Source organism: Hypanus sabinus, chromosome 13, assembly GCF_030144855.1.
Source record: "Hypanus sabinus isolate sHypSab1 chromosome 13, sHypSab1.hap1, whole genome shotgun sequence".
In the NCBI taxonomy this organism is placed as follows: Eukaryota; Metazoa; Chordata; class Chondrichthyes; order Myliobatiformes; family Dasyatidae; genus Hypanus; species Hypanus sabinus.
In genome coordinates, this window is record NC_082718.1 from 48,990,489 (window position 1) to 49,062,577 (window position 72,089).

Below are 72,089 nucleotides of genomic sequence, written 5' to 3' on the forward strand. Positions count from 1 at the left end.
AATTATGAGCGGCATAGATAGTGTAAAGTGTCAGAATTGTTTTCCCAGGGGAGACATTCTGAATGTAAAAGGCATCACTGTTAGACAAGAAGAGGAAATTTGGAAGGTTATGGGTTGGGCAATTGTTTTACATATGGAGTGATGGGTGTCTGAAACACGCTTCCAGAGGTGGTAGTGGAGGCAGTGTGGTGAACTACATATACCTGTCTGGACACGCCCCCCTGCTGACTGCTCCTGTGGCTCTTCCCACAGACCCCTGTATAAAGGCGATTGGAGGCCTCAGTCTCCAGGATGTTGTGTGGTGGGCTCTTGCTGCTGACGGTGCTTTCTTCTGGCTAATAAAAGCCTACCTTGACTCACGGCTCCGAGAGTTATTGATGGTGCATCAATTTTATTAGCTGGAATTTTAAAACATGGAAAGTATTTTACGTCTGGAAAAATTGGACATTGATCCTCAAGCCCCAGAAGCAGCTATTGCCTTTGAACTCTGGCTTGCATGCTTCCAATCATACTTGGAACAGATTCCCGTGACTGAGCCTGCTATCATGCACAAAATCCTCCTCTCCAGAGTCAGTCCAAAGGTATACTCCCTTATCAGGGACCTGCCGACCTACCAAGGGGCACTGGATGCCCTCAAAAAACAGTACCTGTAGCCGGTGAACATCGTCTATGCAAGACATCGCTTAGCGACGGGGCGGCAGAGGGCCGGAGAGTCAAGTGCTGAGTTTGTCTGGGCCCTACAGACAGTTGTGCGGGCCTGCGACTGCAGGAGACTGACAGCGGAACAGCATGTGGAGTTCCTGGTATGAGACACCTTTGTTACGGGTATCAGTTCAGTGTATGTGCGCTAGTGGCTGCTGGAAAATGCCGCTTACCTTACCCTCGGCGATCGAGCTGGCCGACACGCTGGAGGCTGCTCTGCACAATGCTGACGCTGTCCAGCCGTGCGATCTCCCGCCGGCCCTGTGGACACCGCAGACCCCGCCACCCAGCCAATCGACCTCAGCTGTTGCCACTCGCGAGTCCATGAACTCCCTGAAACCTTCCGGCGAAGCGACCTCAGCTGCTGCCAGTCTCAAGTCCGCACAGTGTTACTTCTGCGGGCTCGAAAAGCACCCCCAAAAATGCTGCCAGGCCCGAGAAGCTACCTGCTCCAGCTGCGGAAAGAAGGGCCGTTTCGTCAAGGTCTGTAAGTCTAAACCACGAGGGGGTTGAGCAGTGCCGCGTGCGAGGCATGGGGGTCACCATCTTGCCTGCTCACCTCGTGCGAGGCATGGGGGCAGCCATCTTTGTCGGCACAACCTCACCCCGCCTCCAACCCACAGGTACTTACTGGGCACCAAGACAGTGATTCAACTCTTGCCTCTGTAACCGTCGACCAAAGCGCCCCACACCAGCTTGCAAGGTCAATGATGGACATCCTGGTGGAGGGGCACAGGACTAGCTGCCTGTTTGACATGGGCAGCACTGAGAGTTTTATTCACCCGGACACGGTGCAATGCTGTGGACTCGTGACACAGCCGGTAAGCCAGAGGGTCACCATGGCTTCTGGGTCGCATTCCACAGACATCCGGGTGGGTTGTGTACGACATTGGCGGTGCAGGGTACAGAATATTGGGACTTTGCGCTACTGGTCATGCCTCAACTGTGTGCCCCTGTGCTATTGGGGCTCGACTTCCAGAGCCACCTGAAAAGTGTGACAATAGAGTTTGACAGGCCCCTCCCACGACTCACTGTCAGGAATCCTCAGTTTTGTGGGACTTCGTCATATACCCCGCTACTGACCACACACACACCGACCCGCACATCCCACCCAGCACCATGCCAACAGCCGCGCTACCGACACCACTTGCAGCCTCTTCACCCTCAAGATCCCTCCCACACCGCTGTTCGCCAACCTGACCCCCGACTATAAACCTGTGGCAACTAAAAGCAGGAGGTACAGTGCGGGGGACAGGGCCTTCATTCAGTCGGAGGTGCAGCGGCTGCTCAGGGAGGGGATCATTGAGCCAAGCACAAGCCCTTGGAGGGCCCAGGTGGTTGTTGTTCGGACCGGGCAGGAAAATAGGATGGTCGTGGACTATAGCCAGACCATCAAAAGGTTCACGCAGCTTAACTCATACCCCCTACCCCGCATTGCGGATATGGTCAACCAGATAGCAGTACAAGGTGTACTCGACCATAGATCTGAAATCCGCTTACCATCAGCTCCCCATCTGCCCGGAGGACTGCCCCTACACCGCCTTCGAGGTGGGCGGCAGGCTCTATCACTTCCTGCGCGTCTCCTTCGGTGTCACAAATGGTGTCTCTGTCTTCCAGAGGGAAATGGACTGGATGGTGGACCAGTGCCAACTGAAGGCCACATTTCCATATCTGTATAACATCACCATCTGCGGTCATGACTGGCCGGATCACAACACCAACCTCCAACGATTTTTCCAAGTGGCCAAAGCTCTTAACCTTACCTATAATGGACAAGTGTGTGTTCGGAACAACCCGTCTCACTATCCTTGGGTATGTCGTGGAGAACAGGGTCATTGGCCCTGATCCCGACCGTATGCGCCCCCTGTTAGAACTCCCTCTTCCCACCACCCTCAGAGCCCTCAGCCGGTGCCTGGGCTTCTTTTCCTATTACGCCCAATGGGTCCTTCACTACGCAGACAAGGACCACCCCCGGTCAAGTCTACCACATTTCCCCTCCCCGCCGAGGCCCGCGCGGCCTTCAGCCACATTAATGGGGACATTGCCAAAGCAACGATGCATGCGGTGGATGAGACCATTCCCTTCCAAGTAGAGAGTGACGCCTCCGATTTCGCGCTGGCTGCTACCCTCAATCAGGCAGGCAGGCCGGTAGCATTCTTTTCTCATACCCTTCAAGGCTCTGAAATTCGGCACTCCGCGGTGGAGAAAGAAGCCCAGGCCATAGTGGAAGCTATTAGGCACTGGAGGCACTATCTCGCCGGCAAAAGGTTCACCTTGCTGACCGACCAGCACTCAGTTGTGTTCATGTTCAGCAACCAACAGTGGGGCAAAATCAAAAATGATAAAATTTTGAGGTGGAGAATAGAACTCTCCACCTCTCCACCTACAACTATGATATCCTGTACCGGCCTGGAAGGCTCAATGAGCCCCCTGATGCCCTATCCCGAGGAGCGTGTGCTAGCGCGCAGCTCAACCAGCTATACACCCTCCATGCAGATCTTTGCCACTCGGGGGTCACCCGATTTTAGCATTTCGTGAAAGCCCGGAACCTGCCATACTCCCTTGAGGACATCAGGACGATGACCAGGGACCGTCAAGTCTGCGCTGAGTGCAAACTGCACTTTTACCGTCCTGAAAAGGTGCAACTTATCAAGGCCACCCACCCCTTTGAGCGACTGAGTGTTGACTTTAAGGGTCCCCTTCCCTCCACCGACCGCAATGTCTACTTTCTCAACATAATCAACGAGTACTCGCGGTTCCCCTTTGCCATCCCTTGCCCCGACACCACTGCCACGTCGATCATAAAAGCCCTGCGCCAGCTCTTCACTCTGTTTGGATATCCCTGCTATATCCACAGTGATAGAGGGCCCTCCTTTATGAGTGACGAGCTGCGCCAGTACCTGCTGGCTAGGGGCATTGCTACTAGTCGGACCACGAGTTATAATCCCTGGGGAAATGGACAGGTGGAGAGGGAGAATGCCATAGTGTGGAAGGCCACACTTTTAGCCCTTAAGTCAAAGGGGTTGCCAGTCTCTCGATGGCAGGAAGTCCTCCCCGAGGCACTCCACTCTATCTATCCGCTCTCTGTTATGTACGTCCATCAATGCCACCCCTCATGAGCGACTCTTTTCTTTTCCCAGGAAGTCTGCCACTGGGCCCACCCTACCGGCTTGGCTGACATCCCCAGGGCCAGTGCTGCTCCAGAAGCATGCACAGAGCAATAAATACTCCCAATAAATGGTCGAGAGGGTTCACCTTCTACATGCGAACCCCTAGTATGCCTACGTGATCTTACCTGATGGGTGGGAGGACACGGTCTCCGCCCACGACCTGGCGCCCGCAGGAGCAGCAGACCACTACCCTAAACACTCCATGGTATCTATGAACCCTGTACCCACCGAGGTGTATACCCACGAGACACCGCGCACATCAAGCCCTACACAGACTCCTCACGACACTCCCATACTGGGCGCCTCGCACACACATGAGGGATCACTGATGCCTAATGGGCTGACACCTCAAGTCAGGCCGGAACCAGCACAACCACCATCACTGGTGCAATCACCACCAGCACCTTTGCAATCACTGACGATGCTACGTAGATCGCAGCGACAGATTCGACCACCTGATAGACTTAACCTGTAAATATACTTGTAAGAAACTTCGCCCCATGTGGACTCTCTTTTAAAACAAAGGGGTGGTTGAAACTGGTGAACTACATATACCTGTCTGGACACGCCCCCTGCTGACTGCTCCTGTGGCTCCTCCCACTGACCCCTGTATAAAGGCGATTGGAGGCACTGCTCCTCCCTCAGTCTCCAGGATGTTGTGTGGTGGTCTCTTGCTGCTGACACTGCTTTCTTCCAGCTAATTAAAGCCTACCTTGACTCACATCTCCGAGAGTTATTGATGGTGCATCAGCCAGCTACGATAATGGGGTCTGAGAGACTTTTAGATAGGCTTGTGAATGTGCAGGGAATGGAGAGATGTGGAACCTATGCAGGCAGAAGAAATTAGTTTAAGTTGCATCAAACTCATCACAGATGTTATGGGCAGGTAGTTCCATTCTTGTGCTGTACTTTACTGTGTTCCATGTCAATGTTGAATTGAATTGAATTTATTTAAATCTTGCATCCATCCCACAATGTGAGGGAGTAAAAATCTCTGCATTATGATTCTGTGACAATATACAGTCATGTGAATTTATGAGTCTAATGGCTTGTAAAAAGTTATTGTCCCATAGCCTGTTGGTCCTGGCTTTTATGCTGTGGTACCATTTACCAGATGGAAGCAGCTGAAACTGTTTATGGTTGGAGTAACTATAATCCCCAATTAACTTCCAGGCCTTCTTTCTGCACCTACCACTGTAAAAGTCCTAAATGGAGGGAAGTTAATGTCCATAGATGCGCTGGGCTGTCCATACCACTCTCTGCAGTGCCCAGCAGTCAAGGTTGGTGCAGTTCCCATACCAGGCAATGATAAGCCAGTCAGGATGATCTCAATGGTGCCCCTGTAGAAGGTCTTGAGGGTCTGGGGGCTTGTGCCAAACTTCTTCATTCTCCTGAGGTGGAAGAGATGCTGTTATGTTTTTTTTTGCTACATAGCCGGTGTGTACTTCGCTAAGATTTCTTAAATACACATTATACCCACAAGCATCAAGATCTATGGAGAATCTTTGGCCACTCACTGCTGTCAACATAAGACCAAAAGATGGTAAAAAATAGGAGCAGAACTAGGCCATTTGGCCCATCAATTCTGCTCCTCCATTTCATCATGGCTGATCCATTTTTCCTCTCAGCCCCAATCTCCTGCCTTCTCCCCATATCCCTTCATGCCCTGACCAATCAAGAATCTATCAACCTTTGCTTAAATATACATAAAGACCTTGGTAAATAATTCCACCGATTCACCACTCTCTTTATCCATTGCTGGTATCTTTCCTGTAATACCATGGGCCTTTAACTTATTAAGCAGCCTCATGAGTGGCACCTAGTCAAAGGCCTTCTGAAAATCCAAGTACATAACAACCACTGATTCTCCTTCGTCTATCAAGCCTGCTATTACTTCAAAGAATTACAACAAGTATGGCAGACAAGATTTTCCCTTGAGGAAACCATGCAGAATATGGCCTATTTTATCACGTGCCTCCAAGTACCCTGAGACCTCATCCTTAATAATCAGTTGCAACATCTTCCCAGCCACAGAGATCAGACTAACTGGCCTACAATTTCCTTTCTTCTGCCTCTCTCCCTTTGTGAAGAGTGGAACGATATTTGCAATTTTCCATTTTTCTAGAACCATTCCAGCATCCAGTGATTCTTGAAAGATCATAATTAATGCCTTCACAATCTCATCAGCCTCCAACTTCAGAACCCTGGGATGTACAACATCTTGTCCAGGTGGCTTATCTATCTTCAGACCTTTTAGTTTCCCAAGAGCTTTCTCCCTAGTAATAGCAACTTCACACACTTCTGACCCCTGACACTCTGGAACTTCCACCATACTGATAGTGTCTTCCACAATGAAGACTGATGCAAAATATTTATTCAGTTTATCCACCATTTCCTTGTCCCCCCATTATCCAAAATCATTTCCAATAGTCTGTTATCCACTCTCACCTCTCTTTCACACTTTAAGTATTTGAAGAAAATGGTGAAGGAGCATTCAGGATGGCAACTTGAATTTTGATTCCACTTGTCAGGAGCAAGCAGACCAGTATAGGTAGGCACACACCACCATCAATTACCTATCTACATCAAGAGCTTGTGGATCCCATATAGAACTCCTCAGTCAGCTTGAAATCTGCAGCCGTGGAGCAGAAGTGCATCATTTGCAACACTGAGGAAGAGGAAAAGAGGAAAAAGTGATGCCAGTTTTTAAGGAAGCTATTGAATTGTTTTTGTGCTTCTCTGTCTAACTGTGAATTCCTGCAACACAATGAATCTCAAGGTGATATATACAGTGCCTATAAAAAGTATTCACCCCTCCTTGGAAGTTATCATTGTTTTATTGTTTTACAAGATTGTGTTGCCTTTATGGCATTTGTTTAGTTTATTATATTTTCGCTTTAGTAATCCGTTTGTTACTGTTTTCTAGTTAAAGTTAAGACTATTGAAAGTAAATTCGTTGTCTGTGATATATCGCGGTATGCGATGACATCACTCCCGGTTTCGCCGCGTCTTGTGGGAAAATACCGGTTCGGAGAAACGGGAAGGAGGGACTCACATGTGCAGGATCAGTGCAAGAAAAGCTTTCTTTCTACACACTAGAAACATCAGAGACGCAACGCCGTAAGTTCATGAGATAATCGATATGTTGAATTAAAAATGTTAACACTGATTCTGGGAGACCGTTTCGCTGAACACCTACACTCGATTTGCCAGAGAAAGCAGGATATCCCAATGGTCACACATTTTAATTCCACATCCCATTCCCATTCTGATATGTCTGTCCATGGCCTCCTCTACTGTCAAGATGAAGCCACACTCAGGTTGGAGGAACAACACCTTATATACCGGCTGGGTAGCCTCCAACCTGATGGCATGAACATTGACTTCTCTAACTTCCGTTAATGCCCCTCCTCTCCCCATCCCTGATATATTTAGTTTTTCTCCCTCCTTTTTTTCTCTCTTTCTATACATCACTCTGCCTGTTCTCCATCTCCCTCTAGTGCTCCCCCCCCACCCTTTCTTTCTCCTGAGGCCTCCCGTCCCATGATCCTTTCCCTTTTTCTGTTCTGTATCCCTTTCGCCAATCACCTTTCCAGCTCTTAGCTTCACCCCACCCCCTCCTGTCTTCTCCTATCATTTTGGATGTCCCCTTCCCCCTACTTTCAAATCTCTTACTATATTTTCCGAGGACTAACTAAAAGAAAAGATAGTAAGAGATTTGAAAGTAGGAGGGGGAGGGGGAAATGCAAAATGATCGGAGAAGACCGGAGGGGGTGGGGTGAAGCTAAGAGCTGGAAAGGTGATTGGCAATACAGAGCTGGAGAAACGTTGACAATGCTTCTCCCTATAGATGCTGCCTGGCCTGCTGCGTTCCACCAGCATTTTGTGTGTGTTGATAATATGATTGAATTCACCTTGAAATTTGAGAAAATCATGTTTCAGTATTACAGTGGAGTAAAGGGGATTACAGAGCCATGAGAAAGGCTGCCAAGTTCTTCCAAAGGGTCTCGTCGAGAAAGGTTGACTGTTCTTTTTTCCATAGATGCTGACTGGCTGCTGAGTTGCTTCAGCATCTTGTGTGTGTTGCTTGAACTTCCAGAATCTACAGATTTTCTCTTATTTGTCATGAGAGAGGAAATGACCAGAATTGATTGGAAAAGAAAACTGACAGGGATGATGGCAGAGCAGCAATGGTTGCAATTTCAGGAAGCGATTCAAAAGATACGGGGTATATACATCCCAAAGAGGAAGAAGCATTCTAAAGGAAAGATGACACAACAATGGCTGCCAAGAGAAGTCAAAGGCAACATAAAAGCCTAAGAGTGAGCATATAATAGAGCAAAAAGCAGTAAGTTAGAGTATTGGGAGTCTTTTAAAAACCAGCAGAAGGCAACAAAACCAGTCATTAAAACAGAAAAGATGGAATATGAAAGTAATCTAGTCAATGATATTAAAAAGGATACCAAAAGTTTCTTCAGATACCTTCAGTTTAAGAGAGGTGAGAGTGATATTGGACTGCTGAAAAACAATGCTGGAGAGGTTAGTAATGAGGGACAACGAGATTGTGGACGAACTGCATAAGTACTTTGCATCAGTCTCCTCTGTGGAAGTCACTAGCAGTATGATGGAAGTGCCAGGTGTCAGGGGTCATGAAGTTTGTAAAGTTACCATAACTAGAGAGAAGTCTCTTGGGAAACAAAGTTCTGAAGGTAGATAAGTCAAATATCATAAGAACATAAGAAATCACCTGAACCAGATGGCGTAAAACCTCTGAAAGAGGTGGTGGAAGAGATTGTGGAGGCATTAGTAATGATCTTTCAAGTATCACTAGATTTTGGAATAGGTTCGGAAGACTGGAAAATTGCAAATGTCACACCACTCTTCAAGAAGGGAAAGAGGCAGAAGAAAGGAAACTATAGGCCAGTTAGTCTGATCTCAGTGGTTGGGAAGATGTTGGAGTCAATTATTAAGGATGAGATCTCAGGGTATTTGAAGGCATATGATAAAATAAGCCATAGTCTACATTGTTTCCCTAAAGGAAAATCTTGCCTGACAAATATGGTGGAATCCTTTGAAGAAGTAACAAGCAGAATAGACAAAGGAGAATTGGTTGATGCAATATACTTGGATTTTCAGAAGGTCTTTGATAAGGTACGACACATGAGACTGCTTAATAGGATAAGAGCCCATGGCATTCCAGGAATGATACTAGCATGGATAGAGCTTTGGCTGATCGGTAGGAGGCAAGGACTGGGAATAACAGGAGCCTTTCCTGATTGGCTGCCAGTGACTAGTGGTGTTCCACAGGGGTCTGTGTTGGGACCGATTCTTTTTACGTTATGTGTCAATGATTTGGATGATAAAATCGGCTTTGTTGCAAAGTTTACAGACAATGTGAAGACAGGTGGAGGGGCAGGTAGTTTTGAGGAAGTAGAGAGGCCACAGAAGGACTTAGACAGCTTAGGAGGTTCGTGGAAATGATTCCAGGATTGAATAGCTTGTCAAATGAAGAGTGTTTAATGATTCTGTGCCTGGATTCTCTGGAATTCAGAGGAATGATATATGACCTCATTGGAATCTATCAAAAGGTGAAAGGCCTTGATAGAGTGGATGTGGAGAAGATGTTTCCTATGGTGGGAGAGTCTAAGACTAGAGGACACAGCCTCAGAATAGAGGGGCATCCTTTTTGAATGGAGATGAGCAGGAATTTCTTTAGCCAGAGATTGGTGAATCTGTGGAATTCTTTGCCACAGGCAGCTGTGAAAGCCAAGTCCTTATGTATACATAAAGCAGAGGTTGATAGCTTCTTGATTGGTCAGGGCATGAAGGGACACAGGGAGAAGGCAAGAGATTGGGGCTGATATGAATATTGAATTAGCCATGACGAAATGGCAGAGGGGATTCGATGGGCCAAATGGCCTAATCCGACTCCTATATCTTATGGTCTTATGGCTTTATAAGCACTTTCCCAGTGAGGTGAATGTGAAAAAGCTTTCATCCTTTTTAAGATATTAAAAACACAAACCTTCTATTGCACATTTAAAAAGGCAGCCGAGGCAGTTTGCTTCAATTTACTTTTATTTGAGAGTTTAATGATGAGCCATGTAAGAAGTTAGAAGAGTGGATGATTTATGCGTTAGTCATAAAGGCTGGTTTTCAGGAGTGCCCAAGAAAACAATAACCTGGCGGCTGATATGAAAACAGAGTGAATTCTGTACCTTGAGCAACACAAAAAGCTAGAGGAACTCAAGAAAACAATGACCAGGCGGCTGATATGAAAACAGAGTGAATTCTGTACCTTGAGCAACACAAAAAGCTGGAGGAACTCAGCAGGTCAAGCAGCATCTATGGATGAAACAGACAGTCAATATTTGGCAAATACGAGGAAATCTGCAGATGCTGGAAATTCAAACAACACACACAAAATGCTGGTGGAACACAGCAGGCCAGGCAGCATCTATAGGAAGAAGCACTGTCGACATTCCGGGCTGAGACCCTTCGTCAGGAAGGGTCTCCACCAGCATTTTGTGTGAGTAGTCAATATTTGGCTTGTGACTCTACATCTGGACTGATAAAGGGTTTTTATTCTAAAAATGCTATATATTCTGCAATCTATATTACTCTGAATTTTATATCTTTGTGTTTTAGGAGCTGAAGACATGTTTTCCAATGTTCAGTGATAAAGTTCAAGGATTATCAAGACATTGGATTACCAGTTTCTCAAAAGGAAAAGAGATACCAGAAATGTGGAGGACTGAGGCTGAAAAGAGATTTGAAAGCAAAATTCAATGCCATGCTTATTCTGGAACTAACATTGCTCAGAAAGCATGGAGTTGGCAGGCAAAAGAGACTTGGCACATGTTAGGAATATGGCAAGGAAGTTTGGATGACCTCAACTTTACAAAGGCTGATTAGGAATGGAACAGTGTGCAAAAGGTGTGGAGGGAATTTTGGCAGTGATATGGAGGAGAGACAGTTCATATGAAATATGCAGCCTTGGCTAGAAGCATCAGTTTCACATAACTGTCATGACACTGTTATAATTTAAAGGCACTGAGGACATTGACATAGCTGATATAAGATATTATGAAAGAACAAATTTCCCTCTCCTATGAAATAAGTAAGATGTGGGTTCTGTAACTGAACTAATAGACCCAGAAATAAATGTGACAACATCACCGCAATGTTCTGTTAACGAGATGCTGTATGCAGGTTCCTGCAACAAATACCTTCTGTTGGAACACAGAGACATATAGTACTAGCTTTGTCAAAACAAATAGACATTGGAAGGTGTAGCCTACCGAGTACAATTGACTCTTTGGAGATAAGTTGTCAGATTAGAGCAATGTTTTATATGAAAAGGAGCTGGGCCTATGGTGGTCAAGAGGTGAAAACTAAATGCTTATTAACTGATTAAGAGAATATTCATCGATGGATAATGCAGCTCATGTGTGATTGTGATCAAAGTGTAAGAATCAATGACAGCCTCAGTGGCAGATTTTCCAATTGATGAGCTTGGAGGCCTGAGGAGGGTCATGCTGACCCTTTTTCGGATGACACAAAGAGCCCACTGGAGCAAAAGGAGGCTAATGACCAAGGCCGATGCTTCTATGGAATCAATGTCTTCCTTGTTGATATCTGGACTGGAACTGATATTAGCAAGCACAAGGGCAGGGTTTATTGATCTTCCACAAGGTTGAAACCCTGAGAGAGTTGAGTGTTGTCAGTATACCTGTGAACAGATTAAACTATTGAGTGGAGTGGAGTTTCTGAGTGGAGGAAATAGAAGTGGCTGAAAGCACACACAACACAAGCAGATCTAATAAGGAAATAAAAATCTACATTTGTCATCAGTCTCTGGTCAACAATCCCACTTCTGTAAAATGTCTCCTGGCCAATGTAAGTAAAGAGATAAACCTTTTTGGTTTTCTTTTTCATAATTTTAACATGAAGATTTCCTTAAAATATTTTCTGCACATAATTTCAATCACAGTACTTCAACAAAGCTTCAATTCACAGCAGGCACTAATTGGAATCTGTTGCATCCCATTTGCACTCTGCCATTATTCCAGAGGTTTCTGCAAATATTTCACTAGAAAAGCTAGAAGAAAAATTCTCTGAAATATTCAATTTTTTCCACTACTTACTGTAGCAAGTGAAAAGTATAACATTTTCCCTCAATGAAATCAGTGCCTATTCCCAACTTTCTGATTGTAATGTTTGAATTGGTTTCTGCAGCGCCTTTGTCACTGACCAACATTTTCCAACCTCTGCCTAACACAATTGTCTCTTTGTGAGGCATAGTCCTTGTTTCTTTCAGGCTTTCTAACAGGCTGATTTCCCTTGTAACCTTGGCCACGAACAACTTCCTTGATGTTGTTACTGATCATCAAATAGTTGTCCGTGCCTTGTTTCTCCTTCATTTCATTGGCATCTATTCATGAGTCTTCCTCTACTTCATTCCACTTAGGGTGAATGTAGAACTTCATTCACTTAGGGCGAATGTAGAGTTTCATTCGGCTGACAAGGTTGAAGCCAGCTCGAGGGTTGCACTCCCATGTGAATATTCTAATGTAATTTCCTTGTTGATAGTAATTTGAGTTGACTTGTGTGGTAGAGGTGATTTCCTGAATATTGAAAAGCAGAAGCTTAGGAAACACTCTGATAAATTAATTTTTACTCTGGTATGACTGCATGTCTTTCATCAAATAATTTGCATGCATTGGCTCCCAGAAGAACCCTGCATGCAGGTCATCAGAGTGCAGTCCACAACCTCGGAGCTGGAAACATTAGCCCTAACACAGATGGAGTGCCTGTGCAAAACTGGCACAGGAACTACATGGAAGTCAGATGGTGACGGTCAGAGAGTTCTGCAGAAAAACTAGGTTGAGCCCGGATTGCTACTGGCACTATTAAATCACTGAACTTCCCAAACTTTGAACCGAGTTCTCTTTTGATTCCAATAAACTTGAAATCCTTACTGAGTAACTTGCAGCTGCAACCACTCCCTGCCCTGTCCTAATTCCCATAGCAGAAATAGCATTTTAGTCATGAGTTAAACTTTGCCTTTTAACTCATTCATTGCTGCTTGTCCATTTCACAGAGCAGTGTTGACTGGCATCAAAATATTTGTTATTCAAATGGTTTACATCACATAGCAACAGCCATTTATCATCAGGATGACTTTAATTAAGGAAGTATTACAAAATAACAGTTGTTCCTGTGACCATCCCCTCTCTCCAACAAATATCAGCTGCTATGCCAAAAATGGACCATTGAACCTGATCGGGTTCAAAACCAACCAATATACATTGTGCAGTTGTTGGTAGCTGTGTGGTCATCCCTTTTGTATTTGCTCATATCTTCCCAACAATCCTAGAGACATTTCAAAAGCAAACACGACGAAATCTGCAGATGCTGGAAATTCAAGCAACACACACAAAATGCTGGTGGAACGCAGCAGGCCAGGCAGCATCTATAGGGAGAAGCGCGGTTGACATTTCAGGCCGAGACCCTTTGTCAGGACTAACTGAAAGGAAAGATAGTAAGAGATTTGAAAGTAGGAGAGGGGAGGCGAAAATGCGAAATGATTGGAGAAGATCGGGGCGGGGGGTGAAGCTGAGAGCCGGAAAGATGATTGGCAAAAGGGATACAGAGCTGGAGAAGGGAAAGGATCATGGGATGGGAGGCCTCAGGAGAAAGAAAGGGGGAGGGGAGCACCAGAGGGAGATGGAGAACAGGCAGGGTGATGTATAGAAAGAGAGAAAAAAAGGAGGGAGAAAAACTAAATATATCAAGAATGAAGGGGAGGAGGAGCATTAACGGAAGTTAGAGAAGTCAATGTTCATGCCATCAGGTTGGAGGCTACCCAGCCGGTATATAAGGTTTTGTTCCTCCAACCTGTGTGTGGCTTCATCTTGACAGTAGAGGAGGCCATGGACAGATATGTCAGAATGGGAATGGGACGTGGAATTAAAATGTGTAGCCACTGGGAGATCCTGCTTTCTCTGGCGGATCGAGCATAGGTGTTCAGCGAAATGGTCTCCCAGTCTGCATTGGGTCTCCAATATATAAAAGGCCACACCAGGAGCACCGGATGCAGTATACCACACCAGCCGCCTCACCTGGAAGGACTGTCTGGGGCCCTGAATGGTGGTGAGGGAGGAAGTGTAAGGGCAGGTGTAGCACTTGTTCCACTTAGAAAGATAAGTGCCAGGAGGGAGATCGGTGGGAAGGAATGGGGGGGGACGAATGGACAAGGGAGTCGCGTAGGGAGAGATCCCTGCGGAAAGCAGAAAGAGTGGGGGGAGGGAAAGATGTGCTTGGTAGTGGGATCCCGTTGGAGGTGGCGGAAGTTACTGAGAATTATTGGACCCGGAGGCTGGTGGAGTGGTAGGTGAGGACAAGGGGAACCCTATCCTGAGTGGGGTGGTGGGCGGATGGTGTGAGGGCAGATGTGTGGGAAATGGGAGAGATGCGTTTGAGAGCAGAGTTGATGGTGGAAGAAGGGAAGCCCCTTTGTTTAAACAAGGAAGATATCTCCTTCGTCCTGGAATGAAAAGCCTCATCCTGAGAGCAGATGTGGCAGAGGCAGAGGAATTGTGAGAAGGGGATAGCATTTTTGCAAGAGACAGGGTGGGAAGAGGAATAGTCCAGGTAGCTGTGAGAGTCTGTAGGCTTATAGTAGATATCAGTAGGTAGACCGTCTCCAGAGATGGAGACAGAAAGATCAAGAAAAGGGAGGGAGGTGTCAGAAATGGACCAGGTAAATTTGAGGGCAGGGTGAAAGTTGGAGGCAAAGTTAATGAAGTCAACAAGCTCAGCATGCATCCCATTCCCATTCTGATTTCTCTATCCACGGCCTCCTCTACTGTCAAGAAGAAGCCACACTCAGGTTGGAGGAACAACACCTTATATACCGGCTGGGTAGCCTCCAACCTGATGGCATGAACACTGACTTCTCCAACTTCTGTTAATGCCCCTCCTCCCCTTCTTACCCCAACCCTTATTTGTTTATTACCCCCATTTTCTTCTTTCTCTCTGCCCATCACTCTGCCTGTTCTCCATCTCCCTCTGGTGCTTCCCTCCCCGTTTCTCCCTCCTTTGGCCTCCCGTCCCATGATCCTTTCCCTTCTCCAGCTCTGTATCTCTTTTGCCAATCACCTTTCCAGCTCTTAGCTTCACCCCACCCCTTCCACTTCTCCTATCATTTCGCATTTTCCCCCCTGCTACTTTCAATTCTCTTACTAACTTTCCGTTCAGTTAGTCCTACTGAAAGTCTGGGCCCGAAACGTCGACAGTGTTTCTCCTTATAGAGGTTGCCTGGCCTGCTGTGTTCCACCAGCATTTTGTATGTGATCCTAGAGACATACAAGATTATAAGAGGCACAGTTAACGAGAGACTTTTTCCCATGGTGGAAAGGACTAATATAAGGGCATAATTTTGAGGTCTCTGAAGGAAAATATAGGGGGGCTTTCAGAGGGGTTGTGAGTACATTTGAATGTCATGTGTTCATTGGCAAGCATCTCTTCCCAGTGAAACTGGCTGAGCCTACGACACTGTTCCAAATGAACTCCAGTTGTAATCTATGTGAAAATGCTTTAATAAGTTTTTCGGGCTTGTGCGGGGTGCTAGGGAGCATAGGGATCTAAGGATTTTAAAGCCTCTGAATTAGTTAATTGTTGTTTAAAGTGAGTCATGAATTGTTCAGGGTTCCTTGTGATTTTCTCCAGCAACTCCTGGTGCTTTCTGTTAAGCTTGTTAAGTTTATTTTGATAAGCTCCGGGATTTCATGTTACTTGTATTATACAAATGGATGTCCAATTAGCACTAATCATGGAGACCTAGTTTAGAGAATGTTACTTCCCATGGTGTCACTTTGTCAGACCACCAATGTTCTTTTGGAATTATTCTGAATAAACTCTCATCGCTGTCCCTACATTGGAGTCTGTATTTTGTCCATGCTTGGGTTCTGATATTACTAGTGCACATCATGACAGATACAGGAAACACTACATGTTGCCAAGGACTATCCGCTTCCAAAATCTGCGTAGCACATCAAATGTCACCTGACTTCATGTTTGCATTTGCTAAATTAATAAATGAATGAATTAGATCCTTTTAAATGCTATTTGGCATCCTGTCATTACTGTGTTTTCAGCTCTGCTAGGATAATTCTATACTTCATAAGCTCCATGGGGCTACAGTGAGTGTGTGCACAGAAACATTGCTTGGAACATTCAGGACAGTGCATCTTAGAAATAAATGGGTTGAGTGAATTCAGTGCATTCAAATTCATGCCTAACATAAACAGACCTACAGTCGGCTCACCTTATCCGTGGGGGATTGGTTCCGAGACCCCCGCGGATACCAAAAAACACAGATGCTCAAGTCCCTTATTTAACCTGTCTCAGTGCGGTGCTGTTTAGGACCCAGCGGAATCCTGGACTTTATTTAACGTCTCTGTGAGGTGGACATTAGGACCTGGCGGCGCAGCTCTGAATCGGCAGTTTTCTGTTCACATAAATAATCACAATCACGATTGAAAATAAAGTGGAAGTAATAAAGCGATTGGAAAGAGGTGAAAGCTGCAATTATTACTAAGCAACACAGTGGTTTAATTATTGAAATACACACATTCTTAAATATTTTACATGCATAGAAAGGTAAAATATATTCTATATACTCAGACAAATGTTTGACTGACGCTAAATAATACCGGATGTACCTGTTCCAATTGCAAATCCGACTTAAAGACAGACTCAGGAACGAAACTTTTTCATAACCCGTAGACTGCCTGTACTTTTAAATCATCTCTAGATTACTTAATAGTACCTAACACAATGTAAATGCTTTGTAAATAGTTGTTATACTGTATTATTTAGGGAATAATGACAAGAAAAGAAGTGTGTACATGCTCAAACAATGAGTGCTGGAGAGCAGGCTTCTGAGTTTTCCCGATCTGTGGTTGTTGAATCCGCGCATGCAGAATCCGTGGATAAGGAAGGCCGACTGTACCCATATTATTTGGAAGTGATTACTTCAAGCTTGGAAGTTTTGGATATATAAATAATTCATTGATAATGCAACAAAGGGAACCTGCTGACAAATTAAATTCCTGAAATGAGTCTATTTTGGAATTGAAAGTCGTCTAGTAACCTTTAATGTTTAGACCTCATTAGACCTGATTTCAATGATTGCAAACAGGAATGATTGAATAGTCCAATATAAAACTTCACTCGTTGAGCCAATAAGCTTGTGGAGGAAATACTTAATGGTTCATGGCTTGGCAAAGGCATGTTTTTTATAACCTGGAGCTACACCTGCAGATGGCCGCTTTAGCCAGACACCTCACATGAATGAAGGCCAGCTTGATAGCATTCATAGCTATGGCTTAATCACAGTGTTTGCTTTAGGTTAACTGCTTTTGAGTCAGTACTGGGAACATAATTTAAGTTGATCCAGAAATTCAACAGTGATGTGGTGATGTGTTCTGAGCGGTATTGTTGTTAAGGTTAAATAGAAAACTTTGCTGAGGAGGGATTAAAGCAACATCTTTTGAAATGGAGCTTGTTATTTCCAAGCCAACACTCGAACATCATTCCTAAAGCTGGATTAACTATTTACTATTTTTCTGTTTAATTGTTTTGATTCTTTAAATGGAAATGGAAGATACTGGCAAGTTTAGTTAATGAAAAAGCTGTAATGGATTACCACATATTTGTCTAGTAGCCAGTTGAATCATTCACCAATTTAAATACTTCTGTAGGGCTATCATGATATTTGTTTTGCAAGGGCTGTTCCATACAAACATGTGTGAACCTGGGCAGCCATTGATCCTGGGTGTGCTTCTGTGTCAGAAAATTCATAGCTGACGGGTGAGTAAATGTCTGCTATCACATTCCACTGAAACTGTGCATGATGGGTCAGTGGAGGCCAGTCTTTATAGTGCCGTCTATCCATTCTATTCCCACATACCATCACAATTCCAGATTCAACACATACCACAACTGCATGTTTGGCTGGACACCTCAAACTCAGTATCCAACATCTACCCTTAATCCTGCCTTACATGAAACAACAGCAAGGAGCGCCCTCCAGTGTGCATAACCTGTGGTGCAAACATGTTGCTATCCACATAAAAGCCCCGCCCGGCATTAATCCTATTGTCTGCTTTTGTATCTGTGGGGTAAGGCACATTGGAGCCTTTTATGCCATAGGCCAACAAGGCCTCAGCCGTAACCCCAGAACGGGCAGGACAGCCTGTGGCAGTGTAGCACAGTCACTTACACTGTTTTGTAATTTATTCTGATATTCAGAGATGTTTAAGGTTACATAAAATGAATTTGCATCTTTAAAACAAACATCAAAATTATTCTGTTAATCAGAAATATAATGTGAATTTTTAAAAAAAAACTTAAGCATTTGATCAAGAGCTGACAACTGAACAGTGTTGCCAGCCATCACAGGTATAAGGCAGGGGCCAGATACAGCATGCAGGCACAGAAACCGAGGGTACACTGCACCGCAAAGGGTGAACAGAAACTGTCATCTGTATTGCAGGTCAGTTTGGTGCTTTGATTTTATATCATTTATAAATAGAGTTTGAATTTGCTTCAAACCATGTTGGCGGTTATTACTGGCATATATGTTCCACATTTGTAGTTCATATGTATAACCTTTAAACAGGTGCGTATCTACAGAAAATAGCACCTTTGGCAAGCAGTGAAATTGCGCTCCTGTCCAAACAAATTATGGCACAATATGAAAATTATATCTGCACCTTTCTTGCTTTCACTGATGCACATTGGTCTATAATCTTAACAACCACAGGCGTGGCGTTTTTGAGTTTTTCCAAATGCTGTGTTGAACGACAGAAAAACACGTAGAGAGCTTCGATGGTTCCAAAAAACATGACCATCATTGTGTCCTGCTTGGCTGCATGTACACCCACCAAGTTGAGTGAGTGATTTTTGCAACTCACAAACACTGCCAGGTTGTTTTTCTCACTTATTCTTTGATGAACACCACTTCTGTGTTCTGCCATCGCAGCAGTGTTGTCATAACACTGTGACTGACAATCTTGTAGCTACCATTTCATCCTTCTCTCATTGTTTCAAGCTGTCTTCAACCAAGCTCTCAGCATCTGTTTGGCTTATCTGAATAAAACCAAGGAAAGGCTCTCTAACATGGACCGTGTTCCTCAAAAAATCAACTTCCACATACCTCACTACTTCTGACATCTGCTCACGGTGTGCCTGATCAGGAGTCGTGTCGAACTTGAGACCATAGTACTTGGCTTTATGAATGCTTCTCAGTAAACTCTGGCAAACAGTGGATGCCATCATGGGGATGAATTTGTTCTGGACACAGGGTGAAAGATAAGATGTGGATCCAGGATGACTTTCCAAATGAGTGAAGAGTTCTTTTATGACGGTCAAAGATGGCTGGTAGTTTCAGTAAGCCAAGGAAATTTCCCACATTGGAGTCATCGTCTAGCTGAAGTGACTCCCTGTGTCCTCACAAAGCCAGGTTCTGAGTCACAAGGAATTTTATGCAGTGAAGGATTCTCATCAAGATATCACACCACCTCTGCTTTTCTTTCTCAATCTGTGACTGAAATACCACATCAATAACGCCTCTGTTTCCAGCTAAATTTCTTTCCATTTCTTTCCACTGTGTGAAGCATTCTCGATGATTCTTGGCATTTTCATAAAACTAATCCCTTCAGGTCCTTTCCACTGGTTGAATCCACTTTCCTGCTCCAATGAGGATTGATGGTCTGACTGGGAATAGAGAAGACAACAGATACAAAATGCAGACTTTTTAGAAGGGGAATAGACCAGCCATGAGCGAGTCACTTCCTCACCACGACCATTTCCCAATTTTCTCTTGAACCACGTTTTGTTCATTGAGCAGTTATTTGTTGGTAGGAAGGGCCCCTCACTGTTCTGGAAATACTTTGAACCCAGCTTTATTATTTCTGTTCTCAATGCGTCAGGCAGAATTGCTTTTCCAGTAACCTTGTTGAACTTCAGAAGTCCAATGTCATGCTGTTCATTCACTTCTGGTATGACAGTTCGAGGCTCTTTGACACCATCCAGTTCACTAGGTTCAGTGTTGTTAGGTTCAATTTCGTCAGGTAAAATCTGATCAATAAACTCAACATCACCACCACCACCATCATCTTCCCCTCCTGTCATGTCCACGTTCTCTGTGGCAGCCTCACTCTTAATCTCGTCATACGCGGATTTATCTGACTTGACTTCCTCCTCGGCCTGTGACGCATTTGTACTTGACCCATCTTCGGATTCTAACAAATTTGTAGCAGGTGCAGGCGACTCCATGGAATGAGTCGAACTACTTGTTCCGGGCTTTTCAGAGAAGGGCATGAATAACTTGCTCAACTTCTTGGCTTCTTCCGCCTCCAACTTTCATCTCTTCTGTCCTTCAGCTCCACTTTCCTTCTTCTTTGTGAAGAAACATTTCATGGTCTTCTTACACAATGCTCTGAAATAAGGCCATCCTAGTGCTTCTCACCCACGATAATCAAAGACAGATCATACATCTGAAGAAAATTCTTTTTCACTATCCAAGGATGGCTTGTCTGACTTGAATAGAAACTGCTCAGTGGCGCCCCCTTCAAGTGGTGCCCAGGACATGCCATACCTGCCATACCTTAGATACGCCACTGCCTTTAAATGCAAAAAATATTTTCCTCCTTGTCACTGTATAATTCATCATTTCCTCTATGGTTGTTTTCTGAAACCCAGGAACTGGTGTTATGGTGTTAAATTTCATAATGAATTCAGAGGCCAGATGAAAAATATTGGTCAATGTTGCTTTGATTCAGAAGTTAAAAACAAGTAAGTCCAATTGAATAGAAAGGGAAATCAAAGCCGAAAGAAAAGCATTTATAACCCCTAGTTACTTACATCACTGTCGTTGGACATGTTGAATTGCGTTGTATACATCAATCTTTGGGGCAGCATGGTAACATAGTGTTCAGCACAATGCTTTACACTATCAGTGACCAGGGTTCAATTCCCACCACTGCCTGTAAGGAGTTTGCATGTTCTCCCCATGATATCGTGGTTTTCCTCCAGGTGCCCCTGTTTCCTCCCACAGTCCCTCAGTCCAAAGACATACTAGTTGGGAGGTTAATTGATCATTAAATTGTCCCTTGGTTAGGCTCAGATTAAATCAGGGGACTGCAGTGCAGAACAGCTCGAAGCTCCCAAAGGGTTTGCTCTGTGCTGTTTATCAATAAATAAACCTTTCAGGACCGATCATTCATCTTGTTCTTAACAGTCTGGAATGTCAGGAATACATAATCATATTTGGGGACAAGGAATATATCATTCAAAATATGCCAGGATCATCTGTAAAAACATGGAGACTAAATATACATAAATTATTTTTTAAAAATCATACTTGCTTGGCAGTTATCTTACACATATTTGGAAAATAGCTTATAAACGTCAATATCTCTTCCTTACATTGTCTGTTCCGATTTAAAAGTATCGTCTGATGCTAAGTTTATTCTTGAATTCTGAATATTACTGATTGAAATACTTCATTGTGCATGTGTCAATGTGAGCTGCAATTGAACTTTCTCAAAGTCTTCTGATTATTTTGGATCTTGCTGAATCTAATAACCCATTTCTGGTCGTACGCGACCAGTGACGGAACAAAGGTACTGGGCAGGGTCAGATTTATGGTTAATGAAAATTGGGGAAAAAACTGCAAATATTTGAAACCTGAAGGTAAACCAGAAAATCGTGGAAAAACTTGTCAGGTCAGGCAGCATCTATAGAAAGAGAGACGGCGAAATTTCATGTAAAAGGTACTTCATCAAAATAAAGAAAAGCAGCTCTGAAATGCTGCCTTTCTCTTTCCACGTTTGCTGTCTGAGGTTTTCCAGGGTTTTCTGATTTTATGCTGTGCTGCCAGTTCGGGCTTCCATGTGTGCACACGACAGAGCTGAAACATGGAGCACACAGAGAGACTGCGCTTCAATGGACTAGACCTCCTTTTCCACCGCTGGATCAAAGATGAGCCCAGGGAGATTCAATTCCCCCTACCTCTCCCAACCCATAGCTATGCAATAGAGTACAGCTGTTAGATCCACCAACTTCCATTAGAAAGCCAAGTTCAACTAAGTTTTTTTTTGTTCTTTTTCTTTATTTGACTAGAAGTGTGATAATTTAAAGAGAGTTTAAGTGATATTCTTCAAATTGAATTTATTTTTACATTTTTGCACCTTAATTCATTTCCATAAATATCCAGTTGAAGCAACACATACAAAAACTAAGAATGATTAAGATTAACTATGGTTAACCATTCGAAGAATAGTTAGGAATGCGATGTAACAGATGTAAGACGGGGAGGTGTTTCTGCATATTCCTATGTTTGAGGATGATGCACAGATGTTTTTGGTTGATAGAGACAAAGGTGTTCTAAGAGGGATTGTTGCTGTTCCCTGCACCTTCTCTGGAGATGATGCATGTGAAGCCAGTGTGACTTCAGCACGCGACCGCTGCAATTTTCACTGCCTGGCACAGTCTCAGAGTTATTGAGGAAGCTCGGTCCCCTGAGTTGTTCAGTCTCAATTGCAACTAAATTGAGTGGCGGTACTTTGACATTGAAACGAGGGAACTCCAAAAGAAAATTACCTCAGCCAAACCCCAGACGATGTGAATGTGCCTAAATTCTAAAGAGTTCTGGTGAAAGACTATTGACCTGAAATGTCAGCTCTGTTTCTCCCGCTTTAGGTGCTGCCTGGCTGTCTTCAGCATCAAGGTAGTGTGCTTTGGTTATTAACTCATATCCCCTTGAGTTACCTGTATGAAATCTACCTCACAATATATTGGTATCAAGGCACAGCATTATCAAACTGATAAAACTACAAGTTGCCATTTCTCTCTGAAAAAGGAATGCTCTGGTTAGGCTCCCTTCTGGGAAGTACACTACCTAGTGAGAATTAGCCGGAGTCTGGTAGACTTCCACAGAAAATTAGTCAGAAAGGCAGATTGCTTAAGCAGGCAATAGAAAAGCAGCTACGGTACTTCCTTTAGTAACCGGAGAGCGGCTCCATTTAGTCTTGAAATTAAGTTACAGCCTCCGGGATTTTACAGAGAGTGTGAAGTATGTTCAAGGTGTGGAAGGAGAGAGTTTAAAGTTGACGCTTTCAGTGCGATGAGATCAGTGGAAGAATGTCAGTTATTTTAGATAAATATTTAAGGCACTGGAAAGGTATGTGTTTGAGGCAGGGTAACAGGTTGCTCAAGGATCAACTTATTTTGCCTGTGTAGTTGTACTCAGGATGTTGACAAAGCTGGACTTAGCCCCATTCCACTCTGGGAAGGGGGACGGTAGGTCTTCTGTACATGCTCCAAGTATTCCAGTGAAAGCATTCCCATATTTTTGCTTGGATGGAATTCCAGGATCTTATTCCTGTGCTCCACCAAACCAGCACCCTCACCCGTAAAACAAGAAAAACAATTCTAGTTCAGGTTCATTGTCACTCAGCCATGCACATGTATGCTGCTAAATGTGACAATATTCCTCCAGACCAAGGTGCACAACACTGTATATATAACCCACATACATAACACATAAAGTAATATTACCACTCATAAATTAACAAATAATAAGGTGCATATATGATACAAATTTATAAAGAAACAAGGTCTCATCACGTATAACACTACTGGGGCTTCATAAGTGATGAGACCTGGGTGGTGACGGGGAGTTGAGTAGTCTTACCACCTGGGACAGGTAGAAGCTCTTTCCCATCCTAACAGTTCTCGTCCTAATGCTATGGTACCTTTTACCTGCTGGTAGGGGGGCAAAGAGACTTTTGGATGGATCATTGGCAATGCCAAAGGCTCTGCATACACTGTGCTTGTAATAAATATCTCTAATGGGTGGATGAGAAACCCTAATGACCCTCTGAGCAGCCTTTGGAGTTCTCTGAAGGTGCCTGTGGTCAGATGCCTTGTAATTCCTGTACCAAATGAAGATACAGCTGGTCAGGGCACTCTCGGTGGTGGAGGGTGGGGGAGACTCAGTCTACTCAGAAAGTGGAGATGTCGCTGTGATTTCTTGACCAAAGAGGTGGTTTCGTGGACCAGGTGAGATAGTCCATTATGTGCATTCACAAAAGCTTGCTGCTCAGAGGAGCCGGGTAAATGCAGTGGGGAGTGGGCGGCCTGAACCTTCCAAAAGCTCACAATAATTCCACCAGCCGTTCTATCTCGTCTCTGTATGCCATCTCGTTATCATTGCTGATGAGGCCAACCACTGTCCCGTCATCAGCCAACTTGATGATTCAGTTTGAACTGGTTCTAGCAGTGCAGTTGCGCATCAGCAGCGTGAACAGGAGTGGGCTCCCTGGGGAGCAGTGCTGCTTCGACTGACAGAGTTAGAGGTATTACTGCCAGCATGGACTGACTGTGGCCTTCCTGTCAAGATCCAGTTACAGAGACAGCTGTTGAGCCCCAACAAGGACCGTTTACCCATCAACTTCTGATAGGTGACCATATTAAACACTGAGCTGAAGTCAATAGAAGCTTCCTAGCGTATGACTATTTTCAATGTGGGAAAGGACAGTGTGAAGGGCAGAGTCTACGACATCATCAGTGAGCCTAATTGAATGATAAGCAAACTGGAAAAGGTTCAATGGGACAGATAGATGGGACTTAATGTGATCCATAACTAGCCACTCAAAGCATTTCAGTACTGTTGAGGTTGGTGCTACTGGTTGGTAGTCATTGACAGGTTACTATCACCCTTTTGGGCACCATAAAGTTTGTAGGACTAACGAGTTACACTGTCAGGCCTCACAGCCTTGCATGGTTGCCCCTAGCTAGTGTCTTCCTTCCTTTAGCTGCAGCCAGACAGAGCACCTTCTCCTTGGGGAGAAGTGGAATCTTTCCCGTTCGGTGCATGAAACCAAGCATAAAAAGGCATTCGGCCTTACAGGAAGCGAAGCGTCACTGTCCTTGACACGCAGGGTGGACTTGTAGTGGATTGTGTTCTGAATGCCCTGCCACATGAGCGCCTTGTCTCTGGTGTCACAGAAATCACAGAAATATACTCTCTGTGAATAATCCCGTTTTGCCTTCCTGCTGGTGCAGGAAAGCGCAGTTCGTCCAGATCTGACTTATCCACCAGTCAGAAAGCAACAGCCTGATCTCTCAGCCATGCTTCGATCTCTGCAATCATTCGTGGGCTTTGATCTGCCTTCACGTGGATGTCTTTAATTACACTGATGTCCTCTGTGCACCTCTCTATGTCACATATTCATCAATGTTAATGTGTTGGCCATAAATAGCCGCCTCCCTGAACATGTTCCAATCCATATTTTCAAAACAGTCCTGTAACACCAAAGTTGACCTTCTGGCCGGGTCTTTAGCTCCCTTTGAACTAGTTTGACACATCTAATCAATTGTCAGTATGAAGGAAATAGTGTAACAGGTAAGTGGTCGGAAAATCCTAGGTGGGGATGGGGATCAGCTTTTTATGCACCAGGGATGTTGATATGAACAGCGCTCTACGATAGGTAAATAGTGGGCTGCCACTACCAAAGTGTTCGCATACCAGTTCTTACTAATGTAGATACAGGCACCTTCACTGCAGGTCTTGCCAGAGATGACAGGAATTCCATCAGCCTGAAAAGAGATGAAACCCTCTCAGTCGATGGCCATTTCAGTGATGGTATCCTGGAGGCATGTTTCTGTCAGGATGAGTGTACATCTGGACTTCACCTCACTCTGATTCAGTCTCGGACGCAGGTGACGTTTTGAAAGCAGAATCGACAGGGAAGCTGGCCTGAAGGGTTTTGCCGTTAGTCTTGTATGAATATCGGTGTGCTTTCCTCATTTTTGTTTCCTTGCATGCTGCTTCTGACAGCGTATCCCCTGGGTGGCTCTACCAGGTAACAACCATATAACCATATAACAATCACAGCACGGAAACAGGCCATCTTGGTCCTCCTAGTCCGTGCACAACATGGTGTGCAGTAAGCCCGTGCTGCGGAGTTTACCGGCAATCCAACAACTCACGAGTCAGGTAGACCTGCAGGACTTGCTGGTAATAACTAGCAGAGTCTAGTGATCATAAGAAAGACAAAAAAGGGTGAACAATTGAACCATTAGTTGAAAATAGAGTGGCCTCTGTGACTGGATGTTCTGCCATCTTAAAACATTAGAAATTTTTTTCTTCCAGCCCAGTATAATCAATTTCTAAATTGACAGGCTCCACCTCTAAATTTTTAACAGTTCCTCCTTGACGTCATCTGATTTTGTTCATCTTTGTGTGTATTTCTTCTTACTGTGACCTTCTGATGAGGGTTTTGATGAAGATGGGTGGGTCTAGTACATAGGCCCTGAGGAGCTCATGTACCATTGACCTGGGGCTATTGTTCTCCAACAATGATAAGTACCTCCCTTTCTGCCACTATGCTCGTACAATTTTAATCATTGATTCTCATTGCCTCAGTTTTATTTGGCCATTGAAGCCACACTGAGAAAATGGAGTCAAAGGTGAATACTCTGAGCTTACCCCTGGAATTTAAATCTTTTGACTACATTTGAACCAAGACTATAATGAGACCTCTAGCCTTGGTTATGATGGAATTTAAACTTAGTATTAGTGAGCAGCTTACTGATGGAAAGGTGCCATCTGGCAGGGTAGTTACTGACAACTTCATTCCTTTTGCTAACACTTGTGCGTTCTGAGTGGTTGCATCACAGCCTGGTATGGAGACTCCAATGTACAGGATCAAAAGAGGCTCCAGAGGTTCGTAGACTCAGCCAGTTCCATCAAGTCCGCAACCCTCCCCACCATCAAAGAGATCTTTGAAAGGTGGCACCTCAAGAAGACAGCATCCGTCTTTAAAGACCCTCACTAATCCGGACTTGCCCTATTTTATTACTATCATCGGGGAAGAGGTACAGAAGACACACGTTGCAAGGGGCAACTTATTTAACTCTGCCATCAGATTCATGAATAATCTATGAACCACGTTACTCCTGTAGAGTTTTGACAGCTCAGTGGATCATGTCCCTGGCTTGCCCAGTGATCAAAGCCGTCAAAGAATGTCCTCAGACGAACCACGTAACTGGGTTGCTTGACACCAGGCCCGTAAAACTGCTCTTTCCCTGAGGCCATCCATTGATCAGGGTCAACCGTGGATGCTGTGTCCCTGCTGTCCACATCATGCTCGAGCCAGGCCAGAACGATATGTAGAGCAAGCTGTTGCCCATGTAGCAGGCTCCTCTTCTGCACACAGCTGACGAATCCAAAGAAGTGGCCGAGACCAATACAGTTTGGCCAGGAGTTGCCAGTCAGTGTTGAACTCAACATAGGATTTCCTTTGGGATTGTTCCTCAAGGTTTACTCCCAAAATCTTCCTCATGAGTGGGTATAGAGACAAGGCAGTGGAGGTTTGAGATCAGAGTCTTCCTTCTCCTGGATGAGTTGCCAACCACGGCTGATGAGCCCCGTCTGCTCAGGGCAACTGGTTTTAAGGCACCACTAAACTCCCTCTGCCCCTTTTCCTGTCAGTAGAAACAATTCCACCAGGCTTAGTAGCTAAGCCACACATGAAGGCCAGGAGCTGGACTTGGTTGTCAGAAGCTATTTGAGGAATATTTTTCTTTCACTAGAGGATCATTCTGCATAAGCAAGACTAAGGAATTCGTTGTGGACTTCAGGAAGGGGAACTTGGTAGAACACGTTACCTCTCTTTAAGGGGTCTACAGTGGAAAGGGTGATCAGCTCCAAGTTCCCGTGTGTCAACATCTCAACACATCTGTTCTTAGCCAAACACATTGGTGTAATCTCAAATAAAACACCTCAACTGCTTTATTTCATCACGAGCTTGTGGAAATTTGGTAGGTTGCAAACTTCCACAGATATACTTTGGAGAGAAGCCTGACTGGTTGGATCACCACCTGGGACAGAGGATTCAATGTGGCAGATCACAAAACCCAGCAGAGGGCCGTAGACTCAGCCAACTCCATCACAGGCACAACCCTCCCCATCAAGAACATCTTCAGGAAGAAGTGACTCGAGAGGGCAACATCCACTATTAAGGGCCTTCACCATCTGAGACATGCCCTCTTCTCATTATTACTATCATGGAGGAGATACAGGAGCCTGAAGAGCCAGACTCAATAATTCTGAAGCAGCTTTCTCCCTCTCTACCATAAGATCTTATGGTCCATCTACAGAAGAATCCTCATTTCCAATATCCATCTCATCAGTCACTTTGGAACCCACAGAAGTTAAGTAGAAGCAAATCATCCTCGATCCTAAAGTACCCCTTAGCAAGAAAAAGACAACACTGCAGTCCTAGCCTTGCTGGTTATTTCAGAAGATGAATAATAGGTAATCACATTGCCATAGTCACTGAGTCACAGCCAATCATAGCATGGACTTACTCCCTTAAAGAATATAAACAAAAGTCAACATGTTTACGACCTTCCAACAATTTCACTATCACTGTTCCTTTGTCTGATTTTTTTTATATAATCCAGCTACAATACTGTGCAAAAACCTTCGGTACAAATGTATAGCTAGAGTATCTAAGACTTTTGCCCAGTACAGTATTTGTCAACGTGGAGTGGAGAGCGAGTTTGTAATCCTGATGGAAGCAGAGGATGTTGGGAATGACAAGGGTCTCACACCTTGGGGGGAGGGGGCAGGGTTGTGAGACATGTGACAGAGAAGGAGGGCCAGGGTCAGGCAGCAGTGTGGGTACTGACACTCCCAGCAGGCAAGGTCATTTGATTCCCTACAGCTGGTTTATTGATCATTACAGATTGTCCCTCTGCTTCTTCCTGCTCCCTCCCCTCTCCTTCCCCTTCTCTCAACCATGTTTCCCTTGCCTTGCCCCCTTCCCACAATAGAGACTCATATCAGAGTCAGGTTTATCAACATTCACAAATGTCATGAAAAATGTTATTTCCGTGTCTGTACTACAGTGCAATACATAAAAGTACTACAGTATTGTGCAAAGGTCTAAGATACTCTATATATCTATCTAAGACTTTTGCACAGTACTGTAGATTCAATTAAATAGATTTTAATTTCTAGTGAGATGAGAATTTATCTTTCATAACTCTAGATTACTAGTTTAGGATCTTGACCATTAATGTTCCATTTCTGTGTCAAAGAAAAAATAATTGCATGCTTATCAGGGCTAAAGTGCTAGAAACACTTTAGGAAATTAGCTTGTGCTTAAATTTTACTTGGCAAGATTTCCCAAAATACTCTATCATATTCCATTGTTTGCCTTTGATACAAGGAACTCTCAAACCAATTTGCTAAGTAGCACATTGGCTGACAATCATTTAATCTGATTACTTCACGAACTTGAAAATAAACAAAGCTCTTCAGGCTAATAAACCTATTAACTGATTCATCTGACCTCTCTGTCACCTGTACTATTTCTCCCATACTAGGCAGCTTTGCTTTAAGACTATTAATTAATTAAGCACAAATTTGCAGAAGTTTTCAGTGCAAAGGATGAACTTGAATGGCCCTGTTCTCTTAGTGTAGTTCATCATTCTATTCCACTTACTGCCGCTCAGAGTCCATCTCCATTCTTGAAATTCACTGGCACCCATGTCATGTTGACTATACTTCTCCTAACCTCACTTCCTCTCTCCCAGACACTAGAGGTTCTGCAGGTGCTGGAAATCTTGAGCAACACACAGAAAATGCTGGAGGAACTCAACAGGTCAGGCAGTATCTATGAAGGGGAATGAACAGTTGATATTTTGGGTCAAAACCCTTCATCAAGACTTCATCTCTCCCAATTCATTCTCAGAGTTCCTTCAACCTATTCCTATATCCCATCCAGTGTAACACAGTTAGATAGAGCATAGAACATAGAACATTACAACACAATATAGACTTTTCAAACCATGATGTCCATGAAAACTTCCACGTTTCCATTGTGTATTCCCCTGGATGCATCTGTTCCCAATTTAAGCTCCCAAGCATCACGATTTTCCCTCCCCCAAGCTGTCTGCTCCTATTCTCCTCTAAGCCTATGGTAAAGGTCAGGAGGTTGTGATCACTGTCTCCAAAATTCACACCCACTGAGAGATCTGACACCTAACCAGGTTTGTTATCTTGTACCAGATCCAGTGTGGCCTTTCCTCTAGTAGGCCTTGATTGTTATTTCCCAGAAATTAATCAAAAGAGGAACACTGGAGATTGGATAGCTGATGTACTTAGTTTTGTTTTCCTTTTCTTTAGTGAGGCACCCACATATGACATGGTGGTATGATGACATTTGCCATATATGTGCTTAATCAAACAGTATATTTACAATATTACTCAAATATTACTGAAATATTAAATACACTACACCCCTCTGTGCTTAGCTGTAAACTCCAACTCACTATAGAATGCATCTCAACTCAAGTATGCACTCTGGTCATCCTAAATATCCAACATACAATATAATACAACTAGTATGTAAACATCTACAGCGTTGTCATTCTGACAGCTCTGGACATCCTTCTTCTCTAACAATTGACCCTGCTCTTCTCAACTGGTAAATGTATTGTCTCCAGATGACATCAGATGCAATCTCTACTGTATAGGAAAGTGGTCCAGTTCTGTCTTTAATCTTTCCAAGCCCCCATTTTGAATACCTCTGCGTCCCTCACCAAGACTGCTTGTCCAGGAGTGAAACATCAAACCTCCTTGTTTGAGGAGCCCTCAGTTTGTCTCAGCTGTTTGTCCCGCATACTTCTTCTGAGATTGGGCTTGAGGAGATCCAAGCGTGAATGCAAGGGACTACCCAGGAACAGCATCGCTGGTGCAGTGTTGTTTGTGGAGCATGTAGCACTGTGATAGGCAAACGGGAAATTGGAGAGCATCTGATTCAGTGTTGGTGTATTGCTTGCAGTGCCTTCTTTAGATTCTGGACAAACCTTCTCACCAAGTCATTTGTAGCTGGGCGATACAGTGCAGATATAACGTGTCTTACTCCATTCATTTTCAGGAATGCCTGAAACTGTTCCACATCAAATTGTGATCCATTATGACTGACAAGTGTTCTGGAACACCAGTCTTGGAGAAGAGGCATCTCAACACATCAACAGTGTGTGCGGCTGCAGTGAAGTCTGTTGGTAAAACTCCAGTAGCTGCATCCTCTACTATCGAGAAATTCTGTCCATGAATGATCCAGCAAAATCCACATGAATTCTTTTCCAGGTCAATGCAGGCCATTCCCAGGGATGGAGAGGTGCTGCTCTTAGTATCTTCTGGATATGTTGGGACCCTGAACAGAGCATGGCAATCTGCTTGACCTGCTGATCTACCCCAGGCAACCAGACAAAGCTTCGAGTCAACACCTCATTTTGACCACACACAGATGACCAGCATATAGGTCCTCCAACACTTCAGCTCTCGGCTTGGATGGTACAACAACTCTCAATCCCCACATAAATTAACCCCCATCAAGGGCAAGTTCATTGCGGCACTGGTAAAAATAGGGGGACTGCATATTACAGCCATTTTGGGCGCCCATGTAGACCTGAAGCTGTGTGGCATTTTTTCTGGTTTCCCTTTGGAACATCTCTGCTATAGTGGGAAGACTTTCGATTTGCATCAAGGCGAGTGTCCACATTAGTAAATTTTTCAGTTATTTCCTTTTCCAAGGGTAAATGAGACAATCCATCAGCATTTCCATGATGAGTTGTTCTGTTGAATTCAATCTTGTAGTTATGTCCTCCAAGAAATAGAGCCCATCACTGTATTCATGCTGGTGTTGTTAGTGGAACACCATTGTGTGGATTGAAAATGGATACCAGTGGTTGAGGATCAGTAATAAGGGTAAAATCTCTCCCATACAGGTACTTGTTGAAACATTTTGCACTCCAAACCAAACTAAAGGCCTCTGTCAATCTGTGCTTTATTTTTCTCTGCAGCAGTAAGGGAACATAATTCAAAGGCTATGGAGCGTTCACTTCTATCACTCATAACATGTGACATGACTGCACCTATACCATAAGGTGAGGAACCACAGGTAAACTTTACTGGATGATATAGGTTAGGTGAGTGGGCAAATTCATGGCAGATGCAATTTAATGTGGATAAATGTGAGGTTATCCACTTTGGTTGCAAGAACAGGAAAACAGATTATTATCTGAATGGTGACCGATTAGGAAAAGGGGAGATGCAACGAGACCTGGGTGTCATTATACACCAGTCATTGAAGGTGGGCATGCAGGTACAGCTGTCGGTGAAAAAGGCAAATGGTATGTTGGCATTCATAGCAAAAGGATTTGAGTACAGGAGCAGGGAGGTTCTACTGCAGTTGTACAAGGCCTTGGTGAGACCACACGTAGAATACTGTGTGCAGTTTTGGTCCCCTAATCTGAAGAAAGACATTCTTGCCATAGAGGTAGTACAGAGAAGGTTCACCAGATTGATTCCTGGGATGGCAGGACTTTCATATGAAGAAAGACTGGATCGACTAGGCTTATACTCACTGGAATTTAGAAGATTGAGGGGGGATCTTATTGAAACATATACAATTCTATAGGGATTGGACAGGCTAGATGCAGGAAGATTGTTTCCGATGTTGGGGAAGTCCAGAATGAGGGGTCACAGTTTAAGGATAAAGGGGAAGCCTTTTAGCACTGAGATGAGGAAAAACTTCCTCACACAGAGAGTGGTGAATCTGTGGAATTCTCTGCCACAGGAATCAGTTGAGGCCAGTTCATTGGCTATATTTAAGAGGAATTTAGATATGCCCCTTGTGGCTAAAGGGATCAGGGGGTATGGAGAGAAAGCAGGTACAGGGTTCTCAGTTGGATGATCAGCCATGATCATACTGAATGGCGGTGCAGGCTCGAAGGGCCGAATGGCCTACTCCTGCACCTATTTTCTAGGTTTCTATGTTTCTATATGGGTCATAATGTGTGAGTACAATGTCTGACATCACGATATCCTTTGTCTTTTGTCACACTGGTTTATCCATTGCCATTTCTCCCCGATCTCAAGTAATGAGCTTAAGGGGTCAAACATTGTTATAACAGGAACCTGCTAGTAATTGACAATCCCTAAAACAGACCACAACTGTGAGCCATCCTTTGGAGTTGGAGAATCCAACGCTGCTTGATTTCTCTCAGCACGCTTGTGTAAATCTTGTGTGTCAATGGTGTGACCGTAGTAAGTGATACTTGTTTTAAAGAATTCACATTTGTTGCATCATGCTGTGAGTCCAGAACATTCTAACCTTTCTAACACTGTCTTAAGAGTTTGGAGATGTTCCTTGTCATCCCCTCCAGTAACAATGTATGTCTGGGAAGCCTTGCAGCCACTGGTCCTTTTCTTTCTGTCAGAGTGCAGGAGCAGTTGCCGCTCCAAAAATAGGCCGATTATAGTGATAAAGCCCTTTGAATATTGATGGTGAGAAACACTTTGTACTCTTCTTCTATCTCCATCTGTAGGCCTCAGCTAAGTCCACTTTGCTGAAGTGTTTCCCTCCAGAAAGGTTTGCAGATACGTCCTCTATCCTGGGCAGAGGGTATTGATATACTTTCAGTACTGAGTTGATGATGACCTTAAAATCACCACAGACCCTGACAGACTCATCCATCTTGGCTACTGGGACCAGTGGCATTGTCCATGGGCTCCCCTCAATTTTGGAAAGGACATCCTCAACCTCCATTCAATCTAGTTCACTGGCTTCTTTATCACAGCAGGTATATAGAACCGGGTGGGCTTTGTAAAACTTGGATGTGGCTTTTTCATTTTAACACAATTTTACTCTTGATATGTTTGCATTTTCCAATACCATCCTCGAACACAGCTGTGGCATCATCCTGTAACTCCCTTAATTCACTTCTAGTTATTGCAGGGGTTGTGCATGCAAATGGTGGATGGATTTCAATGCCTCCCAGTCCTGTGTCATTCTCATCATTATCAGGTATTTCATCAACAGCATGCAGATAAGTACTCCTTTTCAAACTGCAACTTGACTTTTTTAACTTTTTCTCTTCCCTGTGGGGTCCTTTTACTTGTGTCTGCCCATCATGCTCTATGTACAGTATGTGTCCTATTTTGTTGCATTTTTTGTAAGTTTTACCGTTGCATTGGTCAAGTATGTGTGAGCCCCTGCAACAACAGTGACGCAATTTGTTTAGGTCCACCGTACTGACAAGAAAATTCCAAATGAGGCTTGTAGACCATGAGCTCTAGCAGTGAACCACTATATAAAATTGTGCGGGAGTTCCAATGAATATCAAGGAAGGTTTTAATGCTGTAGATCAAATCCTCACACATCGAGCATGTGTGAATGAACTGGAGCTGCAGGCAGAGGTCAAAAAGCAGGATTTTTCAACAGAGTAGACTCATTACAAGACAGGAAATGGAAATAATTTTAAGAGGTTGATGAAATGGAAGAGGAGGCCTCGGACACAGGGATTATTTCACAGCCACAGATCTCTCCTGCCTAACAGAGCAAGCATGACCCCCCCCCCCCCCCATCAGGAAAGGTCTCATCCCATAAGGCTGAGAAATCCTCCACTGCAATTAATACCTTAGGCCTGGTGGGACAATTAAAAAATTACTCTGCTGTGGATGCCTGTAGAGTAGTTGTATTCTATAATGTACTGTCGATATAGAGTAAGTTGAGATGCATTCTATATTGAGTGGGAGTTTATAGCTAAGCGGCAAGGAGTGTTGTATATTTAATATTTGAGTAATATTGTAAATATATTGTTTGATTAAGCATTCTTTGTTAGTTTAAATAATTGATTATGGGATAATGTATCTGAATACCATTCTCGTCATGCTACCACATAAAATGTGCACACCTTGTTTAAAGCACATCTGTTCTTGTGCTCTATGTTTCTTGTTCTATATTGTAGATAACAAGCAAAGCTGTTACTCCCTTAGCTCTATTTGTCACAAAATCTGGGCTCTTAAATTAACCTTTCACTCCATCCATGCTGCCTCAGTTTTCAGCACATTTGCTAATTACAAAGCTATTATTGACAAAGGATTTTGCTATTACAGCTAATTAAGCCAGCTATTCTTTGCAACTTGTGTTGAACGTCCATATTTTCTTACAAAATAGGAAGTCATTCTTACAAGATAGAAGGGTGCCAATTCACATAGGAATCCCATTCTCCTGTTCATTTTCCTTATAACCTATGCTCCCAACATTCTCATCTGCTCCCGCACACCTTGGACCATTTACTAACATACCAAGGGCAATGTATGGAGGCCAGGGAGCTGACCAGCTCATACATTTTGGGATGTGGGAATAACAAAGAGCACCTGGAGAAAACCCACAGCAAGATGCAGGGTGCATGGAAACTCCACATAGGTGGCATCGGAATTCAGGATTGATCCCAGATTGCTGGCACTCTACTATATCACCCCTTTGTCAGCATCTTCTCTTGGGTCGATGGACCAAATGGCCGATGTCCTGATTGCTGGCTCAGAGCCTCAAATCCTCTCCTCCTATGAGCTCCCAATAAACATCTTGTAAAGATAAAATAAATGAGATATTTTGGATTTGTCTCCTGGAAAGGAATTAATGCGTGACTCATATCAAAAGCAGTTTGTTTTCGCTAATTCTCATAACAGACCCCTCCAAGGACAATCAATCTTTAAGGCAACATGATATTAATTATTTTAAACAGCAGGAAGGCGGAGATATCTGTCAGGGTTTGATAGTGCACAAGCAAGTGACTGTGAGTGTCCTGAGCCAAGTGCTTTGATGTTGAAGTGTATTTACTGTTGGTGCAAAGAGGAGAAAGCTTGAGATATAATCTGACTGAAATATGTACATTCCTCAGTGTGCCTGAAAAGATGAGGATACAGGACATTTCCCAATGTGGGACCAAGGGCAGAGTTCCAGCTAGGAGTTTTCCATTGAAGGAGGAAATAAAGGGCATGAGAATAAAGAAAAGCTTGGGGTGGGAATATGAAGGCTGTTAATAGGGACTGAGGGCACAGTGAGTTGATCTTTGACCGTGAGTGAGATGAGTCTAGCGGGGGCTGATTGGAGGTTGAAGGTGTTGGATTGGGCTGTAAAAACCTGGTTTATACCAACATCACTGGCGAATACAAATCTGCTCCCTGCCCCCACCAGAGAAACAAGGTGATTGTGGCAGGACATTCAGGCTATAGCAGACTGCAGGTCCGCCCTACACACCAGCGACAGTGATGCATCTCTTCCTGATGGGCAAAGTGTCTTTTATGCTCAGTTTGATGCACAGAACAATGTCCTGGTTAGGAAGGCCCCATCTCCCTCTGAGGAGCAGGCACCCTGTTTGACCATAGCTGATGTGAGGAAGACACTAGCCAGGACCGTGCAACCCAGTTAACAGAGGCTCTAATAGACATCCTCAACATCTCTCTAGAGCAGTCTACTATCCCCGCAGGCTCCAACACAGCCACCATCATACCAAGAGGGGGGCAGTAACCTGCCTCACTGACTACCGTTTAGTGGGGCTGATCTCAACAATAATGACGTGCTTTTAACGGCTGGTTAAAGGTCACATTAAATCCCATTTTCTTGTTACGTTGTATCCTTATCACTCAATTCGGTCCACTGATGACATCATAGCCTCTGCGCTCCACCCCGTCCTGTCCCATCTGGAAAATGGTACACCAGGATATTGCTTATTGACTTCAGCTTGGTGTTCATCCCTCATCCCTCAGAAGCTGGTGGGTAAACTGTCCTCATTGTGTCTCAACACCTCTCTAGACAGGAAGACTTCAGTCAGTTCATGTTGGCAGAAGCATCCTTAGCTCCATCATACTGAACAAGGGCACCTGCCAGGGCTACACGCTGTACCCACTGTTCATGTTGCAGATGTGTGACTGCACTGACAGATCCAGTTCAAACCAAATCATCAGCTACAGTGGTTGACCTCATCAACAATGAAGACATCTGGGAGTGCATCAAATGACGATCTCACTTGTTCGCTCAACACCACCTTTTAGTCAAGAAAGCACAGCAGCATCTCCACTTTCTGAGGAGATTGAGGCAAATGAGGAACCCTCCCCACCCCCAACACCCCCCCCCCCCCATTCAGGAACACCATCGAGAACGTCCTGGTCAGTTGCATCTCTGTCTAGTACGGGAATTGCAAAGCATCTAACTGCATGTCCCTGAAAAGGATTGTGAAGGCTGCTGAGAGGATTATCAGGGTCTCTCTTCCACCTCTTGGGGATATATATCAGGAACGCTGCATGCATTGTCAAAGATCCCTCTCATCTGTCCAAAAACCTCTTTAACCCAAGCAGGAGGTATTGCAGCAGTAGGACAAGAGCTGCTAGGATGAGAAACAGCTTCTACCCCAGGCTGTAAGACTAATGGAACCCCTGCCACCACTCAGGTCTCAGCACATATTAAACGCCAGTAGCATTATACAGTTTACTTTTTAACTTGTAAGTGACCTTAACATCTGTTAATTTATTTGTGGTAATATTATTTTGTGTTGTGTGTGTGGGTTGTTGTATGCATAGGGTTGTATATCTTTGTCCAGAGGAATGTTACTTTATTTGGTGGTGTACATGTGTACAGCTGAATGACAATAAACTTGAACTTGAATTAGAAGTACTTTTCTTGTAGCTTAACCTTCTTATGCTTGTCTGTATTTTAATATAATTAGCTGTATAGAGTTCATGGGATTGCTCGGTGAGTTGTACAATGGTTATAGTTGTCTCTGTATTTTTCTGGAAGTTACTTCTTTTCAGAGGTGGTTGTCCCATTATTTGAATCAGGCTATTAATTGTTACCTGTTATAATTTCAATGGAATTTAACATTATCAGTAGTCTAATATTAGAAAACCACATCCCCTCTGTTCTTCTTATTTCTGCATTCACTCTCCACATGCGTCCTCCTTTCTTTTCTTTGCTCTTGTAACACTTAATAAAAGAATCATAATCAACAAGTTTTATGCCTCATTCTTAACTTCTAAAGAACCATTGCATCAGGATCCAATGGAAGTGTCTGCCACTGTTGGTGAGATAGTGGGAGTTAATAAGGTGGTGAGAAGCCCCCAAGGAGACCAGAAAGTAATCAAATAGGACATGCAAATCAGGTTTCCACCTCCAACTGGGGATGTGCGCAGAGACATCTTTCAGAGACATTAATTGCAGAAGTTCATTATAGAGTGACCTCAGAACAACATGAGCTAATTCCCTCGCTATGTTCCAAAGTGACATTGCACAAGGAGTCACATCTGATGTAGAACTGTGGAAGAGCCACTGTTGAGGAGAATTTCTGAGGTGTTGCAATTCACCCCAATAATGGTCACAATCAGCATTCAATGATGCTAAAAACAAATATTTGGATAATGCTGGAGGAAGCCGTGCACTATATATGACTGAATTTCTTGTTCTTACTAATAATCAAGTTCTCATTCTCATTCTGTCCCTGCTACCCACTGACTCTCACAGCTATTGACCGTTGCTTTTACTAACCCATCTCTTGTAAAAGTGCCACTCCCTTCTCTCAGTTCCTCCATCTCTGCTGCATCTGCTCTTAGGATGAGGCTTTTCATTCCAAAACAGTGGATATATCCTCCTTCTTGAAAGAAAGAGGCTTCCCTCCCTCCACTATCAACGCTTCCCTCGCACACATCTCTTCCATTTTGCACACATCAGCCCTCTCCCAATCTTCTGATGGTCACACCAGGGATAGGGTTCCTCGTGTCCTCACCTACCACCCCACTAGCCTCTGTGCCTAGCACATAATTTTCCGCAACTTCCACCAACTCCAATTCCCACCGCCAACCTCCTCTTTCCCTCTCCACTACTTCAACCTTCCACAGGGATCACACCCTATGCCACTCCTTTGTCCGCTCATCCCGCCCCACTGATCTCCCTCCTGGTACTTACCTTTGTAAGCCCCTACACCTCCTCCCTCACTACCATTCAGGGCCCTAAGCAGTCCTTCCAGGTGAGGCGACACTTCATTGCAAGTCTACTGTATCCAGTGCTCCCAGTGTAGCCTCCTATATATCAATGAGATCCAACATAGATTGGGAAGCCGTTTTGCCTTCGCTCCGTCCACCAGAGAAAACAGGATCTCCCGGTGGCCACCCATTTCAATTCTACTTCATATTCCCATTTCGACACATTAGTCCATGGCCTCCTCTACTGTCACGATGAGGCCACACTCAAGTTGGGGGAGCAACACCATATATTCCATCTGAGTAGCCTCCAACCTGATGAATGAACATCAATTTCTCAAACTTCTGGTAATGCCCCCCCGCCCACTATCTCCTTCACCATTCCCCATTCCCATTCCCCTCTCTTCCCTTATCTCCTTACCTGCACATCACCTCACTTCCATACTCTACACTCTCCTATAGGATTCCTCCTTTTCCAGCCTTTTATCTCTTTCACCAATCAACTTCCCAGTTCTTTACTTCAGCCCCTCCCCCTCTCCCAGCTTCACCAATCACCTACCACCTTGGACTTCCTCCCCTTTTCCACCTTCTTACTCTGACTTCTCTGCTTCTTTTCCAGTCCTGATGAAGGGTCTCGGCCCGAAACATCGACAGAATCCATAGATTCTGCCTGGGCTGTTAAGTTCCTCCAGCATTTTAGAACATAGAGCATAGAATAGTATGGCACATTACAGGCCCTTTGGCCCACAATGCTGTGCTGACCCTCAAACCCTGCCTCCCATATAACCCCCACCTTAAATTCCTCCATATACCTGTCTAGTAGTCTCTTAAATTTTGTGTGTGTTGCTTTGTTATATCAGATCCATATATTGTATTGCCTACAATGAAGAAAAGAAAATATTTGTTCAAATTTCTTTATCTTCTCAAATCATCTCTTCCGCCTCTGGCTGTAGTGGACCCAGATTGATTATGTTATACAATGCCTTTTATCATTTATTTTGTCTTGATGGATTATGTTCAGATCTTTTTATATATAAATTGTTTTATTTTTGTTGGCTATGCGTTGCAGGATCTTTAACCTTTTCTAAAAAGCTGACTACTTTTAACAACATTGTAAACCTTGTCTTTTAATCTTTATTGATTTTTAATTCCTTAGTTGGCCATGCATCAATTACTTTTCATGCTGCTTATAGATGGATTATCAAAACTAGTTTTTGATATCCAAAAGGGAAATGCTACAAATGCTGAAAATCTAAAATGCTTAAAATACTCATCAGGTCAAGTTATCAGAAGATTTCAGATGAAATGTCACCAATCTCTAATGTTATTTTCCATAGATGCTGCTGAACCTGTTCCACTTCCAAAATCTGGAGTACCTTTACCAATGTGCAATGTGTGAATGACAACAACAGATTATGGAAGCAGTTATACTCGGACATGGTTACAGTACCTGGTGTACTGACCTCGACACTGAGAGTCATTCCATTCCATTAGTTCACAGTTCAAGCTCACGACTCCATTTACATAACTTTCCTTTATATCACATGATATTCTTCCTTATAAGCTGATCCATTTGGAGAAGTATGAACCATTAAATATCAAAAAAGTTCACAGTATTGATACTAGATCTTCACAGTTAGTACTTCATTGCATGTTGGTTCTGCAACAAGACCACCAGTGTTTTGCTTTATGTGATGTACTAAGACAGCCCAGCAACTCCAATAACTGGTATGCAAGCATCAATATTAAGTCCACAATCAATTCCTTGGTCTTCCTGATGTTCAGTGCAAGATGGTTGTGACACCATTCAACCAACTGATCCATCTCACTCCTGTATGTCTCAAAGGTTCAAAGGCACAATTTAATGTCAGAGAAATGTATTCAATATACATCCTGAAATGTTTTTTTCTTCGCAAGCATCCTTGAAAACAGAGGAGTGCCCCAAAGAATGAACCACAGTTTAATGTTAGAACTATAAAGTCCCCCCCGCTCCCCTCCCACGTGCAAGCAGCAGCAATATTCCCCTTTCCTCCCACCAGCAAAAAGAAGCATCGGCACCGCCGCAGAGCACTCAAGCGTGAGCAAAGCAATAGCAAAGACATAGGATTGCAGTTGCCCCAAAGACTTTACATTTCACCCAGAGCCCCAAGATCCTAGGCTTCCGAATTCAAGCCGGACTCTTAGGCCGAGTCTTTGGCATGCCAAACAACAGCTAGTTACGGTACCCTGAGAGCGGGTCCCATTCCACAAACGCAAAGAACCATAGGCAGCATATAACTCCAAGTCAGGTCTTCATAAGGGATATTAAAGATGGAAATAGAGCTGTTTCCAAAGATAACCAAAGGAGTCGCTGATAGGCACCATTAACCATCCTAAGTGCCGCCTTGTTTCTCCTCGTCACCATTTGAGATTTTACCTAAAACAGTTGTGTTATTGGCAAATTTATAGATTGTGTTTGAGCTCTGCATAGCTAGCCATTGGTGTAGAGAGAGTAGAGCAGTGGGCTAAGCACACATCCTTGATGTATGCCAATGTTGATTGTCAGCAAGGAGGAGATGTTATTTCTGATCCACACAGACTGTGGCCTCCCGATGAGGAAGTTAAGGAAGACAAGTTGAAGAGGAAGGTGCAGTCGCAGGTTTTGAAGCTTGTTGATTAGTACTGTTGGTATGATGGAGTTGAGTGCTGAGCTGTATTCAGTAAATTGCAGACTGACATATAGTAGGTATTGCGGTTATCCAGGTGATCCAAGGCTGAGTGCACAGCCAAAGAGATTGGATCCACTGCAGACCTATTAGCAGGAGGCAATTAGCAGTGGGCCCTGATGTTTGCTTGGGCAGGAGATGATCAAAGAACTTCATCAAAGCAGATATGAATGCAACAAAGTGATAGTCATTGAGGCAGCTCACCCTTCTCTTCTTGAGCCTTTTTGAAGCAAATGGGAACCTTGAACTGCAGCAGTGAGAGATTGAAAGTGTCCTTCAACACTCTAACCAATTGTTTGGCACAGGTTTTCAGTGCTCTACCAGCTACACAATTAAAGCTAGGTTCTGCCCTTCATCATCCTTTAAATCAGCCCTGGCTCCTGCTCTTTCTGAAGAGCCACCTCCTTCTCTCTCTTGTCAGTCAAAATCAATAATACCAGTCAATCAATAATCCTGCACCTTCACACCCCCTGTCAATTAACCGCTGTACAGCTCATCCTGCTGCTTATTGTCAATACTTTCAAACCTGCCTATATTCTGTCAATCACCAATACCCTCCCCCTACACCCTGCCCCCTTCTCACTACTTCTTTACCATTTGCCAATTTTGTTGAGCCCCTTCACTCTGTCTGCTGCAAAAGGTATGGTTACTTAGTGGTCATCCATTTCAATCCAGCTTCTCATTCTTCCATGTTTGTCCATGGATTTCTCTACTTCCACGATGAGTCCAAACTCATTGGTCAAAGGTCTGGTCAAGATGGCACCGAACTGCAGTCTCCATCAAAACGGTGGCTCAGACTTAGTTGCGTTTTCAGTTCATAAGGATGGTTTTTGCAACAAAGAAGGAGAGTTAAGGGTCAGTTTAGTGTTGAGGGAAAGTGCTGTTGTATTTCTTTTTGTGTTCTGTGTTGTTTTATCAAGCACTATGGGCATGTTACGTTGGCACCAGTATACGTGGTGACACTTTCAGGCAACCCCAGCACATTCCTACCTATATTGGTTGTTAATACAAATTATACATTTCACTATATGCTTGCACGTACTTGCGATAAATAAATCTGATTCTGCAAATCTGAAAACTCTGGTTGGAGGAGCAACACCTCATATTCTGTCTGTGTAGTCTCCACCCTGATGACATGAAATTGATTCTTCTAACCTCTGGTCATTTCTCCCAGATTTCTCTCAGATTTTTGTATCTTCTGCCCGATGGGAGGGAGGTGAAGAGGGAATAAAATACATTTTGTACTGAGTGGGTTGGATAACATAGGGAGGGGTGGGGAATGCAATCAGAGCATAAAGGGCAGGTTCAGACAATGTTTTAAGGAGAGGGAGAGGTGTTGCAATCTCTCCCTCAATATTCTCCCTTCCCCTCACGAGCTCCCCCACTCCCCCACTCCCACCTCCGGTGAGTTCACAAAGGGACATCAGCTTCTCTGTGACAAAACACAATTGCCTCGCCTTGGCAACAGGCAGTGAGATGACGTTTGAGACAAACATTTCCGGGGTGAGCCCAGAGAGTGAGGAGCATCTCACAGCCTCTCTCCGTCCAACACACCGCCAAAGTCCAGCTTAGGAATCTCTGCACTGTACGGCAAACAAACTCTTTTCTAATTAGACTGGCACCTGCTTGCCAGGCGACAGAGGAAGGGTGTTGGAACCAGAGAGAGGTGGGTGGTGGCGATTTTATGGATGGCAGTGCCGGAGGGCTGACAGGTGGAAGGAACACACAGTGATCTCCCCTTGGATGCAGAAAGTGTGCTGTAGTGTGTGAATGTGCATGGGAGGTCACAAGGTAACAATTTGGCTAGGACTGCAGTGAGGGGCAATTTATCAGAGGTAAATTGTCCACAATGGCAATTTCTATGTGTCCTCCTCCCCCTCCCAGGACTGGATGTCAAACACATCATCCTGTCCCATTCTGGGAGCAGGCGTCATATACACCCCATCATTTCCTGTTCCGGGAACAGCTGACAAACATGTCACTATCTCGCCCATCTGCGAGAAGAGTCGTCCAATGTGCTGTCTTCTCCCCCATTCTCTGGGAGGGTTTTGTGTGTGGAGGGTAGATGTGATCAAAACTGACACAGACAATTCCTGGGTCAGAACAAAGAGTGAAGCTCCCTCCACAACATCCCATCACACACCTTCTGTCACTTATCACCTCACACCTCCCAGCTTCTGTTGCTATTTCCACTCTCCCCTCATCTGCCTTTTACCCCTCATCTGGATCCACCTTGGCTCTTGCCCTCACCACTTCATTCCAGCTGTCATCCTTTCTATCACTTGATCCAGATGAAGGGTCTCAGCCCAAAACATTGACTGTCCAGTTCTCTCCCCAGATGCTGCCTAACCCGCTGAGTTCCTTGGGTAGCTGTTCACCCTTTGCTCGAGATTCCAGCAGCTGCTTTCTATGTTCCTTTGACTCTTGTCAGGGAATCATCTATCAGTGATCTGAATGCTAATGTAGTCAACTGGATCAGCAAATTTGTGGATGACACGAAGATTGGGGGCATAATGGACAGCAAGGAAGGGTATATAGAGGTAATTGCAAGAGGATGAGAATATAAAAGCAAGGATGTAGAGCTGAGGTTATATAAGGCATTAGTCAGACCACATTTGGAATACGGAGAGCAAGGTTGGGCCCTTGAATGGATGTGCTGATATTGGATAGGATCCAGAGGAGGTTCACAACAATGGTCCTGGGAATGAAAGGGTTAATGGGCTAATGTCTGAGGAGCATTTGATGGTTCTGGGCCTGTAAGTTCTGGAGTTCAGAAGAATGAAGGGGATCTCACTGAAACCAATTGAATATTGACAGACCAAGATGGAGTGAACTTGGAGAAGGCGCTCCCTATAGTGGAGGAGACTAGGACCAGAAAGCACAGCCTCAGATTACAAGATATCGCTTTAGAACAGAGATGAGGAGGAATTTCTTCAGCCAAGGGGTGGTGAAACTATGGAATTCATTGTGGAGGCCATGTCATTTTTTTAAAATGAATTAATTGATTCTTGATTAGTAAGCATGTCAAATGTTACAGGGAAAAGGAGAATGGGGTTAAAAGAGATATTAAACAGCCATGATAGAATGGTAGAGAAGACTTGATGAGTCAAAGGGCCTAATTCCACTCCCATGTCTTACGGTCCTACGTTTATCAGAGCTTGCAGTGGGATCTGGACCAGCTGGAGAAATGGGCTGTAAAATAGCAGATGGAATTTAATGCAGACCAGTGTGAGATGTTGCATTTGGGAGGACAAACTAATGTAGGATTTACACAGTAAGGCACTGAGGAGTGCAGTAGAACAGAGGGATCAGAGACCACACATACATAATTCCTTGAAACTGACATCACAGATAGATAGGGTTGTAAAGAAAGCTTTTGGCCCATTGGGCTTCACAAATCAAAGTACTGAGTGCAGGAGTTGGGATGTTATGTTGAAGCTTAAAAGACATTGGTGAGACTAAATTTGGTGTATTGTGTGAAGTTATGTTCACGTACCTACAGAGAAGATATCAATAATATTAAAAGAGTACAGAGAAAATTTACAGGCATGTTTTCAGAACTTGAGGAGCTGAATTATAGTGAAAGATTGAATGGATTAACACTTCATTCCCCATAGTTCAAGGGAATGAGGAAAGGTTTGGTAAAGGCACACAACATTATAAGAGGGTATAGACAATAAACAGAACTTGAACTTGATTTCAACATTTCAGAGAAGTTAGAAGAAATACATGGATAGGGAGGGCCGTGGTCCAGGTGTGAGTATATGGGACTGTAAAACCATAAATTCACAAGACATAGGCCATTCAGCCCATCAAGTCTGCTCTACAATTATATCGCGGCTGATTTATTATCCCTCTCAAACACATTCCCCTGCCTTCTCTCTGTAAATTTTGATGCCCTGATTAATCAAGAGCCTGTCAGTCTCCACCTTAAATATACCCAATGACTTGGCCTGCACAACCATCTGTGACAATGAATTCCACAAATTCATCACCCTCTGGCTAAAGAAATGTTTTCCTCATCTCTGCACTGAGTAGATATCCCTACTTAGAATAAAGGCTGTGCCCTCTGGTTCTAAACTCTCCCACTACAGGAATCATCCTCTCTACATCCACTCTGTCTGAGCCTATTAATACTCAACTGGGTTCAATGAGATTCTCCCTCGTTCTAAATTCCAGCAAATACAGGCACACAGCCTTATATGTTTTGGTAAGGTTCAAATGCCAAGTTAATGAGGGGTAGTGGGTACTTATTTTTAACTGTTATATTGTTTAGGCCACAGTAATCAATACAGGGATGAAGCGGCCCATCCTTCTTCTCTACCAAGAAGAAACCGGTGCCCACCAAGGAGGATGAAGGTCGAATAATGCCCACCGTGAGGGACTCATTAATGGGCTCTCTCTCTGGTTGACTGGTGGGTAACGAGGCCCTGGGGGTTGATAGCACAATCATATGTGGAGGCAGGGAAAGGGCGTGTTTTTTGCTGAATACCTGTCCCAGGTCATGATATTCTGCGAGGACTCCGGGCATGTTGAGGGGTTCCATGACAGGCGGGGTTGCGGTAACCTCCCTGGGGGGTGGAGCCGACCGCAGACCGTAGCAAAACGGGCTCCAGCTGGCTATCCTGCTGGTAGACCAGTCGATGGAGGGGTTGTGGTGTTTCAGCCAGGGATATCCTAGAACTACAGGGGCTTGAGGAGAACGAATGAGATTAAATCGTACCTCCACTCGATGGTTTCCGGACGGTGTCAAGGTCAGGGGTGGCATACAATGGGTAACCTGAGCCAGCAGTTTCCTGTCCAGCACCTGGAGCTCCTGAGGTATTCCGGCCCGGGAGGCTATCTCCTCGTCCAGCAGAATTCCCTCGACACCGGAATCGACCAAGGTGGATAGGGACAGGGACTGTTGTTGATAGTTCACGGTAGCCGGGATCTGCATCCGGGTCTGGGGGACTGAAGGGAATGTCGTCTGGCCCACCAGGATCCCCCTTTCTACTGGTGAGCCCTCCCTTTTGACCACTGAGGACAGGTATCCCGGAAATGTCCCAGCTGGCTGCAATAGTAACAATCGCAAGCTCTCCGCCTCCGGTCGTTCAGCAGGGGAGAGACGGTTCCGTCCCAGCAGCATCGGTTCCTCCCCCAGGGTAGTGGGGATGGTCAATGGTTGGAGCAAGGGCTATATTTGGAGCGGCTGGGGAAGGGAGGCTGACTGAAGATGATAAGGGGGCCTGTGGGAGAGAGACCAGGCTGTCCGCATCATCCCTCGCTGCCAATACATCTTGTATCTTATCTGAGAGGCCCTGTCAAAACACTTCCTCGTCATTCCACCCAGAGTCGGCTGCTAATGTTCAGAACTCAATGGAGTATTTTGGTTTGCTTCGTGAACCTTGACAGAGAGTTAGCAAGCACTTAGCGGCGTCCTTACCGCGAATGGCCTGTTCAAAGGCCTTCCTTATTTTGAAGACGAAGGAGAGGAAGGAGGATCGGACCTCTGGTCAGTTGACCTCAGGAAGCCCATGCCAAGGCATTCCCTTGTAACAGCCCCACGATGTACACAATTTTTGATCCGTCTGAGGTGTATGAACGTGGCTGCTGCTCAAAGACCAAGGAACATTGTAATAAGCAGGCCGGCACTTCCCTAGGTCCCCAGCGTAAGGTTTCGGTTCGGGTACGTACAGCTCTCGAGGGGATTGTGTTGCCGACCCAAGGGGTGTAGCCATCCCAGGCTGTGCGGTTTGGTCAGTCGGTGTTTTTGGAAGGGACAGAGTAAGGGAAGTGGATACCTGGTCAACCTGCTGACTGACCTTCCTCACGTTCGTGGACAGCACACAAAGGTTTTCTGTGACCTCTCTGAGCAGTTGGGCGTGGGCGCCCAGTAGGGAGCCCTGGCTGGCGAGGACCTGTTGCACGGGGTCTGTGGCTGCTGGGTTCATTCTTGGCCAGTTCATTCTGTTGCAAGGACAAGCCTGAGGATGATCCCAAGTGCAGGACACAGATGCGGAGGCAGAGTCGGGAGGTGTTAGCACCGTCGCAAACGGGGAACCAGTATCCAGGTGATAAGGTTTACGTAGCGTATCCAGGAGCCGAGCTTAGAACTGACAGTCCTAAGGAATCAGGGAACAAGGTTTACTCACACTGGAGTGGACCAACGAGCTGGCAAAGCGTGGCTGTGCTGCCGGAGTTGTACCCTATGTTCCCTAATGGGAACCTGGTGTGCTGTAACTAGCTGAACTGGGAACGATTGGAAATCAGACGAGAGGATTAAGGCCCAATTAAAAAGGTAATAGTAAGATGGGGAATTGCCCGACAGGACCATGACACTCTCGAAATGAATGATAACATTGCATTTCCAATCCTTACCACTTCCTCAACCTGCAAGTTAACCTTTAGGGAATCCTGCACAAGGACTCCCAAGTGCCTCTGCACCTCTGAATTTTGAATTTTCTCCCCATTTAGAAAATATCCTTTACTTTATTCCTTCTACCAGAATGTATGACCATGCACTTCCATACACTATATTCCATCTGCCACTTCTTTGCCCATTCTCCCAATCTGTCTTAGTCTTTCCGTAGACATCGTGCTTTCTCAACACTACCTGCCCCTCCACCTATCTTTATATCAGCTGCAAACTTGGCCACAAAGTCATCAATTCCATCATCCAAATCATTGACGTATAACATGAAAAGAAGCAGTCCCAATACAGTCTGCTGCAGCATACTGCTAGCCACTGGCAGCCGACAAAAAAGGCCCCCTTTATTCCCACTCTGCCTCCTGTCAGCCAGCCAATCTTTTATCCAGGCTGGAATCCTTCCTCTAATACCACAGGCTCTTATCTTGTTAAGCAGCCTTGTGGGACATTTTGCCAAAGGCCTTCTGAAAATCCAAATAAACAACATAGACTGACTCTCCTTTGTTTATCCTGCCTGTTATTTCCTCAAAGAACTCAAACAAATTTGATAGAGAAGATTTCAGCTTAAGTAAACCATACTGGCTTTGGCCTATTTTGTCATGTGCCTCCAAGTACTCTGAGACATCAGCTTTAATACACTAAAGTCATGCTAAATGGCCTATAATTTCCTTTCTTCAGCTCCCTTGCTTCTTAAAGAATGGAGTGACATTTGCAATTTTCCAGTCCTACCGAACCACTCCGGAATCTAGTGACTCTTGGAAGATCATTAATGCCTGCACAATCTTTTAGAACCCTGGAGTGTAGTCCATCTGGTCTAGGTGATGTATCTACCCTCAGACCTTTCAGCTTCCCAAGCACTTTCTCCTTAGTAATCACAACAACACTCACTTCTGCCCAACACTTGATTTTATGGTGTTTTGCTAGTTTCTGGAACAGTGAAGACTGACACAAAATAAAGTTTATCCACCATTTCTGTGTCCTCCATTTCTGCTTCTCCAGCATCATTATCCAATGGACCAATATCCATTCTTGTCTCTCTTTCACTCTTTATATATAACTATATATGAATAAACTTTTTATATCCTCTTATATATTATTGACTAGTGTACATTCATATTTCATCTTTTCCCTCCTAGTGGCTTTTATTTAGTTGTGTTCTGTTGGTTTTTAAAAGCTTCTCAATCTTCTAACTTCCCCTTAATTCTTGCTATATTATATGCCTTCTCTTGCTTTTGTGTTGTCGTCTTTCCTTGTCAACCACCGTTTCTTGATCCTTCCTTTAGAACACTCTTCATCTTTGGGTGTATATTTCCAACACCTTCAGATCTCTCCCAGGAACTTCAGCTATTGCTGTTCTGCCGTCATCCCTGCGAGAGCCTCTTTCCAATCAGCTTTAGCCAGCTCCTCTCTTATGCCTCAGGAATTCCCTTCACTCCATTGGCACATCTGATTTTAGCTTTTCCTCCTCACACTGCAGGGTAAATTCTATCATAGTATGATCACTACCTCCTCATAACATAACACCCAACCCAGAATTGCTGCTCCCCTAGTGGGCTCAACCACAAGCTGCTCTATAAAGCCACCTCATAGGCATTCTATAAATTCACTCTTTTGGGATCCAGCATCAACCTGATTTTCTCAATGTATCTGCAGATTGAAATCCCCCATGACTCTCATAACATTGTCCTTTTTGTTTGTCTTTTCTATCTCCTATTGTAATTCATAGGGCACATTATTATTGAGAGGCCTGTATATACAGTAACTCCTATCAGGATGTTTTTACCCTTGCAGTTTCAATCCACAAGGATTCTGCATCATCTGATCCTACATCACCTCTTTCTAAGGATTTGATTTTGTACTTTTACCAAGAGAGCCACCCCACCCCCTCTGCCTACCTACCTGGCCTTTTGATACAAGGTGTATCCTTGGATGTTAAGCTCCCAACTATAATCTTCTTTCAGCCATGACTCACTGATGCTCACAGCATCAAACCTGCCAATCTCTAACTGCACTACAAGATCATCTACCTTAATATGTATTCTATGCACTCGCAAATAGAATCCCTTCAGTCCTGTATTCATCACTCTTTTTGATTTTGGCCCCCATTATGCCTTAACTCATCTAACTGACTGCAATTTTGCCCCATTACCTGACTGTCCTTCCTCACAGGCTCACAGAACACTGCATCTACTTATACACCAACAGTCCATCCTCAGCAAATGACTCTGCTTCCCACCCTGTTGCTAAAGTAGTTTAAACCCTCCCCAACAACTCTAGCAAACCTGCCCACAAGGATATTTGTCGCCCTGGATATTTTTGTACAGGTCAATCCTTCCCCAGAAGAAATCCCAATGATCCAGATATCTGAAACCCTGCCTACTGCACCAATTCTGCAGCCATGCATTCATCTGCCAAATCTTCAGATTCTTACCCTCACTGGCACATGGCACAAGCAGCAATCCAGAGATTACTGTCCTGGAGTTCCTGCTTTTCAGTTTTTTATCTTAACACCCTATATTCTCTCTTCAGAACCTCATCCCTTTTCCTACGTATAAATTGGTACCAAGATGTATGACTTCCAACTATTCATCCTCCCCCTTTAGATGCTGTGGACCTGATCTAAGACATCCCTGACCCTGGATCCTTGGAGGCAACATACCATCTAGGTGTCTCTTTTACATCCACAGAATAGACAATAAATAATAGGTGCAGGAGTAGGCCATTCATCCCTTCGAGCCAGCACTGCCATTTAATGTGATCATGGCTGATCATCCACAATCAGTACCCCGTTGCTGCCTTCTCCTCATATCCCTTGTTTGCTGCCCACCAAAAAAAGAAAAACAGCTTAACATGGACTAGATGGGCCAATGGGCCTGTTTCTGTGCTGTAGTGCTCTATGACTCTGCGACTCTATTTAACTCCATGTATCTCCGATTGCAGCAGCGAGAGATTGACCCATCTTCAACACTCAACCAGATTCAAAAACAGTTATTTCCCCCAAGCTCTCAGGCTGATCAACACCTCCACATATTAACTCACCCCACCACAACTTGCTTCCTAAGCCTGCTGCTACCTAGAAGAGACTATGGTAAGCACTGACATGACTTAGTGGAGGAGTGGAGGAATGGCAGACTCCTCACGAAAACAGAATGTTAGACATGGGAATACCAACAGAGCTTCGGAGGCACGACCGATTGAAACTGTGAGACAACTCATTCCCCACAAACATAGCAGGACTCTACTTACAGAGCACAAGAGTCTGCCTATGAATTATCATTGAATGTAAGAAATACATGCTGGCAACAATCAATCTAACAAGACCAAACAGAAAGCACTGGGTTTAATGACTCTAACATTTAGTAAATATGGCTGCTCAAGAAACCCTGAAGTCCAACACTTTATGTCACGCCGTAGAGAGGTGCAAGACTCATGAAGTACCTTTCTCCCTAAGGCCAACACGTGACAATCCAGGAGGCCCGGGAAACTAGAGACGGGTTGGAAAATCCCAGAGCAGACCTGATATTCTCCGATTGGGGCTGGAAAAAACCTGGAGTGCACTTGATACTCTCTCGAGAGCGATCTGGGAAAATCCCGGGGCAGAGCTGATGCTCTCGAGACAGGGCTGAAAAAAAGGCAGGGGAAGACCTAATGCTCTTGGAACAAGGCCAGAAAGAACCTGAGACAGACCTGACGCTCATGAGACAGATCTTGAAAAAACCTGGAGCAGATCTGACGTTCTCAAGATAGGACTGGGAAAAACCCAGGGCAGACCTGATATTCTGGACACAGGGCTGGGAATAACCTGGGGCAGATCTTATGTTCCCCAGCCAGGGCTGGGCAAAAAAACTGGAGCAGATCTGATATTCTCTAGACAGGGTTGAGAATAACCCAGGGCAGACCTGAATCTCTCTTGAGTCAGATCTGCAAAAAACCAGGGCAGACCTGACACTCTGGAGACAGGACTGAGACAAACTTTGGACCAGCCTGATGCTCTTGAGACAGGTCTGCCAAAGACCCAGGGAAGACCTGGTGCTCTCAAGACAGATCTGGGGAAACCCCAGAGCAGAACTGATGCTCATGAGACAGATTGTGGAAATATCCAGAGCAGACCTGATGTTCTCAAGACCGGTCTGAGAAAATCCAGGGCAGACTATATGTTCTCAAGACCGGTCTGAGAAAATCCAGGGCAGACTATATGCTCTCGAGATAGGTCGGAGGAAATCCAGGGCAGACTATATGCTCTCGAGACAGGGCTGAGAAAATCCAGGGCAGACTATATGCTCTCGAGACAGGGCTGAGAAAATCCAGGGCAGACTATATGCTCTCAAGACAGGTCGGAGAAAATCCAGGGCAGACTATATGCTCTCGAGACAGGGCTGAGAAAATCCAGAGCAGACTATATGCTCTCGAAACAGGTCGGAGAAAATCCAGGGCAGACTATATGCTCTCGAGACAGGGCTGAGAAAATCCAGGGCAGACTATATGCTCTCGAGACAGGTCGGAGAAAATCCAGGGCAGACTATATGCTCTCGAGACAGGTCTAAGAAAAGCCAGGGAAGACTACATGCTCTTGAGACAGGTCTGAAAAAATCCAGGGCAGCCCTGATGCTTTCAGAACAGATCTGGGGAAAAAACTGGGTCAGACCTTTACATTGCATGTCAATGATTTGGATGAAAGAATTTATAGCTTTGTAGCCCCCAGGTTTATGGATGATAAATGGAGGTGCAGGTAGTGTTGAGGAAGCAGGGAGACTGAAGAAGGACTTAGACCAATTATAAGAATGGGCAAATAAGTGGCAGATGCAATACAATAATAGGAACTGTATGGTTGTGCACTTTGGTAGACAGAATACAAGCAAAGACTATTTTCTAAATGGGGAGAAAATTCAAAAATCCAAGGTGCAAAGGGTCTTGGGAGTCCTTGTGCCGGATTCCCTAAGGTTAACTTGCAGGTTGAGGAGGTTGTAAGGAAGGGAAATGCAATGTTAGCGTTCATTTTGAGAAGACTAGAATAGAAAAGAAAGGATGTAATGCTAAGGGTTTAACCGGCACTGGTAAAGCTTCACTTGAGTACTGTGAGCAGTTTTGGGCCCCTTTTTTAAACAAAGGATGTGTTGACATTGGAGAGGGTTCAGAGAAAGTTCACCAGAATGATTCTGGGAATGAAAGAGGTATGAGGGAATTTTGATGGCTCTGGGCCTGTACCCACTGGAATTTAGGACTTAGAAGGATCTCATTGAAAACATTCAAATGTTGAAAGGCCTTGAAAGAGTAGGTGTAGATAGGATGTTTTCTATAATGGGGGAGTCACCATGAAGGACATACTACTCATTGAAGGTTGGGTAGTTATAGTACAAATTCACTGAGGGTACCCATAACTATTTATATCGGATAGAGTAGATAGTGTTGAAGGTCTTTGTTTATGTTTAGAACTTTGTGGTCAGCAAACCCAATACCATCAGAGCTGCTGCTACAAAACAGCAGATTTCACAATATATGCTACAATATTATCAGTTTGAAACCTGACTGTGTTTATGATTCTGATTTTGGTGTTCCTAGCTTGTAGCCTCCTCCCTGAAGGGAGTGGGACAAACAGTCTATGACTAGGGTTGGTGGGATCCCGCACAATATTGCTGGCCTTTTCCAGCACCTTTCTGTATACCAGTCCCTAATGGCAGGTCAGCTGGTGCTGGCGAAGCTCTGGGCAGTATTAACTACCCATTGCAGAGCTCACCCTGTCTACTGCAGTGCAGTTTCTGTATCACACAGTGATCCAGCATGTTAGGATGCTCTCAGTTGTGCATCTGTAGGCTGTGAGTATTGACGTGCATAGTCAAACTGTGAGCTATACACATACACAGCTGGACTATGCTCATGGGCTGGGAGCACTGCTTCCATTGTGACCCCTTGGATATATATGTGAACAGTGTGCAAAGAAGAAATGGTTAATCGCTGCAATCCTGCATGATTTCCACACAAAGACTGAACATATTTCAAACTTCACATCCAGCCCCATCAATTCCTCCGGAGCCATGTTACTGGCTGCTTTAAATCCCAGAATTTTCTCCCTATGATACTTCTTTTAAATTGTTCCATAAATCCCACCGGTCTGCGTGTTTGCATGTAGTTTGTCATCAATTCTATTGCATTTCTTTGTTCTACTGTGAATGCCTGCTGGGAGATTAATCTCAGGTTAGTATATGGTGAAATTACGTACTTTGATAATAAATTAACTTTGAACTTTTTGAACTTTGAGCTCTGTGAATATTTTGTATGCATTGCTGAAGATTTCCAGCATCTGCAGAACCTTTTGTACCTATACAGAGTACAGAATATTTCTACGGATATGATAAGGTCATTACAACATCCAAACACAGCATTCCCCATGAGGGCACTTGGATTTAGGATGAATGAATACAATATGATTCAGTCATCAGGCTGTCCACAGCACAATGAATCAATTATATTTAACCAATCCAAGATAATTCTAACCCTTCCATCTCACAAAGCCCTCCATTTTTCTGTTGTCCATATGCTTAGAGTCTTTTAAATGTCTCTAATGTACCTGCCTCTACAACCAACTCTGACTGTGTTTTCCGTGTACTCACCACTCTGTAAAATATCTACCCTGATACCTCACTATATATTCCCCCAATCATTTAAAATGATCTAGTAATACAGCACAGAATAGGCCCTTCAGACCCTTCTAGCAGTGCTGCCCCAGCAACCCCACTACATAATTAACCCTATCCTAATCATGGGTCAACTTACAATGACCAATTAACCTACGCAGTGCATCTTTGGACTGTGAGAGGAAACCAGAGCACCTAGGGAAAACCCATGCATTCTTTGAGGAGCACGTGCAGAGACTCCTTACAGAATGGTGCCAGAATTGAACTCCAAATTTCAGAACTCCCCAAGCTGTAATATTATTTTTATAAGTGCAATGCTACCATGGCACCAAAATTATGCCCCCTCATATTAGCCATTTCTGCCCTGGGAGAAAGGCACTGGCTGTCCACTCTGGCTATGCTTCTTAATATCTTATGCACCTTTGTCAAGTCACCCAGATTCAACATCATCAACATCACCCCACCCACCCCCATTACCCAATATTCTACCATTCTCTTGACTACTATTCTACTCCTCTTGACCTTATGCCATCCTTTTGGTGAAATGCCCCACTACTGGCAATGGAGTGCCAAGATATTGATCCAGAAACAACAATAACTGGGCATCATTGTAGCATAGTGATTAATACAACACTTTACAGCGCCAGTGATCAGGGTTCAATTCCGCCTGCCATCTGTAAGGAGTTTGTATATTTTACCTGTAACCATATGGGTTTCTGAGCCAACTTCGAATCAGAATCAGATTCAGGTTTATTATCACTGATGTGCAGCGGGAAATTTGTTTGGAGGCAGAAGTACAGTGCAATACTTATATTATAATAAATATATAATGCAAAAGAGAAGTAGTGAGGTAGCATTCATGTGCTCACAGACCGTTCAGAAATGTGATCGTGGAGGAAAAGAAGCTGTTTGTGAATCATTGACTATGGGCCTTCAGGCTCCAGTGCTCCTCCCCGATTGTAGTAATGAGAAGAGGCCATGTTCCAGGTGCTGAGGATCCTTAGTAATGACTGTTGCCATCTTGAGGTTCTGACTATTGAACAATGATTTCTTGGGTGATATGTTAATTTTTGTGTGAGGGAGGATTTGGGGATTTGGAGTTTGCAACTTTTTATTTACTTTTCTTTTTTGTGTGATGGTGGGGCTGGTTAATACCTTTTCTTTCAATGACCTCCATGATTTTTCTGTTTCATGGCTATCAGGAGAAGATGAAGCTCAAGAGTTGTACTCTGCATACATACATTGATAATAAAATGAACCTTTGGATCTTTGCCCTCAATGGTGGAGAGAGTTATGCCTGCGATGGAGCTGTCTGATTCTACAACCCAATCCAGCTTTATTCATTCTTGCACATTGGAATCTCCACACCAAATCGTGATCCAGTTAGAATGCTCTCCACCATACTTCTGTAGAAACTTGTATGAGTCTTTGATAACATACCAAATCTCCTCAAAATTCCTACAACATATAGTTGCTGGTATGCCTTCTTCATAATTCCATCAATACACTCAGTGGCCACTTTATTAGGTATCTCCAGAGATGCTCTTCTGCACAACACAGTTGTAACATGTCAGCATTGGTTCATCCTGTCAGCATGACCCAATCCGATCATTCTCCTCTGACCTCTCAATAAAAAAGGTGGTTTTTGCCTGCAGAACTACAGCTTACTGGATAGGTTTTGTACAATTGTCTGTTATTTGTGAAAATCCCAGGAGATAAGCAGCTTCTGAGATACTCACCACCTCATCTGGCACCAACAATCATTCCATGATCAAAGCCACTTAGATCACATTTGTCCCCATTCTAATGTTTGGTCTGAACAACAACTGAACCTCTTGACCATGTCTGCATGTTTTATGCATTGAGTTGCTGCCACATGATTGGCAGATTAGTTCCACACCACCAGGTTCAAGAACAGCTATTTCCCTTCAACCACTTGGTCTTGAACCAACTGGCAGAATCTTAATTAACAGAGTCTAGCAACACTATGGGCTTTGCTTTTTTCCCCATTATAATTGTGTTCTCGCATATGAAAGCTGTTTAAGTTTATGTTCTTATTGTGAATGTTGCTAAAATGGTGCTATGTGCTTGTGATGCTGCTGTGAGGATGTTTTGCATTGCACCTATGTATACTTGCACTTCTGCATTTCACAATGAACTCCACTTAAACTTACGTTGACAGCGATACAGTTGGAATGCTGCAAATTTTGAGAAACACACACAAAATGCTGGAGGAACTCAACAGGTCAAATAGCAGCTATGGCGGGAAATAAACCGTTGACCTTTCAGGCTGAGGCCTTCCATCCGGACTGCAAAGGAAGGAGCAAAAACCAAATGGGGGGGAGGAGAAGGTAAGTAATAGGTGAAACAGAGGGAGGAGATGAAGTAAGAAGCTGTGAGGCAAAAGGGTAACCCTCTCACCTCTTTTCTTCTCGTCACCTGCCCATCACCTCCATCTGATGCTCCTCCCCCTTCCCTTTCTTCCTGAACCACTGTCCTCACATAGTAGACTCCTTTTTAAGTTCTTTATCTTTTTAACCTATTCCCTTCCAGCATCTCACTTAATCCCCCCTCCCCAGCCCATCTGGTCACACCTAACACCTGACAGTTTGAACTCCTTCCCCTACGCCGCCACCTTATTCTGGCTCCTGCCGCCACTTTCTTTCCAGTCCTGAAGCCACCCAAGCCATACTCTCTTCTCAGTGGTGCCATTGGGAAGGAATTACAGGAGCCTCAGGTCCCACACCACCACGTTCAGGAAACAGCTATTGCCCTTCAACCAATAGGTTCCTAAACCACCGTAGATAACTTCACTCACCTCCAGACAGAACTATTTCACAATCTAGGGACTCATTATCAATGTCTTTACAGCTCATGTTCCCAGTATTAATTATTTATTTGTTATTATTATCTTTTTTTATATATTTGCACAGTTGGTCTTCTTTTGCACATTGTTGTTTGTCAGCCTTTGTGTGTAGTTTGTCATTAATTATATTGCATTTCTTTATTCTACTGTGATTGCCTGCAAAGATATGAATCTCAGAGTAGTATATGGTGATGTATATGTATACTACCAAAACTATCCCATGTATCAGTTCACCAGGCATTATGAATACCTCTATATTCTAATATTCCTGGTTGTAGCACGAACAATATTTTTTGCATCATGAGTAAAGGCTACTACTTCTACCAATGGCTGGTGTGAAGAGTTCATCCCTTCTATATTAAGCTTTCTCAAATATTAAATTCCTTGCATTAATACTCAAAAGAAAAGAAAAAAAAAACACCAGAAAAGCCAATCAGTTGAATCCTTTAAATCAGTGCGTTTGGTCTTCCAACTGACTCAAGACACCCTTCTTAATCCTACCCATATTCCCATTCTTCTCCAGAACCATTAAACAGGCTTTCCATCCGAAGACTTCCTCCATCTCACAACCTTCTGACTTTATCACCAGCTGCCAGAAGAATCTGCCTTTGCTTTCCTTGATGGTATTTCCCGAGCTCAGTACATCACAGACTATGTGATGGGTCATTTGAGGTTTACAAACGTATACCGCACAACTAGCATTGGAACTTCACACCAATGGGATCCAGATGCGAATAGCCTGACTCATCTAATTCCTTTTAACCGATGCCAGCAAAGATTAGAGAGAAACAGAATGAAACCACCAGAGACACCCATGCAAACATGGGTGTGACAACTATTTCTGAGAGTCCGTATTCAGTTTTCTCAGAAAGCCAACAGCCACTTGATATTCCTATCTCAACGCCGATTCTAAATGGATTGTAATTTGATGGGTGGGATCACACATGAGCACAGGATGTACAACTGAGGAGCTGAGAATGATTTCAGTAACCCAGAGCACACCTAAATATAGGTGTCAGTTTGCATCAGTTTCTTTGGACGTTCATCAAGCTTTTGTGAAACCCCCCCCCCCCCCCCACCCATGCCACAAACCTCTAATACTCACTGGAAATGTTGGTATGCATTCTGAGGGCAAATCTAGTCCAGGAATGGCTATAGAACCAAATGCCAAAGATGAGACAGAAGGCAGTAGTGGGTTAAGTCAGGATGTCGCAACTTCATCAGACTAAGATAATCACAATAGCGAAAACCCAAGCAGAGTTAAATACAAAGGCTAAGCATCAGAGAGAGCCAGGTTGAAACTGTTATCATCGTTCATATATTTAAAACAATCATTACATAGGGATTTTTATGTTAATATGAAAAAGTTCTGAGCATGTAATGGAATAGTTTGAGTACAAGTGTTACATGTGGCATAAAGTGTACACACATTCCAAAATTCCTGGTGTCTCCCAGAAATTATTATGGACAATTCTAACCAGAAATATAAAGCTGGGTCATGGATACCTCCAAATGCATCATAATAAATGAACAGAACTTAAAATTAATACAAACGAGAAAACCTGCAGATGCTGGAAATCCAAGCAATGTGCATAAAATGCTGGAGGAACTCAGCAGGCCAGGCAGCATCTGTGGAAAACAATACAGTCAATGTTTTGAGCCAGGACCTCTCGGCAGGACTGGAGAAAAAAAATCTTGAGGCAACTTTGTGTTGACAGCAATATTGCATGTAATGCTCTGTAAGGCTTCATTGCTAATGTAATGGCTTCTTTGTAATGTTCACTGCTGGGTTAACGGTTTCCCTGTAGTAGCAATGTTTGGGTTACGGCTGGAGATAACAGGATGCATGTTAGCCAGTAAGAGATTATTGCTGTGTCTTGTGAGTGTGGAAAGATCTCTTCACAGTCTTTTGTCGAGGAGAGATAGAGGGAAGACGCATGTGGAGACCGGACAGTGTGGACTGGGATCTGAGGTCAGTGATGCTCGGAGGAGACCGATGGTGGAAGGAGTACTGAGTGAGCTCCAACGTGACTTTGACTTGGGCCCTTTTTTAAATTTTCATTACTACCCTATATTCATACTAAGATTCATAAAGTTCAATCATTTAATTGCATATGGTGTACTGTCTGATATTTTGCGTTGTGGGTTTATAACTTGGGAGTACATTACACAGCATCGACACAAACATGATTTCCCGGTTTGGCAGGGCCGAAGGCTGTTTCCCCTAGACCGGGGGTCGGCAACCCGCGGCTCCGGAGCCACATGTGGCTCTTTTACCTCTGTGCTGCGGCTCCCTGTTGCTTTGGGAAATAATTGGTCTTTTGCAGCATCCGCGCCCATGGGGGCCAGGTTGAGGGAGGCTTAAAAGCAAGGCTGTTTAGTTCGAATAAAGTTATTCGACTGCAGTTTACTGACTGCGTGAGCACACCGCTACAACGTGTTTTTATCGCTATTAATATACATCACCACTGCCAATACCTGACACCCATCAGTGCGCGATTTCTTTAATTTTTCGATCCAAGGTAGGCCAACTATGGAGAATTCTAAAAAAAGAAAAGTGACTGAAGAAAACAGAACGTTTACTGATAAGTGGACAGATTCATTTGCTTTCACTGCTGACGAGACTGGTTTACCGGTATGCTTAATGTGCAATGAGAAACTACCAAACAACAAATAGTCAAAAATCGCAAGACTTTTCCAGAATAAACACGCAGCCTTTGCTCAAAAATATCCGGATGGAGATGAGAGAGAAAAAGCCGTTTCGGAACTGATGCGGAAGGTTGATCTGAGCAAAAATCATTTCAAGCAATGGATGAAGTCCGGAAAACCAACGACATACGCTAGTTATATTGCCGCTCAGGAAATAGTCAGGCACGGGAAGCAGTTTACAGATGGTGAATATATAAAAGAATCTTTCATTAAGATTTCAGAACATCTATTCACGGACTTTAAAAACAAGAGTGAAATTGTGCAGAAAATCAGGGATATGCCCCTCTCTGCAAAGACTGTCAAAGACAGAACCATAAAAATGGCAGAAGACATCACAAGACAGCAAATTAAAGTCATCAATTCAGCTGTGGCCTACTCGATTGCCTGTGACGAGTCTCAAGACAAAGGTGATATTGAACAAATAGCGTTGTTCTGCCGGTATGTAAACTCTGCCGGGCCACAGGATGAACTGATTGAGTTGATACCTCTAAAAGACCAAACACGGGGGGAGGACATCTGTGAGGCTCTCTTGAATTGTTTAAGAGCCAAAGGAATAAAGACTACCCACCTGGTGTCAGTAGCTACTGATGGGGCACCGAATATGACGGGAACGCACAAGGGAATTGTGGCTTTACTGCAGAAGTCGCTGGACAGAAAGCTGCTGATTTTTCACTGCATCTTGCACCAAGAGGCACTGTGCGCTCAAACATTTCCTCCGGAATGCACAGAAGTAATGGATGTTGTCATTCAGATTGTCAATAAAATAATGGCAAATCACCGTCAATTCTGTTTGTTACTGGACGAGCTGGAAAGCGCATATTCTGATCTCCTGCTGCACAACAAAGTCCGGTGGCTGTCCAGAGGGGAGGTGCTGAAACGCTTTGTCGCGTGTCTGGAAGAAGTGAAAACTTTCCTGGGCAGCAAAGGGCTGGAAAAGCTACACTTCATGGTAGACATGACAGCACATCTGAACACGCTGAACACAGCTCTTCAGGGGAAAGGACGTACAGCCCTACACATGTTAGAGGAGTTTTGGCATTCGAGCGCAAGTTGACAGTGCTTGCCAGAGATTGACAGAAAGGCACTTTGTCTCACTTCCCCAATTTGAGAGAGTTCAAACAAGGTCACGACATGATAAATTCGGAGTATTTACATTCTGCAATCATCGCAATGCAAACATCGTTTGGGAAACGCTTCTGTGAGTTCAGAGAGGAAAAAAACACATTATCCTTCCCGGTCACTCCCCCAAGCATCGATTCATCTCTACTGAATACGACTGCATTGGCAGGTGTGAGTAAACCTGATCTTGAGATGGAACTGGCCGAAATAGCCGACAAAGACATATGGGTGTCCAAGTTTAGACGCTTGACAGCAGACCTTGAAGATGTTGCCCGTCAGAAGGCCGTTCTTGCTCAGAATCACAAATGGAGTGGTGTTGAAAACCTCCCTAAACCGGACAAACTTGTGTTCGAAACATGGAATGTTATCCCCGACATTTATGTAAACATTAAAAAGTATGCGCTTGGAGTACTGTCGATCTTTGGATCCACATATGTATGTGAGCAGGTGTTCTCCAACATGAACTTTATTAAAAACAAACATCGTGCACGCCTCACAGATGACAGCTTGCGATCCTGTGTAAAGATGAAGGTGACGTCATACAGCCCTGATGTGCAGGTGCTGTGCGCTGAGGTCCAGGAGCAGAAATCCCATTAACCAAGTATGATACATATTTTAATTGCCTATTATTTTAGGAATATTCATATTTTTTCATTGTTCAGTGAAATAGTCCTTTGATTTTTCAGGTTGACAGCTGGCTGACGTTATTTTTGGTTTGCTGCTGGCGGAAAATTTAAGTTCAGCGTTTTTCATAAATAAAAGAAGAACTCAAATAGACATTGAGTATTTTACTTAAAAGTAACCTTCAACCCAACGTCTTTTTTTCGGAGTTCAAAATGTTTTTGTTGCATGCAGAAATGTAATTTCGTTTTCTCTGCAGGAGTTCATCAATTTCATAAATGCAACACATTACAGTTTGTTTATACATAGCATAAAGGCAAAAAAAACATTGTATGCAGTGTTATTTCATTTTAAATGTCAAACGGGTTTTGCGGCTCCCAGTGTTTTCTTTTCTGTGGGAAACGAGTCCAAGTGGCTCTTTCAGTGGTAAAGGTTGCTGACCCCTGCCCTAGACGAACACGAGCTGGGCGAGCCTGGGGGCTACATCTGGGATCGATTCCATTGGATGCTGTGTGGTTGCCCTGTTTAAATCTGTGCTGATATGGATGTTGCTGGAGTACAGCCGTGGTGCGCCTCCTTGGGGTTTCCGGTAATTAATGCATGCACATTGGGTGGGGTGGATATTCGTACCCTGGATGAATTGTTAATTTGATTTTTGAGTATGGTTAAAGTTGTTGGCAAAGTTGAAATCGTAGCCAGAAGGTTTGATCAAATGGCCGGCTCAGGCCTTGTTTTAGTTCAGACTAGCACTGACATAACGGCGGTGGGACTGCCAGCGTCTATCGGTGTCCCAGGTGAGGTGGGGCCATGGCCTGTCCATATTGTCAGGGAGGAGAAGGGAGCCCAGCAGGCTGGGTCACAAGCTGAATTGCCCGCAGTTGGGGTGGAGATTTCAGAGATAGGGTTCTGTCGTTTCTGAAGAGTGAGGGGTAAGAGTGGTCGGATTTGGAAAGTTTAATTAGTCCCCGTCTCCCAGTGAAGAGTGAGGGTTCTGAGTTGGCATAAGCCCTTACCTCCCTGGTGAGTAAGTGGCCCAGTGCACAGGCAGAGGGACCCGCCGGAAGCTAAGAATGTTCTCTGGAATAACGCCCACCCCCCGAGGGGGAAGAGGAGTATGAGATGTGGGTGGAGCAGACCTCTCAGTTGTTAAATGAGTGGCAATGCTCTGATGATGAAAAGCGACAGAGATTGGTTGAAAGTTTGAAGAGGTTGGCGGCTGATGTAGTGAGAGCAGTGACAGTTAACCAACTCTCTGCTCCGCTTGCTGAGTATCTAGACACATTAGAGAGTGCTTTTGGTAGGACAGAGAGCCCACAGGAGCTCATGGGGGGGGGGGGGGGGTTTCAAAACATGCATCAAGAGATCAAGATCAAGAGGAGGGGGAGAAGCTTTCTGCATACATTTTTCGGCAAGAGAGACAGCTAGTTTGCGGCACTGGGGTGGGGGGGGGGGTAGGGAGACGGTCATTCAGACGGCTGAGGTTGATATGGATGGATCAGATAGCCAAGGGTGCCCAGCCCAGGACTTGATTGCTTGGGGTCTCCGACAGTCCTGTAAAACGTGCGCCCCTCCATAATTCATTCAGCTGATCAGAGAGGTGCGGGAGGAGGAGAACGCAAGGACTCCGTCAGCAGGCTACAGTCCTCTGTAGTAGCCCCTTGTGGTGAAGTGACTGGTGCCAGCCCAACCTGGGAAATGGTAAAGGAAATGGTGGCAGAGCTGAGAACTGAGATGTCCCGGGTGTTAACAGCAGGTGTGGACCCTCTGTATGATAGGACTGGTAGAGAGGCCCCCCCCCCCCAAGGGGATGGACTACGCAGAGGGCTGTGGGTAGCCAGGTTTCCGTGAGAAGAGGGGCAGCCAGTAGCATGTGCTATAACTGTGGGGAAGAGGGACACTTCTGGAGGGAATGTAAGTGCTAGAAAGCCCCTCGGAGAACGAGCCCCCAGGTATCTCAGCAGGGAGAGATGTCGGGAAACTTAGAGGAGACCCAGTGGGAACGGCCTGGTGTCTCTGGGGGAACATGTTCCCAGCAATGTACCAAGGAACTCCCAAAAGCAAAAGACTTAGTGGGACCACGCCCCAGTGTGCTGCTACGGATAAAGGCTAAAGCCATACTCAACACCGGGTCGCAGGTCACATTACTGTTACATTCGTTTTACAACCAGCATCTGAAGCATTTACCATTTATCTGGAGTCTCAGTGCTGGTGATTATCCATAGGCTGGTTATTTGTCAGTGAATCTGGAGTTCTCGGAGGCTAATGTGGGAGTGCCTGAGGTTCTTGAAACAGTGGTGCTTGTTTGTCCGGACCCTGCTGAGAAGGGCAGCGTTTCAATTCTGGTGGGGACCAACACGCCTCTTGTGAGGAGGCTCACAGAGGCCTGCAAGGAGAAGGTGGGTGAGAGCTTTTTGGGGACATTGTCCATGCACACAGTGTTTCGAGCTGCTTTTGAGGAAGTGCATGGCAGCACTGGGCTAGATACTGAAATTAAACGAGGGACTGTGTGGTTCACCCAGTCGAAGCCTAGGGTGGTACAGCCCAGGGAAGTAGCGAGAGTAATGGGGACCCCCAAATTTCCTGGAGTGTCTGAGGGCAAGGCCCTCTTAGTGGACGCTCCAGAAGACCATGAGATGGTTTTTTGCAGTATTTTATCGAGGAGAGATGAAGAGGAAAGACGTGTGGTGAAAGCTGGTAGACCACCGGACGGAGTGGACTAGGATCTGAGGGTCCGAAGGTCGGCAACGCTCGGAGACCGATGGTGGAAGGAGTACTGAGTGAGCTCCAACGTGACTTTGACTTTGGCCCTTTTTTCTATTTTCATTAAGGTTCAATCACTTAATTGCATATGGTGTATTGTCTAATATTTTGCGTCGTGGGTTTGTAACTGGGGGTACATTACACAGCATCCACACAAACGTGATTACCCAGTTTGGCGGGGCCGAAGGCTGATTCCCCTAGACCGGGGGTCGGCAACCTGCGGCTCCCGAGCCATTTGTGGCTCTTTCACCTCTGTGCTGCGGCTCCCTGTGGCTTTGGGAAATAATTGGTCAGTATTTAATTAAAATGTATTTTATGTTAGTTTGTTAGCTTTTGAAATGTAATTCTAAATTTGAAGATTATGGTGATCTTGTACAATCTAAGTGTGGCGACACATTTCCTCACAATTAGCCAGCATTCCGGCTAAGGGAGATAGCCTACGGGGGTTTGTGAGTACGCGTCTTTTGCAGCATCTGCGTCCATGGGGGCTGGGTTGAGGGAGGCTTAAAAGCAAGGCTGTTTAGTTCGAATAAAGTTATTCGACTGCAGTTTACTGACTGCGTGAGCACACCGCTACAACGTGTTTTTATCGCTATTAATATACGTCACCACTGCCAATACCTGACACCCGCCAGTGCGCGATTTCTTTAATTTTTCGATCCAAGGTAAGCCAACTATGGAGAATTCTAAAAAAAGAAAAGTGACTGAAGAAAACAGAACGTTTAATGATACGTGGACAGATTCATTTGCTTTCACTGTTGACGAGACTGGTTTACCGGTATGCTTAATATGCAATGAGAAACTAGCAAACAACAAAAAGTCAAATGTCGCAAGGCATTTCCAGAATAAACACGCAGCCTTTGCTCAAAAATATCCGGATGGAGATGAGAGAAAAAAAGCCGTTTCGGAACTGATGCGGAAGGTTGATCTGAGCAAAAATCATTTCCAGAAATGGATGAAGTCTGGAAAATCAACGACATACGCCAGTTATATTGCCGCTCAGGAAATAGTCAGGCACGGGAAGCAGTTTACAGATGGTGAATATATAAAAGAATCTTTCATTAAGATTTCAGAACATCTATTCACGGACTTTAAAAACAAGAGTGAAATTGTGCAGAAAATCAGGGATATGCCCCTCTCTGCAAAGACTGTCAAAGACAGAACCATAAAAATGGCAGAAGACATCACAAGACAGCAAATTAAAGACATCAATTCAGCTGTGGCCTACTCGATTGCCTGTGACGAGTCTAAAGACAAAGGTGATATTGAACAAATAGCGTTGTTCTGCCGGTATGTAAACTCTGCCGGGCCACAGGAAGAACTGATTGAGTTGATACCTCTAAAAGACCAAACACGGGGGGAGGACATCTGTGAGGCTGTCTTGAATTGTTTAAGAGCCAAAGGAATAAAGACCACCCATCTGGTGTCAGTAGCTACTGATGGGGGCACCGAATATGACGGGAACGCACAAGGGAATTGTGGCTTTACTGCAGAAGTCGCTGGACAGAAAGCTGCTGACTTTTCACTGCATCTTGCACCAAGAGGCACTGTGCACTCAAACATTTCCTCCGGAATGCACAGAAGTAATGGATGTTGTCATTCAGATTGTCAATAAAACAATGGCAAAAAGTTTAAATCACCGTCAATTCCGTTTGTTACTGGACGAGCTGGAAATTGCATATTCTGATCTCCTGCTGCACAACAAAGTCTGATGGTTGTCCAGGGGGGAGGTGCTGAAACGCTTTGTCGCGTGTCTGGAAGAAGTGAAAACTTTCCTGGGCAGCAAAGGGCTCAACTTTCCTGAGCTGGAACAGCCAGAGTGGCTGGAAAAGCTACACTTCATGGTAGACATGACAGCGCACCTGAACACGCTGAACACAGCTCTTCAACGGGGTAAGGACGTACAGCCCTGCACATGTTGGAGGATGTTTTGGCATTCGAGCGCAAGTTGACGTTGCTTGCCAGAGATTTACAGAAAGGCACATTGTCTCACTTCCCCAATTTGAGAGAGTTCAAACAAGGTCACGACATGATAAATTCGGAGTATTTACATTCTGCAATCATCGCAATGCAAACATCGTTTGGGAAACGCTTCTGTGAGTTCAGAGAGGAAAAAAACACATTATCCTTCCCGGTCACTCCCCTAAGCATCGATCCATCCCTACTAAATACGACTGCATTGTCAGGTGTGAGTCAACCTGAACAAGTATGATAAATATTTTAATTGCCTATTATTTTACGTATATTCATATGTTTTCATTGTTCAGTGAAATAGTCCTTTTATTTTTCAGGTTGACAGCTGGCTGACGTTATTTTTGGTTTGCTGCTGGCGGCAAATTTAAGTTTGGCGTTTTTCATAAATACAAGAAGGACTCAAATAGACGTTGAGTATTTTACTTAAAAGTAACCTTCAACCCAACGTCTTTTTTTCGGAGTTCAAAATGTTTTTGTTGCATGCAGAAATGTAATTTCATTTTCTCTGCAGGAGTTCATCAATTTCATAAATGCAACACATTATAGTTTGTTTATACATAGCATAAAGGCAAAACAAAACGTTGTATGCAGTGTTATTTCATTTTAAATGTCAAGCGGGTTTTGCGGCTCCCAGTGTTTTCTTTTCTGTGGGAAACGGGTCCAAGTGGCTCTTTCAGTGGTAAAGGTTGCTGACCCCTGCCCTAGACGAACACGAGTTGGGTGAGCCTAGGGGCTACATACACAAGGTTTCATTCATTCAACAGCTAACTCTAAATACCAACGGCTTTTATGCAATGGGCTTGATATTTCTGGAAATCATTGAGCACCAATAGACAGAGCTACAATAATTACATTGGAATTAGGCTCACAAATCTACAACAGAAGCTTGATTTAGTATTTCTATGCTTCACAGATTGGGACGCATCCTGCAATTTTACGTTCTTCATTCACTCTCCTGCTCTTTATGGTGATCTGGTTGTTAATATGCTTATGTTTCTAGCTTTTTAAGTTACATTTCCCCATTGCCCTGTTTCACATTGGCTACTCACACTTAGTATACTTACTAACTTATTGCCCGTATTGCCACCGATATTTAGGGCAGCAATGAAGGTCCTCCATCTTTGTCTGTCCTTGGCCACTCAGATGTAAAAGGATTCTTCATTGTCACTTCTGTAACAGTTTTGTTTTACCAGTCAGGTTTGTCAGCTCCAGACTGAACCCCTGAATCCGGCCTCTAGCCTTTGACCAGTTTGGCATTGGGGACCCAACCAAGAGCCAACTCCTAAAGCCCTAATTCCAGCCAACATAGCTCCATGGGTCATTGAAGCACACAAGCCTCCAAACTACAACAAGGTTGTGGTCCTCTTGGAGTTGCACTTAATATAGAATTAGGTGTTTTAGTATTGGTTACCCAAGCTTCGTTTAGAATAAGGTATGGGAAATTGCATTGTATGAGGAAGCTACAGTATGGAACAAGAACTTTACTAATGGAAGTTGTTGGCGATAGCCTTTTGCTTTATTGCTTTATATTATGCTACCTATTGAGGATTTTAAAAAAATACAATTCATGGTTTCCCTATAGCATTTCACTCCTTGAATCTGTTTAAGAATGAAAAATTATAGTTCTGAAAAAACCCAATATATCAAGCTTTGTTTAATGGAATATTAAAGGCATTACAGGATTTATTAAAAGTTACAATGATTTGGAAAAGTTTTAGGGGGACTCCAACAATATAATTGTTGATTATGATTTCCAACTAATTGTTTTGTAAAAAAAAAATTAGTTTCATGAAAGGACACTGATTGGAATCTTTCTTTCAAAGTTTGGTGTAAGACCCAGTTGGGATAGTTGCCAGCCTTCACTCAGTGTATCAAAAATGAGATAAGAAGTACACGAAGTATATATTGTACAGCAAGGCTGGTATTTTTGGATGAGATGTAGCTGAGGCAGTTTCCTGGTGGCTAAAAAAGCAAGGCAAAATACTTAATTCTAGAATCTCCTGGTTTCGAGAATTACTTTCAGAAGTTCACAACAAAGCAGTAAACACATGTCAGTCCTTCAACATTTGGCAAATGTACTTTCCTTCAGTGTTGAGTTGAGGAATGACACTGGATTTCTGCTGGCTGAATTAAATCACAACCATATAATTCACTTTCAAGCATTTGTGATGGTGGCTTTTGTTGAGGAACTAGAACCTCCCCCTCTGATGACTAAGCAAGGTCTGTGAGTGTACATAAACAAGACAGTTCTTACTTCATTTGGGTACTCAATGGAAAACTTCTCACAAGAATGGAATTCTTAAACAAAAACATCACTTGGGTGTGTAATACATGCTACTTTGTCAAGGGAAGTTTCCAGGAGATGCAAATATAGACTTGCCTGTCGTTAAAGATGTCCATTCCTGCATTATTTTCCAACTACCACAAAAACATTGGTGTCAGCAAAATACTAATGAAAGGTGCTCAACACTTTTAAGTAGAAAACCTAGCAACCAATTATACACAATTCAAGCCCATACAAGTGGCTATGAAATCATCAATTATTGTAATGTTGATTGGGAGGCAGGTATTGAGCTGGATTCCAGAGATTACTCCTCACCTCTTTTAAAAACCGGTCAGGGGCAAAGTTCAACCTTGTATCTGCAAGATGGCAATCCTTTCAGTGCAGAATTCCTTGTGCACCTCACTGGTGTGTCAGTGCCATTGGAGCAACACAAGATGTAGCACTATCGGAATGGGTGATGGCAGTGTGTCAAAAAAAAGGGGGGGAGCATGAAATCAAAGTTAATGGGTGGGAAAGAATCCTCTGTAGCATCCATTATGCAATCTTACATGTTGCTTCCTTCTCTGTGCCACATCCATTAGGCAATGATACAAATCCAGCAAGTCTCCGAAAGTACTGAGCCTGAGCAGAAGGGAAAAGTTTGAAAAATAAGGTGGAGTGATGTGCGAGCTTAAGTCATTTGTGGTGTCACTTTAGTTGAGTTTAGTAAAGACCGCATAAGACTTTAAAACACTGTTGCTGTTTCAGTAAGACCAGCCAGCCTGGAGGATGTGTAAAGTAAAGAAGAAACTACGGAAGCACTCATGGTCAAATCCTATCACAAGAACAAACATACAAAGTCATGAGGACAAAGGAATGTGATTAATCATCATTCCTCACAGCGTGACCAGGCTGCCCTTCAAGTCTATGCTCACTTTCAGCTCATTTCCAAAAATTCCATTCCCAGTTATTCTCTCTCAGGTGCCCATTAACTCTTCCAATGCTTCAACCGCTACAACTACACCAGGACAATTTAGAGTGCTCAACCTGCAAATCTTTGGAATGTGTGAGTGCTCGGGGAAACTCAGTTAAGCAATTAGAAGACAAATTATTAACCTATGAATCATCCCTAGCTTAACCAACCTAAACACAAAAAGCATTTTCAAGTGTTTTAATTCTCATAATTTGTACTGTCATATTTTCAGTTATTAAGAAGATAAACAATTTGCTAAAATTAATGTTATGTGTCTTTCTCTTTCTTCATTTGCTTTGAATGTAAGATATATTCTCCAGTTTTCCAGTGTTATTTATGAAAACACGTCCTTGTAAGATCATTGAAACCTGACTGACAGAAGCTATCTAGTAAGGAGTAGGGCATTAACTCATTTATAGATTATCATCAAAACTAGTTTTGTCTTTCCAACAGTGGAAAAAAAATCAAGCCATAAATTTATTCCTTGAATAGAAATGTAGTCGGTCTACAGGGTAAAAGTTGAAAGGCCATTATGAAACTATTTGGACCAAGTTCTTGCAAAGAATCAAACTGTTGCTTCATGATTGTCTTTGGGTTCACTTCTCTTTCCAAATAGTTCTAACGTCAAGAATAAATCATTTTATTCCAAAGGCAGAAGGAGAAAAAGAAACAGACTTTGTATGCTGATATAAAACAAATAAATTCAGGGCAGCAGTGTTGGAACAGTTAGTGGAGCTGTTGTTTCACAATGCAATTGCGTTCAATCCTGTTCTTGGGTGCTGTCTGTCTTGAGTTTCTTTGTGGAGTTTGCATCTAACTACATGGGTACTTTCTGGGTAAAACGGTTTCCTCTTATGTACCAAATACATTCCAGTTGGCAGATTAACTGTTCACTATAAATTGCCCCCAATCTGGTAAGAACTGGGTGAAAATTGAAGAATCTGGGGGAGAGTTGAAGAGAATGTAACATGAGGGAGAATTTTTTAAATGGGATGGAAGTAGAATTATTGTAATTGTGTATTTTATGGTTGGTATGGACTTGGTAGTCCCAACATGCAGCTTCCATGCTACATTTTACAATAAAATATAATCTAGCTAATCAGATCGTTTTGAGTTGGCCACCTGGTTGGTTAAAACAAAACCTTAGTGACTCTAAAGAGGACGACTACTGCCTGGTGTCTCTGGCATCCACTATTATAAAATGCTTTGAGAGGCTTGCACACATTAACTCCAGTTTCCCAGACAAACTTGAACCATTGCAATGTGTCTACCACCGAAACTGTTCTAAGGCAGACACCATCTACCTGGCCTCACACTCATCTCTCGAGCATCTGGACAGTAAAAACACTGACATTAGACTAGTGTATGACCACCCCAGATATTCTGTCTTTTACCCCTCCCAATGGGCAGAAGATACATAAGCCTGAAAGCATATACCACCAGACTCAAGGACAACCTCTATCCGGCTGTCATAAAACTATTGAACGACCCACTATTATAATATGATAGTCTCTTGATCTCACAATCACACCTCCATTCAGAAAGAAGTTAGATTTAGAAAATAATCAGGAGCTAAAGGTGGGGTATACAGTATATGTTGTAATTTATAAAAAACCCATGAAGATGGGGCTTAAGAACAAATGAGCCACAAGACCATGTTGGTCAATAATAATGGCAAGTGAGTCTCAAGGAATTGCCCCGGTAGGTAGGCTTACGAAGAGTTCAAATGTGTAACATTGAAACAATAGACAATTCAGTTTCTGAAGCTTGCTCTGCTTCTCACTTAGATCCTGGGTGATTTTTGCCTTAGTTTCATTTATCACTCAAGTTCCCTTCTAAACTAAATACAGCTGCTGTTCATCATTTGTATGAAGAAATTTTTCTTGACACTTTTCCCAGAAAATTCCATTTTTAAAGTGCTTTTAATCAGTGACCCCTTTCCCAGCTTGCTTATCATGCAGGGTTTGGTTATTCCAGATATAATGTTATATTACAATCAGACAGGCTTCCTGCCCAATCTGCTGAACCCACGTCCTGCCCTACATACTCAACATTCTGCTACATAAATCACAATGTGCATTTCTGGTCCGTTGTTACTCACTACAGTACTTACTCCCCAGTTTTGCAGGGGAAATGACTACACGGTATAGTGCATTTCCTAAGATTCAGTTCAAAATTCCTCTTTTCTTTTGACTTGTATTGAACTAATTCAATGAAAGGTTTGAAATCTATCAGACCGAACCACAAAGATCAGTTAACAAAATCCAGACTATT

The 72,089-nt window shown here is 43.9% G+C and overlaps 1 long non-coding RNA gene across 1 annotated transcript; it reads left to right on the plus strand.

Moving 5' to 3' along the window:
- The first annotated feature begins 17,138 nt into the window (after positions 1–17,138).
- LOC132403848 (uncharacterized) lies at positions 17,139–51,614 on the plus strand. Its single transcript, XR_009515369.1, has 3 exons — positions 17,139–17,750; positions 30,902–33,835; positions 50,839–51,614. It is a non-coding gene; the product is annotated as an uncharacterized LOC132403848 (long non-coding RNA).
- Positions 51,615–72,089: the final 20,475 nt, after the last annotated feature.